We start from the raw sequence: 64,806 nt of genomic DNA, 5'->3' as shown, positions 1-64,806 counted from the left end.
GGCACCGCGATCTCGATGGCCGAGATCGCGAACCACTTTACGAAGCAAGACTTCTCCGAACCAGTCTCAACCCCGTCGGCGCGGCGTACAAAGCCCCCGTGGCGGCGCCCATGTGGCGGAGTCTGTGGTACGACCGCTCTGTCCGATCTTGGACCGCGCCGTATGTGATGGCGGGCGGCAACGAGCGGCTGGTGCGCCGAACGAACGCCCTTATGGGGTCCACTGCCTCTACGTCGAGTGCATGCAGGCCAGCTTCCTGCGCTCGCTCGCGGCTACGATCGGCTTCTATGCAATGGGATTTGTGCTGGCGGTGAAGCCGCTGCGGAACTATCTCTTTGCGAAGTGGTACCCGACCGGCGTCGCCTACGGCCCTGCCGCGGATGTGAAAAAGGATGCCTTCTTCAAGGCCACCTTCCACGCCACAACCGTCTCTCGGGAAAGAAGGTCACCACCACTCTGTACTCGACGATCGAGATGTACGACGCGCCTCTGCCCTCATCACCGGCATCTTTCTTGTCGAGTGCGCGCGCTCTGCCCTCACGCTGGAGAAGAAGGGACGCTGGTTCCCGGCTATGTGACACCGGCTGCTGGCTTTGGAGATGAGCTCGTGCGTCGGGCTCGCAATGCGGACTAAAGATCTCCACCGTGCTCGAGTCCACCCAAGGCGACAAGAAGAGTGCATAACACAAATTAGTCGGTGGCAGCGCACACACATATATACACAAAGGCAACAATGCAAAGTACGCACATATAAGCAAAAGCCCATTTGCAACCAAATGAGCCGCATTTATAATCATTATTATTGTTATTATTATTGTTTTTAGTAGTTTTCAGTTACTATCGTTTGCTTTCTCTCTCTCTCTCTCTCTTTTTCACTCCCCTCCCAGGCAAGTTTTATATCTTGAAAGGCACATTGATCATTTTTCTTCCCTCCCTATTGATCACCTTTTTTTTTTTTTAATCTTGTTGATCGTGTGCTATTGGGAGCTTCCTTTTGATATTTATGATGTTTGAAATGCAGACGTAAGGAATAACTGTTAAAACAAAAAGAGAGAAACAATGAATGCACTGTCAGTGCATGGACGTGACCAGCCTCTGCGCGACTTTGCCAGCTACGATCTCTTATTTAAATTGTTCACATCTTTTTTTACGCTCCTTTCTTAGTTTTGTCCAGGTCTTTGGCGAATTGTCTAACCAAAAAAGCCATTTTTTTTTCTCCCTTTCTCATTCCTCCCCTTTTCTTACTTTTTTTTTTTTTGGCACCATTTCCTCTTGCAGTCGTTTGTGATGAGTGCTCTAACAGCGCTTGTCAGTGAAGCCCTCAAGCGAGAGCAGGATGCCACAGCGAATCAGCCCAGCTGGGCTCCAGAGACAACGGATCTCCAAGGGACAATTTCCTCATCGCGTTCTCTCGAAGGAGCGAACACTTGGAGGTCCGCTGTTGGCTCTGTCTTGCACTACTCCCTCCGCGACTCACCCTTACCCTCCCTGGCCCTGGGGTGCCCCGTGTGCTTTGCTACGGTTGCTTCGGGCGTTGCTATCGCGACCTGTACGTGAGGCATCGGCTGCGCCGACCTAGCAGTGCGCAGCCTTCTTTGCTGCCTCTCTCAGCGCACGACACCGACGCGGAAGACGTCTCCCTCGCGGCGGCGAGGCAGTCCATCGCAACGGCGGTGCAGTCCATGGAGCCGCAGGTGGCCTCTGTCGCATTAAGAGTCGCACCCAAGTGCTCCCGCTGCCGCACTTTGTGCCCTGTCGCTCGGAACTCCCGATGGGCTGCCCGATCCTTGTGCATTGACGGCCAGCCGCACGTGCGTTGGCGGTGTCTGCACTGCAGGCATCCGCACTGCCGCGGTGGCGCCACGTGTGAGCGATGCGGACGCAATGACGGCGCGCATCGCTGGCAGTGTCCGGGCTGCCTCCGGTGCGGACGCGACGGCGCGGGGGATCTTTGGGGCGTCTCCGCACAACCGTCGACGACGGCGGCGGCACACACACCGGTGACCACAACGCCTCGACGAGCGATCCCGCTGAGGTGCTGTTTACCGAGCGGGAGGCCCAGACTCCATTCGCCGAACCCAACGGCCCGCCGTTGCGCGATGAAGACTATCAAGGTCCGGGTGGCCGCTGCGGTCACCGCGGGTGCACCTACAAGTGGTTCATTCACGATTACAGCGCCCAGTCCACGGCCTGGAGGGACAGACTTAAACCGTTTGAAGAGCGCCTCTGGGAGGCCTTCACAACGTGCGGCTATGAGGTTGACGCAAGCGCAGAGCCACCTCAGGACCTCTTCACGTCCTTAGCGGATTCTCTGCTTGGCGACCGCAAGCAGAGTGAGACTCTTAGGCAGTTTCTCGTTCGCTATATGAAAGACAACGAAGACACGTACCTGCCCTACTTCTACAGTCTGGTGGCCAACAAAGGGCAAGTATGGCACGAAGTGGTCCGCAGACAACCGAAGGAGCCACGAAAGATAACGAAAGCGATGAAGGCGCTGAAGAAGGAGGCGAAGAAGCTCTTCCGCCGTTACCGCGCACGCGTTCGTCACGGTGAGCGGGCGGGCGATGAGCTGTGCTTACAGGCCGCGTCTCGGTACTTTAACGTTGTGATTCACATCTTCACGGCGGACCTCAGCCGATGGCACGTCGTCTTCGCAGGAGAGGATCCTGAGAGAAGTCAGGCAGCAGCAGCCCATGTCCCGCAGGCTGCGTGGTCGCCTGCCAGTGACCGCCGCGGTAGTGCCACTGCCACCACCCGCTGCTTCCTCCGCCAATGGGCACCGATCGGTGCGGACGGAAAAGCGGAGGTTGGAACTGCGGAAAAGGATCCGGGTTTCTCTGTTCTGCTTGTCGACGAACGCGTCTTGCACCCCACAGAGCTGCACTTTCCACAGACAGAACGGGCACACCTTTTTCTGCGCCGGTCATCTCCATGCGAAGGCTACGTCGCGTACAAGAGCGTCCAGTTCCCCCTTGCCGTTAACCACGAGGATGTTCTTGCGTCTATCTTAGCGTCTCTCCAAGAGGTCGTCGAGGGCAATCGCAAGGCGGAAGAGATCAAGCGCCGACTGGAGAGCCGCCCTGCCGTGCCTGCTCGCTTACAGGCGCCGCCAAAGGTCGACGACGAGATGGACGACGTCCGTCTGGGCAGCGGACCGGTCGGCTCCGCAGTAGGGTCACTGCACCCTCCGCCCCTTCCCCCTCCTCCCCTCTTCCTCGTTCACATCCCCCCAAGCGCAGGCTCACACTGCAACCGCAGTTTGTAGCGGAGGACGCACAACTGAGCCGCGCTCCACCTTCTCGCGGCCCCTCTCCGAAGCGCTGGGCGAACCGAACGGCGTGTCTTTCCCCGACAAGCCTTTTATCCCCGCGCGTGCGCAAGACACGTTGGCCCTCCCGCAGAGGGAGCAACCTTCTCGTGTGGACAAACGGAGGTCCTTTCCAGATGGCGACCCGTCGTTGATGGCATCGGCAACGGCGGTATCTTTTTCTGGGCCTTTTTCTCCCCAAGTGTGCCCCTGTCTCGCGCGCCGCGCACCACCGCCGCCTCGCCCGGAGACGATCCTCCGCCGCACTCCCCGCCTTCTCATCCCCCGCGGCAAAGACGTCCGCCTCTTCTGGCGAGCTGCCCGTCACAGCCCCTGTGGTCTCTGCCTAACTCTTGCTTTCCGAAAGCAAGTCTCTCTTTTTCCTCCTATCCACACACAACATCGATATTCTTTTGTTTCCTCTCCGCATTTTAAATTTGCTTGTTCATCTTTTTCCCCCTTTTTTTGCTTTTTGTTTGTTTTATCCCCATTCTCTGTTTTCGTTTACTTTCACATTTACACTTGCAATCGCTGTCGGTGTGTGCTACTATAAATATGCTGTAGAACCACATAAAAAAAGGAAGAAACTGTTTTTTGTTTTCTGTGTTTACTTTCATTCTCTTCTTTTTTTTTCTTTCTCTCTCTTTTCAAATGTTGTTTTACACGTCTTCCTCCAAAGAAAGAAACAAAAAGGAGTATTCACATGTGCAGTGTTGGATGCATCTCTCGCCCTTTCTCTCACGTTGTTTTCTTGACATGCGTTGACCATTCCAACGGTGTAATTTGGCTAAGAATGCGTGCGGAACAAGTCATGTACTCCGTCTTGACGGTCTGATACTGGTGCTTTTTTTCCCCCCCCCCTTTACACCTTGCTCTGCCCGTTAGAGAATCTTCAAGCACTTCTTCCAAAGTTCACGTAAAGGGGCCCGACATCTCTTACCTTTTGTTTTCTTTTTTTTTACCTTTTTTCTCCTCATTCGGCCGTACGTGTGCTAAACGGCACGGATGTTGACCACGACCGAGACGTCGGCCTTTGAAGGCTCCCCACACTACGGTGCGCACCTTCGATCAGCGCTACGAGGACATGAAGTTTTTTGCCTCCGCACTGGAGCACTATGAGAAAGGAAGCAGGAAGGTGTGTACCGCGCTCCGTGAGATGACAACCGCTCTAGAACGGATGCTGTTCTACATCAGCGACCTCGCACAGGGTGGCGAGATCTCCGAGGAAGTGACCCGTGCGGCCAACGCCGCTTACAGCGACGTAGCAGCGTTCAAGCAAGGCAACAGCTTCCAGCAGCTGCAGACAGCGCTATCGGAGCAAAGTCGGGCCTATGCGCTCTCCCTCGGACAAAGCACCCACCAGCTGAAGGCACTTGGCAAAGAGAGGAAAGATGCGAAAAGCGACGTCGACAAGTACATGAAGAAACGTCAGAAGAACGACAAGTACCAATTTAAACTGCAAGAGGCTCAGCAGACGCTCCTTGCAAAAGAGCAGAGCTACAACACTTCTTACGAGTCGCTGCGGCAGCAGAGGGAGCTGCAAGTGCCCCTCATTTTGCAGCATTCGTTGACGTCTACCCACCAGTACGTGCGCGACCTCGCCAACACACTTCACACAGTCAGGGACTGCGTCTCTTTGCTTGTTGAGCCGCCTGACCGGGGCAGTCAACGAGGAGATGCCAGCGCTCCTTACACACCCCCACGGACAAACCACCCCTCCTCCCCGCCCCCGACACAGCCCGCCAGCACGCAGTTCAACAATGCGGGCGGACCTCCCGCCGAGGCGCAGGAACGTCCCGCGCCGGCGACAAATCCAACGGTGGCTTCGCCGCTTTATCAGTACCCACCCGTCGTCTCCACCGTGCGAGACACTGCCGACAGCACGCTCACCGGGACGCGTATGCAAGGGATCCCGCTCTCCTTGAATCCCTAGCGGGCACGCGCGGGGATCGGCGCTTTATCATCACTTCAAAACAGGAACTGTCCAGTCGTCGAGATGCTTTTTTTTTTTTTTTTTTTTTTTTGCTTTTTGTTTTTGAGGAGTTCACGGTGCGTGTGCGGCAGTTCTCTCTTTTTTTTCTCCCTTTTTTTTTTTTTTACCTGGCAACGCGGTTTTCTTGGAGTCACAACGCGGCTCGCCACCCGCCTGTCTCAGTGTCTGTTTCACTGGAATCCTCCACTGACGGAGACTCCCACCCAACCGCCTTTATTTATTTTTTTTGTATTTTGGCTTTACTTGTTTCCTTGCGTCAATGCTTTGACATGCACACCTTACATGATTTTTTGTTGTTGTTGTTGTTTCTGCACTCTTGCTATTGCTTTACTTTACTGAAAAGGAATTCCAGAAAAAAAAAAGACAATTTCTAGCCTGCCATTTGGAGAAGGCAGAAACACAAATAACGAAGCCGCCATCCATAGAAGGGCGATTCAGGACACCAGCAGGAAAAGACACCCGCGTGCGTTCAAGAGAAACACGCTGCTGTTTCCCCCTTTTGCCTGAATGCTACGTTGCTTGCGACATGAAAATGTGCGTCACTCTCCGTTTTTTTTCTTCATCACTCTTCTTCTTTCTCTCTTCACTAAAAGCGTTTTGGAAAGACCTTTTACCGCGTGAAGGGTGCGAAAAGGAAACTCAATGCAAAGAAGCTCCTTCCCTTTGGCTTCTTACTTCTCCACTGATGCGCAAAGATCTACAAACGTGCGTTTTGTATCCTAAAGCGATGGAAACTGGTAACCCGGTGAACGCTTTGTGTTGCTGCATAATGACGCTCAACAAGTGGGTAAAGGGCGAGGCAGTCTTTTGTACTCAGCTGGCGCCGCGACGCATCCCGTTCTCTGCAAGACTCCCGTGCCCAGGCGTGAGGTGGCCATGCGGTTGGCTAGGTCGCAGCTGCTGCCGGTTGACAGAGCGGTGAAGCATTGGATCGTTCTCTCCTTTTCTTATTCTTTTTTTAGCGATCCTTTCCCGGGCGTTGTAACTATCTCCCTCTCCGGAGTTTTTGGCTTTTTTTTCCTTTTTTTCCTTTTGTTTTCAGCAATGTGTCACATTCTTATCCCAATCATTGTCGCTCCTCTTTGCTCTACGTTTTTTTCTTACCACACTAACTGCACTATTGCTTGAAACAGTGTTCTATTTGCGCGCTACCTTATTGTTAGGCGTTTTTTTTTTTTTTGTCCAGACACCGCTCTTTTTCCCGGTGCCGCAAAGAAACAAGTACGCACACTCCTGAAACCCATGAGGGGAGGGACGTGCAAGGCTGAGCCGATGCTACCAACCTATCCAACTGGGTGAGTATAGCACATGGCAACGCGTCGTTCACTCTCATGATCACTCAGAGCATTACTCCATTTCCCACTTTTTCTGACTTGTGTTAGAAGCCGTTTTCATTACACCTTCTTCCCCTTTTTTAGTTGCAGACGGACAACGTTTTCATCCTTTTTGTTCCTCCTTTCTCTTTCTCTTCTGTAGAGTTCTACCTTTACCTTAGCACCACCTCCGCCACGTTTCTTCACATCACTTAATACCGCGTCTTCTTTTTAAATCTAAGATGGCGAGCATAGCGGAGCTTGATGCTTGACCGAGCGCCTCTACACGAGCGGCGATAGCGCTGCACGCCAGGAAGCGATGCAGACGCTGGAGGCGAGCACGGTTGAAGGCGCCGATGGGGCTATCTTCGACACTATTCTTGCGCAATCGCAAAGTCAGTACTCCCTTCTTTTTGTTGCACAAGGACTCGTCCGCTGGTTCAAGGCCAACGGCAGCTACCTGAACATGGACCGGCAGCGTGACCTCATTGTGAACCGTTGCGGTCAGTGCCTGCAGCGCATTGCCGTGACCACCAACGCCCCCGCCACGTGCTGATGAGCCTCGTCTCCATGTACGCAAAGCTCACCAAATACACCTTTGAAAGAGAGCCGTACCTAAAAGGAAGCTGTCACCGACGTGGTTTCTCTCTTAGAGGTGTCGTACGCACAGTGCCAGAGTCGCTTTTCTACACCAACCTTTACTGCAAACAACAACAACGGCGGGACGCAAGTCGGTGAGGATGGAAAGACGGGGGACTACGGTAGCACGGAGGAAAACATGAAGATCTACTTTCTCTCCCTCCTCCTACTGGACGGGCTTGTTGTCGAGTTCAGCAAGTACGACTCCGCCAAGGCGCACACGTACCTGAACTTTGCCGCCCATCGGCGTTGCAGCAACAACTTTCGTGACGAGTGTATGCTGGGCATCTTTCAGACCGCGCTGAAACAACTTGAGGTCCTCACGGAGAAGGGCTTCATCGCGGAGGTGGTGGAACTGACGAAGGACTGCCTGACCTACGACTTTATGGCCATCATGGTGGACGAGACCGAGGACGCCCTCTCCGCGCAGTTTCCAACCCCATGGAAGGAGATTCTGCTGATGCCTCATACGCAGGATGTCTTGTGGGGTCAGCACCGGGCCCTGCCCTATCCCCACTGCGAGGTTCTTCTCACTGGCCTGGCCAGCCTCTGCGGCGTCCGTCGCACCTTTTTCGAAACTCAAGAGGACCGCACCGCCTACATTGACGAGGCACTGAGCCGTCTCGTCGAGATCCTGGCAAATCCGCCGCCCGACTACCGGCTCACCGTCCCGCATTACGTGAACAGCTTTGCAGAGGCTTGCACGCGGCTCATCGCACCCTTTGGCTATCGCGATTTGCACGTCAGCAACGTCTTTCTGACGTGGGTGAAGCATCTGTATGCGCTCTCGCAGCAGGTCTTCGCTACACCGTTTGGGCAAAGCGGCTCCTTCACAACGGCTACCACTATGATGAACTTCTGGGCACGCCTGTGCACCTCGCGGCGCATGTACGCTGGCATCGATGAGCCTCCTAGTGACATTGAGCTGCTGGTACCGTCCCTGGTGATGGACATCTTCCGCTCCCGTGTACACGCCCCGAAAAGCGGGGGAGACGGCAAGTCCGAGGGAGCGAGCGGCACCGCCAGCTGCACGCCGCCGCAAGGCGGGAACGAAGACTCTGCCCTGATCGAGACCCTGATGGATGACATGGATGGCGCCATGGAAGCGGTGCTGAGCCAGGCGGAATCCCTCGGCAGCATCGCCGTGGCGAACGAACGCGAGACTATGGCCGCACTCGCTGCATACGCACAGCAGCAGCTTGGCCCAGCGGTGCTGAGCAGCCCGCTGTCCTCGGGGTGGCTGTTCTTCTTGGCGGGAAGTCTCGTTCGGCAGGTGTTGAATAACCTCAACGACGACGCCGTGGACAGCTGCTGTGACTTCTTTATGTTTTGCGTTGATTGCGTCAATCACCGCCGTCTCACGGGCGGCACCATTGTCAACATCAGCCACGACTCCGCGGTCAACACCACGTTAGGGAACTTTGTAGAGAAGGGCATTCTTCACCTGCTCGCGCACATGCAGCATGTTTTGGGTGAGAGCCGGCAGAACTCCTCTACCGGTCGTATTCTGGTGAATTTGTTCCAGTCACGTGCACGACTCTTTCAGTTTGTGCTTGATAACACGGGAGGGAACATGCTACGCAGCCCGCAAGGGACCGCCGATGAAGAAACGGCTGAAATCATGCGGGCGTCTATTGACATCATCGACGACGCGGTTCGCGAGGTGCCCTCCTCCGTTCTTGCGGAGGTTTCCTTTGACCTGCCACCGGTCGTACAGCTTCCCCTCGCACAGAGCATCAGCACGTACAAGCTGCGGACGCAGATGTATCACATACTATGGCCACTGAACGTTGTGAGCCGTGGCCCTGCAGCTGGACTGGCGGCTACGACAGCGATGGCCACGCTGACAGCGGCGGCAGTGACAAGAAATACACCACCGAGGTCCTGCAGCGCTTTTTGCGGCCGATTACCTTGTGCATGCGAACGACCATGACGAGCACGACGGCACCAGCCCCATCTACGTGGCGGGATGGCTGCGAGACCTGCGGGTGTGGCCCTGGCGCTGCAGGACGACGTGAGCAACGGCCCGCAGGCGTACAGTGATTTCATCGAGTGGTTTCTCGACGAATACAGTGTGTTTGAAAGCGTGATTGCAAGCCCAGTCGGCGAGTCTCCGATTGTCACGACGTCCCTCTTGCGCTTTTGACCGAACTGGTGAACGCGCGTGGCGGCCGCATGCCATTGCCAGGTCTCGCGCAGCACTCTGTCTTGGTCTGTCACTGTTCAAGGGTTTGTGTCAGTTTCTCCGCCAGATTGTGCAGCGGTGTATCACGGATGAGCGGGTTCAGCTGGTTTCGCAGAATGGTGCGGCGGTGGACAGCGCGCACGATTACATGATGAAACCACTCGCGCTTTCCATGACCTGCCTGCGGAAGTGCATTGCTGATAGCGCCGTCCCCTTGGGTGCCATGTGGTTCTACCAGGACGACACGTACGACATGACGCTGCTGAGGGCTTCTGCGCATGGTGGGTGTCTTTCCCGCTTCACTGTTCAAGTCGTATCCGGACACAATTTTGCGATTGTCGACTTGCTGCGCACCGTCTGCGAAGATGATTCGTACCAGCCCCTCTCGCGACTCTCAGGGACGGATTTGCAGGTCGTCCTGAACTTTGTGATTGGGGTTTGCGAAGACACGGACACCGTCACAGGCGCGCTCCTTCACGGCCTCTCCTTTCTTGGGTTTGTTGCTGGGTTTGTGCGCGACGTCAAGGCGCTTTCTCTCTCGCCGGCGTTGCAGCCCGACACGCCGTCCTCTGTCGGCGACGGCGGTGGTGGAGGCCTCCAAGGCGTCTCTCCTTCCTTGCTCCCCATGCAGCTCCCGCACTACTACGCCCACGCCGGCGCTGGCGGCCGCCTCTCCGGCACGCCGGGGCGCAGCGGCGGCGGTGGAGCCGGCCATCCACCTTCGCGCATGACTAGGGAGGCCCGCCTCGCCCTCGCACGCACGCTGGAGCCCATGACGGACCTGTGGCAGCGCCTCATCTCCGTCGGCATGCATGTCATTGTGCTGCAGGATCGGGCGATGAGTGCGAGCTGCGCCGTCGTGTACCCCATCATGGAGGCCTACCCGCCCTTTTGGCAGCGCTTTGTGGACGGCTTCGTGCCGACTTACCCGGAGGCCAAACAGCAGAGGGTCAGGGAGGCACTGTCTACCCTTTTCAACGACTCAGAGTCGTCGGAGAGGTTCTTCTCTGAAGTCTTTACCCTCCGTCAGACCTTGCGGAACTTGTAAGAGGAAATGCAGGTGAAACGGTCTTGACGCCTGCGTTGGTTTCTTTTTTTAAAAAAAAACAGTTTTGAGTGTGATCTACGCTTTGCTACATAGATTTCGACAGGCGGTTAACGCGAACTAAAAAAGAAAAAAAAAGGTAGCGCTTGGATCCACAGTGAGATTCCTTGTTCCGTTTGAAGCAAAAACGGGAGAGCTTTGACACTGACTGGATTATCAAACGTACCATGAAGCAAAAAATGATGTTTCATGCTGTGTTCTCTGTCTTCCTTTATTCTAATTCTTTTCTTTGTCTTTTCTTTTCCTTTGTACGCTTTTTCTCTCTCTTCCTTTCTTTCTTCCTTCTCTCTTTTTTCTCCATTCCGTACTATGGCGAAACGCATTCTTTTAGTCCCCACGTAGCAGTACCACTTTTTTTGTATACCTTTTGAACTGCGTACGCGTACCTCTCGCCTATCCTCCGAAGGTATTCTTCGCTAATTTGTGTTTTTTAATTTTTTTTCCTTACTTTTTTACTTTATTTGGTTTGACTTGTCTTTTTTTTTTTTTTTTGAACTCTTCCGTTTGAATCCCCCCCCCCTTCTTTCCCCTATCCCCAAGCAAAAGCAATGATATCCTCCGGGAACCCTCTCACACCGTCGAATCCGGGGGAGGGACAACAGTACCCCGCGGCGTCCCCAGCACGGCGGACCAGCAGCGCCAGCGGGCGCCGCCACACCATTGACAGGGAGGACTCCGGCCACCAGAGCCTTAGGGTCTCCTTTGATGATGAGCTCGCCCAGACCCTCCGTCGCTCCGGCTCGCACCTGCGCGTGTCCTTCGCAGTGCCCCCAGACTCGCGGCGACGCCCGACGAACATGTCTCCGCTCATCCCATTCGACGTGGTTTCCCCCAGACCCGCAAAGCGGGCGGCGAGCCCAGCTTCGAGGACAAGCTGGAGGCCGAAGACCTCTCGCGCGACGCGCTGCTCATCCACCCACAAGATTGACGACCTGCGGCGCTTTCGCCTTCTCTTTATGGGGCTGATGATCTTTGTCATCAGTTCCACGCCAGGCGTGCACTCTCTTTTTGGCACGCTGCTGATGCAGACTGTCTACCTCTACAACGTGAAGCAGATGACAACGGTGTATCTGTGCGGCTCGGCCTTTGGCATGTTTGTGTGGCCGTTTGGTGCGCTCTACGACGTGTTCGGCCCGCGCTATGTCATTGCCTTCGCGACGCTGTGCGTGGCGACGGGAGATCTGCTTTGCCCTCATGTTCTGGGGCAAGATCAGTCACACACGTTGTGAACTCCTGTCTCTTCTACGCCGTCATGAGCTGGGGATGCTACGGTCTTGATGTGGTCACGCTGCCTTCGGTGCTCACGCACATGCCACGTAACCGTGGTCAACCGATCGGCTTGATGAAGACCTTTTCTGGACTGGGGTCGTCGCTGCTGTCTTGCCTCTTCCGCGGCTTCTTCAACGACCACTACGACCACCTGATGTGGTTCATGTTAGCCCTCACAATTACGGTGGGTGCCATCGGAGCGTGGTACCTGGAAGACGCCCCGTACGTCGTGAACCGCTGGAATTCAAGGAAACTCACCCCGCGGACGGTGTTGCGGAACTACCTCATTCGCAACCGCTACATGACCCAGTTCATCCCCGCCGCCGCCACACCCTTGTCATCATCGTCATGGTGCTGCTCAACTTTTACCTGACCATCCAGGCCGTCGTGGTGGGCTATAAGAGCCGCTGACCAAAGGACAGTACCGCGGTATCGCCATTGGTGCCATTTTGGTGACCGCCCTCATGTGCATCTTTCTTGTGCCGATCCGTGCGATTGACGGGGTCTCACCACAGGACAAAGAAGTCATTGAAAACGCCAAGAAAAAGGAAGAGGAGCTTAAGCGGCGCCGCGAGGCTCGTCGCGCAAAGGCGACGCAAGACCAGGCGGACCACCTCCGGCACGCTGCCGGCGCGGGACACAACGTCAACAGCGGTGACCTGTCCACGAGGCCCCCGAATGAGGTGGACCGCATGGAGGCCGCCACGGACGGCAGCGTCACACCGCTTGGTGGATCGTTCTCTGACCAGCCAAAAGATAACGCGGAGGTTTGTTTGAGCGTGGAGAATCTCGAGGAAAGCTCCGCTGAGAGCAGTCGGCGTCGCCGCACCAAGCGCGAGGACAACGTCGCCGCCGTGATCGCAGTGCCCTCGCTGGAGGCGTCTCGGTCACCCGCTGACCACTCGCATCACGAGGCGAACGCCGATCTTTCCACCTCTGAGAGGCGGCGGGCCAGCTTCAGCTTTTCCTCGGGGTGGCGGCGAATGGAGGACGTCACGGCGACGCGGCGGACCATTGAAATGCACATCGAGGACGACGAAGACAGCGACGACGACAACGACGAACGCGGCTCTGCCGCCGCCTCTTCTGTCCGCGCTGACCTCGCCGATCCATTCCATCTCCGTGGACCATGAAAGCAGGGACGACGCGGCGCACCTCGACAACGCCACCGCCACCGCAGCGGCGGGTTACGCACCGGCGGAGACGGCCGTCCGACGTGCAAGCGCGCACCGCAAGTCAGTGTCCGCCTCTAACGTCTCCCCGCGTCTCACGGCCAGCTTTGCCTACGCCCCTCACCGCGACCCGCACTTCGCCGAGCAACCGAAGCTTGAAATCAGTGCGCACGACCCCTCGACATACAACAACCCCTACTTTGAGACCATCACCATTTGCGGTGAGGTCTTTGTGACGCCCGTGTACCAAACCACCTTCTTCGAGAGCCTCACCTACATCGACCTTTGGCTCATCTTTTACACGACGCTGGTGATCTGGGGCGTCGGACTGACCATGACGGCTAACTGGAACATCCAGGTGATGGTGCAGGCTCGCTGGATGGAGATGGACTACAAGATGTACATCCTCTTCGCTGCCATGTCGGGGATTGCGACGGCTGGTGGACGTGTCTTTGTTGGTATTTACGAACAGGTACTTGAGGTGGTGCGTGAGCGGTGTGGTATTGACATTGTGCCCACGCTGGCGTACCCGCTGGCGTCCGTCGGTCTCCTTATCTCGATGACCTTCTGGATCGCTCTGCCCGGCGACAAGGTGCTTGTCCTCGCCTACATTCTTGGCCCCGCCTTCTACGGAGTTAGTACCAGCTTTACGCCATACGTGCTGAGCACCATCTACGATCGTGACATGGGCATGCACTACGGCTTTATCTTCCTCGGATCGGCGATTGGTCAAGTACTCTTTTTTTATCTGTCGTGGTTCCTCACCTATGACGAGGCCGCGATTATGATCCCAATGCAAGGCAAACGGTGCCTTGGACAGCGGAAGTGCATGAACAAGGCAATTGGCATCTATATCGCCGTTATCTTCTCCACCATTCTAACCTCGTGGATTGTGCACATGCGCTACGCCAGTCTTGTTGCCGGTAACTTGAAACATCGTCGGGTCATCAAGTACGCCGTACAGAGGATCCTTGGGCAGCTCCCCAGCGAGGAGGCGGAGGGGGCAACCAAGTGGAGAAGCCGATGGCAAAAGCACCATCACCACGTTGTCGACCACAGACTCCCCCACCCGCAGCACGCCAGTCTGTGCCTCAACAGCGGAGGCCAACGGCCAGCGCGACTCCGCGTTGTCGACGGTGAAGCGCAACAAGGACCGCGCGCAGGACCTTGCCTCGTTCGATGCACAACAGTGAAGTGGCTCGGTGCCGCGAGCCCGTCAACGATGGCAACATCCAGGCCCTGCCTGAATTCTCCGTCCCTCCGTCTGCCGCCGGCAGCCCATACTCCCGCAGCGTCAGCCGCATCACAGAGCCCATTGACCCCGAAGAAGGAGACCTCTGATAGTTTCTCACTCCTCCTTTTTTTGCGTGTGTGCTTTCACTTCTCCCTCTCCCCTCTCTTCCATCCCTCTTTCTTTCTCGCTGACCCTCCCTAGCAGACTCTCTTTCAAAAAAAAAAAAAAAAAAAAGAGGGGGGAGAAAAGGCTTTTTTTTCTTTTTTTGTCTGTGTGTCTGCGTGTATGCGCGGCTACGATGCGTGCGGTTTCTTGCCGTTTCTTTTACTTTTTTTGTTACGTACACTTATTTGACGTTTCTGCTTTGCCTAACTACACCTCCTTCACCTCTCTCCTCCTCCCCCTTTCTTTTCTCTCCACTCTCTTTTCCCATTTGTTGTGTGTCGCATTTTGTGACACAGGACTAACGTGTTTTCTGTGTGTGTGTTTCATTTATTCCCCACCTCCTCTCTCTCCTCTCTCTTTACTCCTCTCCCTCTTCCCATTTCTTTGCTTTTTTTTTTTTTAAATATCCCGCTCTTCCCGGGCGAGCGCTTGCTTATCTGCCCAACAGAGAACGGCAAGGGAGGTCCGCCGCTGCGAGGACGAGCCTGCAGAATGAGATGGTAAAGGGGGAAAAAAAGGAGGAACACTGATCTAAATCAAAAGAAAAGCGTTGTTTTTTTTACAGAAAAAAACGCCTCCGTTGGCACGTAAGTATTTTATTCTGTGTTCTTTTTGTCTTTTTCTTTTCGCTTTTTTTTTTTTTGTCTTTACGGTATTCTGGAAAGATGGATTGGCTTTCCTGTCGTGTGGTAGTGGTGCGCGCGCGTCTTTCTCTCTTTTTTTGTTTTGTTTTTTGCTTTTTTAGTTCTTTACCAATGAGACAATCAGACTGAACGAGTTTCGTGTAATCGCTAGAAGTCAAAAAACAAAAAAAGAGAAGAACGGACTAGTTTTCCGCGTTAAACGTATTTAAAAAAGAAGCACAATGAAAAAAAGAAAAAAAAAGAACCAGCATTCGGCATTTACACACACACACACACACACATGTACACGCGCAGAAGATCACGCAGGACTCTGGCGAATGCAGCAGCAGCAGCAACAGACTCCTCTTTCAATGGACGAGCTGTCCCTTTGCTGCCCACGCCTCCTTCCCCAAATTGCAAAGAGTTCCTGTTCGTTTCTCTTGATGTCTTTTCTGTTACGCATTTCTGCCGGATCGTGCTCCTGGTGGCGTATCACTCTTTTATTCTATTCTTCCTGCTCATTAGTTTTACCTCTTTTTCTTTAAAAAATCTTTGATTACAATCTCTTTTTCTTTTTGTATCGTGTCAGACACCACTTGCCCTCTCCCTTTCCCCCTCTCTCTTTTTTATGATTACTTCTTTTTTTTTTTTTGATGCACGAATGGAAGTAAAAAAAAAAGGTCAATCACCACAATGTAAGCCATTTGACACTACTTTTTTGTCTGCGAGAGTGTGTTCCATAAGTGCGAAGAGGTTTACCATGCAGGAACTCATACCAGTCACAAACAGCAAAGCAAACAACGATCACGAAAAAGGAAGACACACTTCGCCTGTCTTTCTCCCCATGGAAAGGGGAAAAAAAGAGGGAGGTCATGCGATGATCTCCCACCACCCACCACCGCCGCTCTCGGATTGCGCGGATGGCCCTCGCCAGATTTACCTCTCCCCCCCCCCCCTTCCCTCCTCCTTCTTTTTTTTTTTTTGCAGAGGGTTTTTTGTTACAGGCAAGTAGTGTCTCGGTCAGGTTTCGGACGGTGCGCTGGAGAAGACTCTTCTTTGCTTTCCTTCTGCATACTTAAAGAGCTTCTTCTTGCTTTTTTTTTTTAAACTCCCGGCCTGTCTCTCCTTCTCCTTCTCTTTTTTTTTTCACTCTTCTCTACTCCTCAAAGGCACCGAAGCCATTTACAGTGACCGTCGTGCGGGCAATTCCGTCCATCCTTTTGTACGCCTTGTCTCTTCTACAAGACGGAATCTGGTTTCCTCTTTTTTTTTTTTTAAACATCTTTAACCATTTTTTTCCCCCCTTTTTTTCATTTTTTAAACTTGTCTTTTTTGTTTCTTTGTTTTTGTTCAGTTTTTTTTTTGTGTGTGTGTGCACGTTGTTCTTTTTTTTTTTTGGACCGTGTTCTTTGGTGCTTCTGCTCGTCTCTATTCCGTTCTCACATTTTGCATTTCTCTCTCTCCTTTCTTCACACTCTTTCCCCGACTGATTGACACCCAATTGTCACTTTTGTTAAACGTTGCCACACAGGTTTGTCTTTGTCGGCGTTGCCATCTTTCGCTTTTCTGCCTGCAAAATCTATCCATGTCATCGCGGCACGTGTTGTCTGCTGTGCCCACTGCACAGAGAGGGAATACGTTCTTGACAAACGAGGCCGGACGACAAGACGGTAGCGGCTACCTGAGGGAACAGGGCAGTGGCAACAAATCCCATGTCTCTCCACACCAGCAGGCACAGCCACAGCCACTGCTGCAGCAACAACCGCAATCGGTGAAGATCTCTCCTTTCCACGCCCCCGTCACTGCCGCCCCCCCAGTTCTGCTCTCGCCCGCCCAAGTTTTCCGACCAGCTCATCAGACGCTCAATGGTCACTCAATCCCTCAGAGAGGAGACGTGGTCGAACCAACGGCGTTGGCAGGGCGAGAAGAAACACGGAGAGGGAAGGTTCCTTCCGCAACAGGGACGTGCTGGGCCGAGAGACAGCGCTGCAAAGCGCGTCGCCAGCCACACAAGATGGGCGCAATGGGCCGCCGCGCCTCTCCGCAGCGGCTAAACCAATGCAGTGCTTCCCACCCACTCGCGGGGGAGGCACGACGCAGGTGGGGAATACTTCGACTCGCCTCCGCTATGGAAAAGAGGAGGGGCGTGAAGCTTCGCCTGAGGAGACAAAGGAGGATGGCGTGGCCACCACGGCCAGCAAGAACGGCACCGATTTCGAGGACGAAACGGACTCGTTTGTGAACTTTCTTGTCGAATACGATCTACCAAAAGAGATCCTTCTCACCGACGAGTCCTCCCGCAGGTCGTCCACGGCCACGCCTGACATCGCGCTCTCGCGTTTGAACTTGCCCAGGAAATCGAGCCTGAGCTCCTCCCCACCTCTCCCGCGAGCCGAAGGCGTTGCGAAGTTGTCGCAGGCGGCAGGGCATCCACTGGCACCGGTGAACGCGGAGGGCGAAGCGGTCAATCACACAGAAAGGACGGAGGCTGCGAGCACCGCTGCCACGACGATGACGATGACGGGACGGCGGTTCAGTACACCCACTTCCACCGCAGGCTGGGCAAAGGTGCTTGCGGGTCTGTCCACCGAGGACAATTATCTGCTCTGGGACATCGTAGCAACGCCCCCCGCCGCCCCGCAAAAACCAGAAACGAAGCGGTGAGAATCGAATCGCGGCCAGCCCCCGCAGAAAAGACCGTCAGCAGCCCCACGGCAACCGTGGCGGCCGTGCAACGCCGTGGTGAACCTCCTGTCACCATTTTTTCGCGCGGCCGCTGCCGAGCAGAGCGAGTCGAGCGCATTTGTGGAAGCAGTGACTTTGGCGAACGCCTCCCTTTGCTGGACCTCTACGGCCTTCGCTACGATGCCAGCACAGACGACAAGGACAAGGACAAGGACTGCGGCGGTACGGATCGTCTTTGGCAAAACACGTCGCTCGACGGAAACGCAATGCAGGACATCCCAAACATCACCGCTTCCTCGCCGTCCATGTTCTCTGACACGCGCGCGTGACAGGAGGAGGCCGATTCGGTTTGAGGCGGTGGACGTCACGGGCCGAGGGGGAGGGGCGAGAGGTCGGTCTGACAACAAAGGCTCGCTCGACCCCTTTTTGGCGCGCGTGCTCGTGGCGTCCTCTTCCGGGGCCAGTGGCACCGCCAGCGATCGTGTCGCGCTGGCCATCTGTGATTCCATGAACGCCTCGGGGTACCTCAGCGTCGTCTCGGTGGACGCGAAAGCGAGAGAACTCCGTCACGGCCCATGCCGGAGTGAAGCCATACAATCGCCACCATCACCACCACCACAACAACAACAACCACAACGAGGAGGACGACGACGACCTCAAGGAGAACCGCGATGCCGCGCTCTTTGGCTGCGGGAACGCCTCCCAAACGGTGTCGACGCTGCCAGAAAGAAGCGACAGCCTTTGAGTGGTGGAGGTGGCGATTGCCTCGATACCTGCGCGCTGCGACAACTTACGAGCACGCCCAACTTCTCTCCCTACTCGCCGAGCACGAACCAAAAGGCGATGAGGCGGCGGGTGCCTCTGCCACCACCGCTCTCCGTTGAAGTGCTTTCCGCCGCGCTTCTCAACCGTTAGCATGATTGCAAGCGCTCCTTTTTTTTTTCTTGATACGTCTTTTTCTTTATCAGCGCTACTTGTTTTATTATCCCGTTTTTTGTTTTTTGTTTTCCTCGCATTCCTGTGGGTATGGTTCTTTTTTCTTTTTTGATGTGTGTATGCATGTGTAATGCGGCGTTCTTTATTTTACCGTTTTTTTTTTTTTTTTTTTTGCAGGAAAACACTGCGTTTTCACTGGTTTGTCTTTTTTCCTTTTTTTTTTTTGCTTTTTTTTTCCTGCTCAACACGACGCCACTGTGTCAATCTAGGTTTGCACTGCCTGCCACGTCTTCCAGCAAGCCACTTGTTCAAGCTCCTTGAACCCCAAATCGAGGGGACCGCAGTGACTGGTAAAGCAAAGAAGAAAAAAAGGCGAATCTTCCATTACTACCGTTCTATTTGTTTGGCAACGTTTTTTTTTTTTTTGACGCAACCGCCTTTTTTCCTCCATCCTCCTCTTTTCTTCATTGCCTCTTTTTGTTCCTTCCTTTCCCCTTCCCTCCCCTATGTCTTTGCGTGCACCTGCCGTCCTCTTGTTATTTCTTTCGCTGTTCATGCCGTGTACACTCAATCCACTGACCTCACCGTTGCTGGTTTTCATGGTAGAACCTCTTTTCTTTTTTCTCTCTCTCTCTTCCTTCTGACTGCTACAGGAGGAAGTTGCCCCTTTTCTCTTTTTCGTCCATTTACTTCGAGTCCACTCTACGGGCGGAGGCTGCTCACCAGCATCAGCCTTTCTCTCACACAGACAATCACATACACACATACCTGACCTTCCTTGGGCATTCCATGCGATACACAATCCACGTTGTACCGCCCCTCTCGTTCCTTTTCTTGCTTTTTTTTTCTCTCGCCCCTTCTTTTTTCTGTGCTTTCTGTGTACCTTCCCACCGAGAGGTCACCATCTATTGTTGCCCTCCTTCCTTTCCCACCTCTTTGCGTTATTGCCATTTCATGAACTTACCTCTTTTTCTGAGCCCGAGCGAGTGCCGTTTTACTCCAAGAAACACCTCCCTCCACACACACACACGCATCAACTGGACCTCGTGTGTGTGTGTGTGTGTGTGTCTTTCTGTCTTTCTTTTTTTTTTTTTTTTTTCCTTTTTTCTCTTTCACCTCGGTCCTCCCCCCCCCCTCTCTATATACGTTCTTGTGTACGTACATATGTATAGCATGCCATTTGTCATCCTCCCTTTCCTTTCCCTTTTTTTGTGTGTGCTCTTTTTTTTTGTTTGTTTATTTGCCTTGATCGAGACGGGTCCTACTAGGACACCGTGGCCGCTCCACCATTTTGCACGAGCCGTTTGAGGAGACACTCTCGGCGACTGCATCAGCGCGTCATTTTTTTTTTTTTTTAATTTGTTTTGGGGTGGGAGAAAGGAGAAGGGGGAAGGTAGGGGAAAGGCCTCCTGCGAGTCCTCTCTTTCTCTTTTGGGTGTGTGTCTACGTGTTTTGCAAAGGTGCCCAAAGGTGAACAGCGCGCTCACTGCGGGAGTACATCCACTCAGAGCCCTTACGTGATCGGCTTCCGTTTTTTTTTTTTTTTTTTTGCTTGACCGTTTTAGGCAAGCAAAACACTTTTCCTTTTTCTTTTTGAATTCTGCGCCCTTTGCCTTCATTCACCCTAAGTGGACTTTTTGATGCCATCTCTTCCTTCACCCCTCTTCCGTATTCCCCATCGATCTCTTTTCTCCAAACTCATCCCTGATCTCTCTTTTTCTCTTTTTCTTTTTTTTTCCATCCTTCTTCTTTTTCTGTTGCTTCTCAATTCGATTTTGACAGGTGGCGGGTATTGTTTCCCTTTTCCAATCTTTTTTAGTGAACCGCAACCGTCAAACCAAAACACAAAACGGTAAAGGAGCAAAAAAAAAAAAGCAATGAGCCCCGTTCCTCTCTCTTCTCATCACAAGTTGTCCGTTCTATTCAACGAGCACTTTTTCCTTTGCCAGCACACGCGGACGCTTCTGTTGTGTCTTTCCTCCTCTCTCTTTTCTTCCCTTCCTCTCTTTCTTTCTTTCTTTTTCTTGCTTCCCTCTCACGCCGCGGCTGCAATGTTTTTTGCTTCACCTTTTATGCTCCCACCCCCCCCCCCTCTCTTTCCCTTTCCTCCCCTTCCCACTCACCCAGAACTCGTTTTTTTTTTCACTCTTTCTTTGGCAAGTATCTGCGTGCATCGACAAAGAGAGTTTTGATTTCTGTTTTTTTTTTTTTTGAGTCCACACACACACACACACACATCTTCTTCTCCAACTCTTTTTTTTTTTTACATGTGCCATTTTGCAATGCTTTTTTAAAAAATGGATAATTACTTTCATGCCCACCCCTCCTTTCCCCTCCCCTTTTTGTTTTCCATCTTACGTTGCGCAGGGAAGAAAACGCAGTTGTGTGGTTTATGTTACTTATTCATTTTTTTTTTTGCGGATCTTGCTGTTTTCTTTTCTGTAATCTGTGTGACTGTTCTCTCCCCCACCCCACCCTGCACCGTTTCACAGTTTTGTTCATTACGGGTCGCTTCTTTGTTATTGTTTTGGGTGCTCCCCGGTTCTGTGCGCAACAGAGGGAATAGTAAAACGATTCGGAGAAGACCTTCTTCGCCGTAGAGTAAGTGTCTCAACAAATGGTGTGAACCAGTCGCTCGGTGACTGTTTCTTTGCTGCTTCTTTTTTTGCTTTTTTTTCTTTTCTGACGGGGACCACCTCGCAGGCGACGCCGTGCTGGTAGCGCATTCCACGCTCTGACTCTGACTCCTCCTTTTCCTCTTCCTTCTCCTTCTCCTTCTTTTCTTTTTCCTTCTTTTTCTCTTATGGTGACGGGTAGGCAAGACCCTTTATTTTTCCTTCTGCTTCTTTTGTCAGTTAATCACCTACTACTTTTTTTTCCCCAACCGCCGCCACCACCACCACCCACTGTTATTCTCTTATTTGTTTCTTCTTTTTTTTTTTTTTTTAGTTGACACACAGATTCCTACATCCTCACTTTTTTGTTTTGTTGTTGTCGTCGGCTCCATTTCTAGCTCGGTCCGCTTTAACGGCGTTCCCATCTCCAACCCCAACACGCTTACGCTTTCTTTACTATTGTTGCTGCTGACCTTTTCTTTTTTTTTTTGACAGGCAACTTTTTCTTCCACTACTTCTTTGTTGTCTTCTCTCCTGCTCCCCTGCCCTCGCGCCATCGCCTGGGCAAACGACCAGCAAACCGGTGGAGCTTTCACGCTTCTCGCACTTTGTGAACCCGCAGAAACATTTAAAAAAGAGGATAGGAAAAAGGGTCTTTCTTGTTTTGCTTAACTCTATCGAATCTCACCTTCGTCATGTCCTATGTGTACGAACTTGCCAAGACACTCAGTGCTGCCATCAATGCCCCGGGAGAGTTCCTCCACGATCTCCAAGTTGTGATGGACGGCGCCCTCAAAAACGTGGCGCTCTCCGGCGTGGACATGGAGGACCCCCGTGTCGTGCGTCTGGCGGAGATTGATGACCTGTTGCACCATCTCTGCGCCCTTGATCTTTACCAAGTCAAGGTCGCCAACCGCCAAGGGGAGGGTATCTCGGCGGATGCAGGGGAGAACGCGTCGACCTGGTCCATGGGGAACTCCACATACGCGGGTCTTGGCCAGCAGAGCTCCTCCATGCGGCTATCCTCTCTCGAGATTGGCGACGACGCGGCGTCGATGAGCTCAACCCATGTGGTCCTTACCTTTGAAAACAACGCCCCGGCGGCGAGCCGCGAAACCGTCGAGAATGTGCGCAGCATCTTCACAAAGTGTCGCGCCTTCGAAGACGCGAAGCGTGCCTGCGCTGACTTGGAGCAGAAACTGGCCAAACACACAAAGAATAAACGCGCAGAGAAAATTGCCTTGTACACGCAGAGCGTGCAGGAGGCGAAAGCGGCGGCCGCGCAGGCAGAACAAGACGCTCACGCCACCATGAGCGAGCTGGAGCCGAAGCTTTACGCCGACTTCAAGGCCCGCTTCACTCAAACCTGTGACGATCTTTTGAAGGTGCTGAAACCAGAAGTTTTGGAGGAAGACGACGTGTCGGGCTTTGAGGAAGTAGGCCGTCGCCAATTGGACAGCAGCACCTTCTCCTCCCGCGGGCCGCCATCTTCAGAGGGTGCAGGCAGCACCAGCAAGCCCGGCGACGGCAGTCTTCCTCCACCCACCGCGGTACCACCCAGCAACAACCACACCGCGGCGTCATTTGCCATGCAGCCCCTGCCCCTCTACGGAGCAGCCGCAGGCGGCGTTGCTTCCGCGGATCGCGCCACGTCCTCGTGCGTGCAGGACACAAAGTCGATGGCCTCTACCGTTTCCACCACTCGGCAATCGGTTCATCGCCGCCTCGTGCAGACCCACCTAGAGCAGACAGGAAAGCACGATGACGTCCTGACCGAACTTCACAGCATCGCTGCGCCGCAGCACAAGCACAAAGATGCACAGAGCAGCACAACGGAGGAGGGCGAGGTCGCGTGGAACCTTAGCCGCACCTCTTTTGTTGATAGCGCGACGCACCGCAGCACAGAAGGCAGCCAAAAAGCGAGCGTTAACCCTCTTCACAGCGAGAGTCCCACCGACAGAGCGGAGGTGGGAGACTCACCACCGCATCCTTCTCCGCACCGGCACCATGGGCACCACCCCCACCACCCCCACGAGGACAGCGCACCGAGTTTGTCTGGCAGTCACCATGGGCACCACCACCGCGAGCCCCACGACGGCAGCACCGCGGCAAGCGCGCTGCCCAACCAGACGGACCAATGCGCGGTGGCGGGTAGTCAGGCCGCAGCTGGCGCCGTCCCCCCCCGCTCCTCCGCCCCCTCTTCCTCTTTTTCCCTCCCCATCCGGCGCCCGTGACGCCGTGACAGCGCCTGCTGGAGACGGCGCGACATCCGAATCGGCGCCACCGCTCCACCAACGCCAGCTCACCGCGGCTGTCCTCGCAGAGTTTGAGCTCCAGCAGCAGCAGCAGAAGGAGGAGAGGGAGGGCAACTTCCATGAAGGAACCACCAGCAACGGGAAGGCGGGGGCGAGCGTGGAGGAGCAGTCCACAGACAACGGAGCCGCCAACAAAGCGGAGAGGCAATCCATCAGCACCCCTGCCAGGACGGATGATACGTGGTTTCGCTACTACTACTTTGATCGTCTCAAGAACTCGGCGGAGAAGGTGCCCCTGCTTTACGGTCTGGCCCTCGACCACTTCCAGCGCGTCGCCCGAAAGAGCGGCTTCACGCTCCCGCCGGAGCAGACAGAGGACATCCGCTACACCAAGGACGTCGCGCAGAGTCAAAGCGTGCAGCGGCAACGCAAACAGCGCGACGAGCTCTTCAAGGACATCTTTCAGTACCGCAAGAAGCTTGAAATGCTGCGGTGGAAGCTGAAGCTGGTGAAGGAGGCCGAGGCGAAACTAGTCCATTATGGTGATGGCGTGGACAGGGAGGCGTCGGGAGGGTTTTCGAGCGGCGAGTTTGCGGTGGCCTCGACGTCGCTGTCGACTGCACATCCCTTGTCCTCTGTCGCCTCCTTGTCTTCTACAGCAGCGGGCAGCGCGTCCTGCAGTTCCTTCCCTTCACACACCCACCCCAAGGCCAAAGAGGGCTCCAGCAGCAAGGTGTTTGCGCGGAAATTCAAGGTCAACAAGAAAAAAGTGGAGAAGTGGCGCAACGAGCTGCGGGTCCGCCGCGCAGACGTCGAATCGTGGAAGGAGGAGGTGTTCGTGAAGGGGTCAGCGGAAATGTTCTCTTTCTATGAGAAGCTCATTGCCGTTCTCACCACCATTTTTGAGGACCTGCGCGACACGCTCCAAGGAGAGGCGCCCGCCGATAGCTATCGGTCCAATGAACTCCATCGCCGTAAAAGGAGCTTCGGGTCGGCCACCGAGCAACGAAATCGAGAGAATTATATTTATGCTTCTGAATTGTAGAGGCAAACCTCTCTTTTTCACTTTTACCTTTTTTTCTTTTTTTTTTTTGTCACGTGTGGCGGATTCATTTCTCTCATGACCTTGCCTTCTATCGCACTCCTTTTTTTTTTTATTGTTATGCTTTGGATCGCCAAGTCTCTCAAATCACATCTTAAGTGTTTCATACGTTTCTTGTTTTATTCAAAAGCACCCGAGCACGTATCACGTGCCTTGCTTTTCATTTGCTTTGTGCTATTATTTTTCTTTGTCTTTTATTCACCACGTTCCTTCTTTGTGTGTGTGGTCACCCTATTTTCCCTTTGCTTGCTTTTTTGTGTGTGTGTGTGTCTTCTTTTTCATAGCTTTAACAGCCATTTCCCTCTCGTTTTCTCCATTTCTATTATTGCTTGTTGAAGAGAACAGTAGGGATTCAAAAATGAAAGGGCTCTTTCCTGCACCAGCGCACGCGATGGAAGCGACTACTAACGGCAACAAATGGAGAAGAGAAACACTTCCGCCACTTCTTTGTACTGTTTACTATCCCCTCTCTCCCCTCCCTCCCCTTCCCTTTCTCTCCCTTCCTTACCTTTTTCTCAAACTTGTTCCTTGTTCCTAAAACTAAAGCAGCAGCAGCCACCACACGAACGGTTGCTTACGTAGAGCCAAAAAAGGGAAAAGTAGTCAGACGGGAATCAACCATTTTTATTCAATTTTTGTTTTTGTGTTTAAATCTTTTTTTTTTTTTTTTAACTTGCTTCAACTGTTTCCGTCGTGGACAGCCTCCTTTATCGTGGTTGCTACTTCGGCACCTTCTCATTTTCCTCTCCTCCCCTTTTTCTTGCTGTCCACACGCAAGCAACCGTCGAAGAGCAAATGTCCGGTGCAACGCAGAGCACCGACCATCATCCGGACTGGCTCTGCGAGCGACACGATCTCCCTCACTTCACCAATGTGAACGAGGGCGAGATCCTCGAGCACAGCACCAGCGTCCTCGCCACGCAGTCCTGCGAGACGTTGACCTCAAGCACACGCAGCTATGGAAACGGAATTGCCCCTCTGTGGTCTTTGCCGGAAACGGTGCAGACACTGGCTGTCTTGCTGGAGGATTGCATGACGTTAGCAGAGGCTCTCTTGAAGAACTACAAGCAAATCACCACTTCCTTTGAGAACTGCGCCGATGTGCTGAACGACGCGGAGCGGTCCCTTGCCCTCGGCGACGAGAGCTGCAGCAATGGTTACGGCTGCTGTGCAAGACTGCATTGGTCTGTTGGGCAGGTGAACACCCACCTTGACAAGATGACATTGGGCGAGACCATGACGCTGTTTTACGCAGCCATCAACACAAAGGTCCGTGACCGCGTCGCCCTCATACACCGCGGCGCTGCCACGCTGCAGAAGACGACGCAGCAGATGACCGATGCCCGCGAAGCATGCCACGCCTTTTGCAACGCGAAAGCAAAACAGAACGGGTGGAAGCAGAAACTGAAACGCGCGTTCAAGGGACAGAAGCACGACAAGAACTCGAAATTGAAGAGAGGCAAAGACGCCCAAGAGGAGAGCAGCGAGAGCCGTCCCCCCACAGAAAAGGAGACCGCGGAGACGATGGAGCAGCTCAAACAGCGTTATGAAACGGCACGAGCGAGTCACGTCACGGCTCTTCAGCAGCTTGGCGTGCTAGTCGCCACGCGACTTGGCCCTGCGTTTCAGAGCTTCCTTCTCGCCATCGTCGTCATGGTCGCGGACGTTGCCGTCATGTGGAAAAGCGGGAAGCTCGAGCAACCCGTTGAGTGGCTGTCCCGTTCCGCTGCCGTGCAGCAATCCCCGCGGCTGAACATGCTCCTGGCCACCCCGCCGGACCCTCACCGGCTCCACGGGCGGTCGGGGTCGCAAGTCCACGAGAACCCCTTCATTCTTCGCACGCCGTCCAACTCCCTTTCGACCTCCGCGAAACCGCACCACCAATCGACGCCACGGCAGCACGGCACCGCCCACCATTCTTCGCGGACCGTCAGCTACACCGGCGACGGAGTTGCCTGGCCAGGGACACCTGCCCTCTCCAGCGCGGAGTACTGCTCGCCGACACTGCAGCCTGTCAACGCAGCACGGCCCGCTATAGACGGCGTGAAGGACGTGAAGGAGAGGGCGGCCACCTTTGTTGAGAGCATCTGCTGCGTCGTGGACAGTTTCTGTGCGGTCGCCGTCTCCTTCAAGTCAATCTCCAGTGACACGCGTGACAGCCTGAGTGCCGCCGGCTGCAGCACCCGTAGCAAAGGGGCGTCCGGCGGAGAGGCTAACGCGCCTCTCGCTGCCTCCACGCCGGACACAGAAGCCGCGAGCGTAGAGAGTTGGGACTCTGTGGACGGTTCCGTTTACGTGAGCGACGACCTTTTGGTCTACATGCAAAAGGTGAAGGAGCAGATCCACAGAGCGGTGAACGGTCCCCGGTCGAGCTGGTACTCCGCGAAGATCGAGGACGACGTGCTTCGGCCGCTCCGCCGACTTGCCAGTGAGAAGCGCTACTTCACCACTCGCCTCCCCATCGGCTCGACGAGCGCCGTCCCCTTCTCGGACGTTCTGCGCCGCGCTGCTCAGAGCACCCCCACCGTCTACAAACGCATCACAACGGAGCGCACCACTGGCGCTGACTGCGAGCCGCGCAGCCACAGCCGCACCGGCTCCGCCAGCGTCGGCGATCCCCACCTCAGCGCCACGAACTCGAGCATTAGCTCTGGTGAGAACAGCTGCCTAGCGGACGCCTTCGCACTGGTGCGACGGCAAGCCGGCGAGCTGGATCACATTTGGGAGGAGTTTGTCGAGGTCGGTGAGACCTTTTACTCACGCCTCGCCGAATGCATCTCTGAGAGTGTTGACTACGACCGCAAACGAATTTGAATGTTCTTTTTTGTTGTTGTTGTTGTTGTTGTTTTCGAACTCGTTGCTGATTTTTCCACTGCTTCCCACCATCAGCATCTTACAGTGCACACAAACACACAAACACACACAAACACGCAGGGCTCCCCTCTCTGACATTCCCCTTTGCTTATATGATTTCTCCTTCCTTTTTGTGCTTTTCCCTTTTGTTGCTGTTGACGTTTTTCTATTTACGCCATCTGTGCCCGGTCAACCATGTGCACCACTCTTTTTTTCCCCTCTTTTTTTTCTCTTTGATGCTGTCCAGCCAGCACATCGCGCTTGGCCCAGCACACATTTTCTCTTTTTCATCCACACACACGTACACTCTCTCACTTTCTTCCTCGTTTTTTTTTTCCTTAAATGATTGCTTGTCTTTTTTTTTTAATGATTGCAGTCTGTTCCTTTTTTTTTCTCTTCTGTGCATTGTGTTTGTGTCACATTTTCAATTGTTTTCACATTTTTAATTTTATCTTTTTCTCCTTATCATTTTTTTTTGTTTTTTTCTGAACCGACCTTTTCAGGCTTTACTGCGGCAGAAACCTACAGATAAGGAACGACTCCCCCCCCCCCCCCCCCCCCCCGTCGCTACGTGGCGTCACACCTTCTTCTCCCGAGCATGCGTTGAGTAAGCGGGATTCGTCTGTGTGTATGGGATTGTTGTATGCTTTGCTTTTAGTCTTTTTCTCTCAAATCGGGTCTACTTCTCCCCTTTCGTCGACCAAGCTGCGCTCTTTAGTAAGGCGCTGACCTATAGACCGCACTTTGAGTTTGACTGTTTTTTTTTTTGTTGTTGCGTTTCATAATTTATTTATTTGTTTTTTGCTGTTCTTCTCGTTAATTCTACGCCTAGATGAATCGCTTCGCTGTGCTGCGCGGCGTCGGCACATCCATGCGGCTGACTCAGGGACGATTTGCACAGGAAGCGCTTTCGCTAAGCTCTGTCATTAGTGGGCGACACTATTCCTCTCGCCTCTCCCTTGCTGGCTCGCTTTCTTTGGAAGGTGTGAATGCGGGCACCGAAAGGCGACGCGTTGGTCGTCTGCCCTCCGACGGCGCGGCAAAGACAGCCGTTCTCGTGGCCCACTGCCGCGCCGCCCTCGCACAGCGCGGGCAGACACCGCCGCGACTATGGCCCCTCGCTGCATCCGCACCCAGCGCTGGCCTGCCATCTTCTCTCGCGGAGGCGCGGGACATGCTACGCGGCCTCACAATCCTCAACGCCGATAATGGCAGCGGCAGCGGCGGTGGCAAGGACGGCAACGCCTCGGACCCGAAGAAAGGAGATGGCGCCGTCCCACCCGTGGACGACGACAGCAACCCAGAGCAGTGGCTGCTGCCGCGCACTGTGCTTTTTGTGGTTGTAGTGTTTGTCATTACCTTGGTCCTTTATCGTCTGTCGTTGCCGAATGGCAGGCACGTCGGTTGGACTTCACTGCGTGATCGCGCTGGTGCCATCACACACGTCGCGCTCTACAATAATTACGCGCAGGTTTACTTGGACAAGGGCGAAGTGTACCTCGGACTCGTACACGACCACCACACCCAGAAGCACATGGATGAACTGGCGGAGAGCTACGCTGCTGCGGTGCGGAAGCAGAACGAGCAGGAGGCACAGAGTCCACCGCCGCAGACAAACGCTTCAACGGCCGGGAGCAGCGACGGCGCCAAAGAGGCACCTGCCCGTGTCTCGCAGCCTCCACAGCCGCAAGACGCGAATTCAGTTCCCCTGGCCGACAAAGCCCGCCTCGCGCGCAGGGAGGAAACGGATGCGGAGCGCAGAAAAAAGCCAGAAAATCTTCCCTTGGTGATGAAGGGGACGCCGGTCGCTGAAAATCTCCTCGTTGCCGTTGGTGTTTTTGCGTGGATCGTGCCTTTTGTCTTTTTCCCCGTGTTTGTGATGTTCCTGTCACAGTACATTGGCAAGTCGATGAGCTACGCCGTTGATGCAACCAAAACGAAGAGCAAGGTGAAGGACATGGTGTTTAAGGTGGATTCCACAAGTAGCACGAGGTTTCGGGACATCGCAGGTATGAAGGAGCCAAAGAAAGAGATTACAGAGGTGGTCGATTTCCTTCGCCACCCGGAACGCTACACAAAGCTGGGCGCCAAGATCCCCACCGGCGCTCTTCTTCTTGGGCCTCCTGGCACCGGCAAGACGCTCCTTGCGAAGGCGGTGGCGGGGGAGAGCGGTGTCGGGTTCATTCCCGTGTGCGGCTCCGACTTTGTCGAGCTGTACGTGGGCATGGGTGCCTTGCGTGTGCGGCAGCTCTTTAAGGAGGCCCGCAAGCAGCGCTGCATCGTGTACATTGACGAAATCGATGCCATTGGGCTGAAACGGCAGGGCGCGGGCCACGGCGAGAAACAGGAACAAGAGCAAACCCTGAACGAGCTCCTCACGCAGCTGGACGGATTCAACACTGGCAAACGGGGCGATGTTATGGTGCTGGCTTCGAGCAACGTCGCGCAGGAAGCTTTGGACCCGGCACTCATTCGCCCGGGCCGCTTCGACCGAATCATCCACGTTGACACGCCCGTGATCTCTGAGCGAATTGACATTTTCAAGGTGCACCTGAGCAAGCTGAAATTGCTCTCTAAGGTTGGACAAGACACCGAACAGGAAGCCGAAAAGAAAATGGAAGAAGACTCATCGCCAGAAGTGAAATTGCAGGAGGCCGAAAGCCACACGGTGTCCAATGCGCGTACCGAGGCCGACGGAGCCGCCGACCCCGCAGCGGTCGCTTCTCCTCCGCCTGCTGCCCAAGCCGATCCTTTGTCCGGTGAACGCGGAGGGCCCGTCGCCAACACCACAGAAACTCGTCTCACCGTCACGCAGCGGGAAGAGGAGCAGAAAGCGGATGAGGCCATTCGCACCGAGGAGAAGGACGGCCACCTTTCTTTGACTTCCGCTCTCTCCTCATGGCGGGCAAATCGGACGAGGAGCGCGCCTTGGTAGACGCCTACGCGCACCGCATGAGCGGCCTCTGCCCTGGTTTTGTTGGCGCCGACATCGCCAACGTCTGCAATGAAGGCGCCATCCTTGCGGCGCGGGAGGGCGCTTCCCACGTCGACATTCGCCACCTTGAGCGTTCCATCGACCGCGTCCTCGCCGGCATCGAGCACCGCAGCCGCGTTCTTTCTCCCTTTGAAAAGAATGTGGTGGCGCACCACGAGGCCGGACACGCCGTCGCCGGGTGGTTCCTCAACCGCGCCGATCCTTTGATGAAGGTGTCCATCGTACCACGCGGCGGCTCCGCGTTGGGCTACGCGCAGTATTTGCCGAACGAAAACTACACCCGCACCGCGGCAGAGATCCGCGACGCCATCAGCGTCACCCTGGGCGGTCGCGTCGCCGAGGAGCTCTTTTTTGGTCACCTCTCCACCGGTGCCTCGGATGACCTGCGCAAGGTGGCGAGCATGGCTTACCTGTACGTCTCTGCGTTCTCGCCAGGCTCCGTCTACCCAGCACCAGGGTCCTCAGCGACTCGTTTCATGAAGCCTTTGGTGCCAATAAGGCGAACGAGTTCGACAAGCGCGCAAAGCAGTTTGTCGACGAGGTCCACAAGGAGACAGTGGTGTTGTTGGAGAAGCACAAGGAAGACATGGAAAAGCTCGCGCAGCATTTGCTCAAATACGAAGTGTTGACGTTTCAGGACGTCGTCCACTATTTAGGTGCACGTTCAGAGCGGTCCCGCGATAAGCGAAAGGGCGTCTAAGGACAGCATCAGGCCCCTTTTCTTTACCACACACAATCATCTTATTGGCACTGCTTGTTTTGCTGTTTTTTTTTCTTTTGAAAAAAAGGGGGGTTCTGCGCTGCTCTTTGGACACGCGATGACAATTGTTAAAATGAACCCTGTTTTTTTTTTCTTAATGTTGTTATTGTTGTCTTGTGTGTCACCTGTGGACGGTTTCCCCTCCTTGCTTTTTTTTTTTGTTTGTTCGTTTAGCTTTTTGTCGTTCTCTTAAGCGCTGGCGCTGTCAAGGGGATGCCATCTCCCAGGCAGGGCACCTTTCTAGCAGTTGTTGCAAGGCAGGAAGACCTTCATAAAAAAAAAAAAGAAGATTGAAGTGTCTGCGCGCACCAAGGGAATGCGGGCATGGGTGGAATGCGCAAAGTACCTTATGATCGTTCGCGCAGGCACGCACACACACACGCAAACAACTGCCACAACAACTGCATACACACACACACACACACACACAGTCACAGCACTCTCATGCGGTCTATTTTTTGTTTTTTGTTTTTTTTTTCTTTGTATCGGAAGCAATACGCCACTCGTTTTTCTATTCCTCTCTCCCCCTCCCCTTTCCTTATTCCCAAAGCCATAGGTGTACAACGCCCATTTGATACCTGTTGTCGCGTTCATGCATGTCCAGCCTCATTGCCTGTAACAACGACGGCTACGGTAAGCACGCGCTACTGAAGCGGCCACCACCGCGGATGCAGGACAACGTGCCACCGCCCGATACTTCTGCCGTGGTGAAGATGCGTGTCTGTGACCTTCGGATTCTTTCCAGTCACATCGCCGCCTCGTCATCTGTCGGCATCAATGGGAGTGCTCCCGGCGGTGGCAACACAAACAGTTTCTGCATTGACGGTCTTTACGTTGTGGTGCGCCACGGGTCTCAGGTAGGGCGTACAGCGCAAATGTTTTTTGCCGAAAAGGAAATGGATGAGGACACAGAAGACATCTATTGCTATGATGTCAACGAAGAAGACGACGACGACTTTCTGCTCCTTGACGGCAAGGCACGAGGCGAGTCCACGCGCTCGTGCCTTATCTGGAACGAAGTCTTTGACTTCTATCCGGGACGGGAAGAGGCGAGCGCTGACGGTGCGTTTAGGGCTTCTGACCGACAGGCGTGCACCGTTCCGACCGTGGACATCGAGCTCTGGCGGAGCACGCGCGCGGCGGAGCGGTGCATCGGCCGGTACCACTACAACGTGCCCAGGGAGACGCTTTCCTTCTTGAGCCCCGGGATCCACGACTGCAAGCAAAATGGAGCGCCGGAGGGACTTTTGCGCAAGAGCCTGTGAGTCCGAGCGGGTCTGCCGCCGCGGATGCTGACGGTGTCATTGTGGACAAGGTGGTCACGCTGCGAATGGCGGCGGGCACGCCAGCCGGCAGCTCACCGTCGCTCGCGGGGAACAGCAGCGGCAACGGCAGCGCCGTTTTTCCATCCTACCCGTCACGTGGGGAGAGTCACCCGAACGCGGGGGGCGGAGTCGCGTGGCGCCGGTAAGTCTCGGCCTGCGACTGCGTGTTTGTGCCGTTGGCGTCGCGCTGCCGTCGGCTGCCTTCGCCACTGGCGGCGGGAGCCTCGCGGTGTCCGAAGGCGCGCCTGACTCGGCAAACTCAATGCGCGCGTACGACATGTACCACCCACAGCTCTCCGAGACGGGTGCGCTCCGCTACTTTGGCGGGATGCCAAGTACGTACGCGGGCATGGGAGGCCACGGCGGGCGTGGGGAGGGCCTCCTGCGTACGGGCTGCTCTCGGACGCCGGCCGCCTGTGCGGCGATGGCATTCCCAGTCAAATTCCTTTTGCGTATCGAGTGCCGCCGGGGTACGACGACCGCTACGCCGCCGTGACACAGGGATCCTTTCGCGGGGGTGCTGTCGGCATGGTCAACCACGCGGGCGGTGGTGGTGTCCTCGACCCGTTTTTTTCGCAATTGCTAACGGACATGACACTGCGCAGTCCCTACATGGCACGTCCTCCTCATGCCACTCCCTTTTCACTGCCAAGCAATGGGACGTCGCCGCAGCAAAGCACGTACGGCGACGCCGCCACCGCCGCGCAGAGGATGGGGGTGCGCTGCCGCCGCTGACGATGCCAGCCACCACCGTCGCACTGGATGTGCAGGTCAGCGAGTACACCCCACACCCGCTGCAGGGTCTGGCGTACCCACGCACGCGTAACCGGGGGCTGCTCGACAGCGATACGGGCAATGGGAAGGCTTGACCGATACACAGGATAAATCCCAGTGTCTGACTGAGTTGGAAAACGTAGAGGTAAAAGGAAAAACTGGTGTAGTTCAACTGTCTGTTGTTTTTTCTTTTGTTTGTTTGTTTGTTGTTTTTCCTCTCTTGTTGTACTCCATTCAAGCGCGGCAGAGTACCCCACAAAGTCGCCGGTCTGCAGCCGTCATCTTTTTGTCTCCCTGTGACCTCTTTTTTGCAACTTTCGCATTCAAACTGCTTTTACATGCCACCCAACCTCCTTGCTATCTTCCACTACCGCTATCATTCCTAGTCCCTCTCCCTTTCTTTTCTTTTCTGTCTTTTGTAAATCACAACAACACTGCGCTTTCTCTTTATCAATTATTGCCAAACGCTCATCCACCTTGGCCTCTTTTTAGAAGTGTTTTCTCCCTTTTGCGATTGGTGAACCCGTAGAATTTCTAGCGTTCAATCCTACACGTACCTTCTCTGTTTTTGCTTCTTCCTCTTCCTCCTTTCTTCCCCCATTTGCCCCGACCGACTCTTCCCGCCAACCAGCTCTCCTGCGTCCACCCATTTGTTTGACTGCAAGCTTTTTTCAACTAGTACAGATCAATGGGCAAACTAGAGGTCACTGTTTGTGCTGCGCGCAACCTGCACAACATGCAGCACTTCGGTGTTCCCGACCCCTTCTGTCGGCTCATTAGCGGTGACAAGCAGTACAAAACCAAGGTCGTCAAGGACAGCCTCTCGCCGGAGTGGAACGAAACCTTTCGCTTCCAGGTTGCTGACGAGATGGGATCTCAGATCCGCTTTGAGATTTGGAATAAATGCACGTACGATGACGACCTCATGGGCATCTACACACTTTCCGTCGGCGGCCTCACCAGAGGCATTGTACGTGACGAATGGTACGTGCTGGACAAGTCAAAGACGCAGGCGGACATCCACATCCGCATCCTCGCCCTCGACTTTGGCTTTTCTGTGAAGGCAGATGAGCAGTGGATGGTCACAACCGACATCAACCGCGACCCCGTGAAGCGCGCGATCGAGGATGGTACCTGGCGTCCAGGTAAGAAAACCCCTCCGCCCCCGTCCGGACCTCCTCAGCAGCAACAACAGCAGTACGTGCAGAGCCCGCAGGTTCAGCAGCCGCAGCAACAACCGATACAGTACGCACAAGCGCCTCCTCCGTCGCAGCAAGCCCAATACGCCAGTCAACCTCCCCTGTCACAACAGCAGCCACAGGTCGTCTATGTGCAAGCTCCTCTGGTCCAACAACCGCAACAGCAGCTGCAGTCACAGTACGTTCAAGCCGCCTACCCCCAGCCACAAATGCAGCAGCCACAGTACGTTCAGACCACCTACCCACAGCAACCGTACGCACCTCCGCAGGTGCCATATCAAGTGCAGTACCCGCAAGCGCCTCTGCCTCCACAGCAATGCGCTCAACCGTTTTTTCCCCAACAACAGCCGCAAGGTTACTACGCCCCGGCACCTGGCTATCGTTACTGAGGCACAGATTGCAGAGCGACATCTGTTTCATTTGCGTGTTTACCTGCCATCACAAACGAGTCGCTACGGGACGTCGACTACTCCATCTCTCCTGACATCTTTTTTTTTTGGCTTAATTTTTTACGTCACATATCATTTCCCCTCCCCCCCCCCCCCCGCCATATCGACGCTGTCTGCGAGCGCGATGGGAACCCTCCAGTTGTAGTGCCTTCTCGGCTCACCGTCTACATCATTTGGTGTTCCTCTTTAATGTATGGCACATGTTTCGTGTGCCATCACCACCGCTTTCTTGTTCTTGCGTCCTCCTTCCATGTAAAAACATAAAGCGTTGCTTCTTTGTGTGCGTGTGCTCGCCGGGGCGGAAGAGCTTCTCTCTTGCTCTTATTACACAGTTTCCTGAACGACGAGCTCACTGCTTCTCTCACGTGTTCGCCTGGCTGTGTCACTTTTCCAGTGGTGCCCTTTTTTTTTTTGCTGCCTTTTTTTTTTTTTACCAAAGGTCAATGAGAAGACTAAGAGAATTACGTCACTTTGGACAACCTCCGCCGGTTGTACGAGTGTGTACTTTTTGGGACCAGGTCCGTCCTCAAACAGAAAGTAGGCGGCACCCGCTGACTAATCTCTCTACAACTGTTTTGTTGCACAGCGGCACCGACTTTACCACGATCTTGCATTCACTGTGCACTCATTCTGTTTCTATTTTTGTATTCTTTCTTTCCCCAGCTCTCGAAACGTATTGCCTGTCCCACGTATTTTAAAGTGCCTTTTTTTCTTTTTCAACCGACAAGACTCCATTACATACCGCTACCTTGTAACGTTCACCCTTGCAACGCCATCGTCCATGCCGTCTCTTGTCGTCGGACATTCTCTCTCTTGGTGGCGGCGTGTGTGTGCGCTGTCCTGGCGGCTGTCGGGACCCGCGGCTGAGGACGCCCTTGGCCAGCACGGCGGCCCGCGGTGCATCCACGACGAGATCGAGGCAAAGCAGCTGAAAGGAATGACCGTGGAAGCGGCAGTCGCGAGCGGCAAGCTCCGCATCGCTGCTACCGTCGAGCCTCGCTTGCGCGACGCTCTCTCCTCCAGCAACGGCTACTCTTCTCTCCGCATCGCCGTCTTCACGGATGATGTGTACAATTCCTCCAAGTACTGCACCTCGACTTTGGACCAACGTTCGGACTTTTGGGTGACACCGTTACATGTACGTCCGACGACATTCTCACTGCCGCCAAGCAGGATCTCCTTGTCAACACCATGATCCCCGCTGCTGTCAAGATGCACCAGGAACGTCTCACGGTGCAACCTCTCAGCAAAATCACGGTGGAACCCTTTGATGACGACATCTGTGGTTCATTCTCTGTCCCCCAGCAGGTCCTCACTAACGGCGTATCGGACGCTGACTTTGTCCTGTTCGTTGCCGCCGGACCCGTGAGTGGGAACACCGTTGCGTGGGCCACGACCTGCGAAGTTGACACAAACTACCGTCCGTTGGTGGGCGTCATCAACGTGAAGCCAGAGTACATCGACGGGTCGGACCAGTCCATTCGCACCGTCGCCCACGAGATCATGCATGCCCTCGGCTTCACAGGAACACTGTTTACGTACAAAAAGATGACAGCCACCGTGACCCGCCTGCGTGGTGCCCCCAATGCTCCTGTGGTCGACTCTTCCAACGTTGTTCAGCGCGCTGGGAATCAGTTCAACTGCAACAGCGTCTACGGGATGGAGCTTGACAACACCGGCGGCTCTGGCACAGCTGGTTCGCACTGGAGTGTCCGGAACGCGAGGCAGGACATGATGTGCGGCTACGTTGGACCGTCCATGAAGTACAGTGCCATCACCATGGCTGCGATGGAGGACCTCGGCTTCTACAAGCCCGTGTACGAGAAAGCTGAGTACATGGAATGGGGTTTTGGAGCCGGTTGCGGGCTGCTAACGAACAAGTGTGTGATCGATGGAGTCAGCCAATTCTCCAGCATGTTCTGTGCAAATCTGGACGGCACGAGTGGACCTCTGGTATGCAATCCAGACCGCACGGCTCTGGGGTACTGCCCAGTCAGTCCCTCCGCCGATCCACCGTCATACTTCCAGTACTTTTCTAACCCCAATCTTGGCGGTTCTCAGTCCGCCGACTACTGCCCTATTGTTAACGCATACACTAACACAGATTGCGCCAGTGGAGACTCAGCATCGATGCCAATTCACTCGTTGGCAGCTCAGCGCGCTGTGTCGATGTCGCTTCAGGGAAGCAAACTCCAGGACGCCATCTGCGTTGATGTGCAATGCAATACAACCTCGCAGGACTACACAATCAAGTTTCTTTCCGCATCCGACTACGTTGCCTGCCCGGCAGGGTCGACCGTGGACGCGTCAAGAGCTCCTCACAGTTTTCCAGCGGAAGCTACATCACGTGCCCCTCCTACGGCTCCCTCTGCCCCGACACCTTCGACTCCCTCGCTGTCACCGTGGAACTCCTTGACAGCACCGATGGAGCAGTGCGCGGCACGGGTCTCTGGACTGTTACGGCTGTCCTTTTCGCATTCGCTGTGTTTCTGACAGTTTAACCAGTGAGGCAAATCGTGGCCCATCGTAGCGGCCGCGTGTCTCTCACCGAAGGTCAGCCGAATGGCGCGGCATCAGTAACGCCCACCCGTAACTCCCGACTCTCAAGCACGGACCTGCGCAGTGGATCTTGGCAACGCCTCATCACCCGGTTCTGGAGATACCTATCCCACTCCCTCTCCTCCTTCGTCTACGCATCCCTTCACCGGCTACTTCGCCGCCTTTCCAATGCGAATCATCTTCCATCTTGCTTATCTTTTGTTCAGACTACCTTGTTTTCCCCTGTACCTCGTAATGAGCAACTCAACCGTTCCGCGAAAGACGTAAGCTACACACACCTCTTTCATTTCCTTTGTCATTTGTCTGCGCGCAACAGTTCCCTATACACCGATTCATCTAACACACCTTCCGCTATTTTCTTGTTTTACTGTTCTCATGCAGCGGCCGGCTTTTTGTTCTGTCCAGCGGTGCTGATTGGTCCTGACTCAGCGGAGCAGCACCGCAGGAGCAACAAGCCACGCAGCCGGAGCTCGGCTGTTCCTCCGAGAGAGGCCCGTCCCGTAGCCGAGAGAGGACCGGCAGACTTGGCCATGTGTTCCCCCCAACGAGCTTCCTGTCTGCATTTTTTTCTCTGATCATTGTTCCCACTGTCATGAAAACACGATCCCACTCTTTTGCGTGGCAATCCACCGCGCACTCTTTTTAAGGGACTGTTTCTTCTTTTCTTTTTTTGCATCTAGGCCGATGTGCGTATTTCGCTGCGATGCACCCGGAAACAACAAGACCACGTTGAAGCAAGTGAGCGTGTGGAGGACTCGGAAATGGGGTGAGCGGTCTCCCCACTTTGGGTCCCGCCCCGCGGCCACCCCGTCTAGCCGGCAGTGCAGTTTGCGGCCCTGTTCGGTCAGTGTGTGCGTCTCGCGGGAGGCGAGGCCGACCCTGCGCACACGTTGCCGTAGCGACCGCTTTGCTGGCGGACCGTCGCTCCGTCAGGTTTGTTCATACGCACTTCCCTCTTTGCTCCTTTGCTCCTTTGCTCCTTCACTTCTTTTGTCTCTCCCTCTCCCTCTCTCCCCTCCTCCCTCCTACTTCCTCATTCTTCATCCGCACAGCAAGCAGCCAGGAAGCCGCAGCGCCCGTGTGTCACGAGCTGCTCCCAGTGCGTGGTGCGATCGTTGTTCTGCAACGCCCCCTCCTCTTCTCACTTCCCGCCAGGGAAAACGTGGATGGCCGCTGCGAGGAACGACTCCGTTGCATGGTGTTCCCACGGTGTGGTGGTGAACCAGGGGCGCTGAGCCGTGGCAGGCGCTGGTGTCCCGTTGACTCACGGGCCGTGGTGCTGGCCGGCATCGGTGCACGGCTCTCCACGTACCGCACCAGAGTTGCCGCCACCGGCACCCCACGATGCAGAGCGCGCTGCACGGGCCACCGTACATGCGCCGAGCGGAACACCCCGGACATGTGCACCCGTCTTCCGCGCATAAAGCAGGTTGCGGTGCGACGACCGTGCCCCCGGGAAAGACGCCTTGGCCGTCCCTCCCACGAGGAGCCGCGGACGCTTTCCTGCCTGCCCACGTCCGCGGGCAGTGTGCCGGGCATCTAGGAAGGTTGGTGCGAGGCTGACGTCGCTCCCCACGGAGAGAGTGGAGCTGCTCCTCGGGCATGGCCTTGCCAGGGCGCCCTACAATCTCTTCGCTCGCGGTCAGCACCGAATCCTTCGTGGGTGCGGTGGGCAAACGGCGGAGTGCACACGAGGGCGGGCCGCCCGATGCGAAGACTGCTGAGCCAACCGAGTTTTTTTTCTTTTGCTGCGAAACATGGCCGGAGTGCCACAACTCACTCAACGCAAGGATCAGGTGCGATTCTAAGAAGAGACACTGAAAAGCTGGCCTGTAGGCCTGCGGCAGCCGCCACGATGCGCCTGTACGCCCACCCCATGAAGCCAATCATGCGCTACTGCCTTTCGGCGGCACTCTCCACGCTCCTCCTAGAAGACACTCCCCGCTCTGTAGAACACAGCAACGCAGCGCGCGCCACTTTACACAGCGCGCCACTTCAGCGCTTTTCGAAGCACAAAGAGGTATCGCGCACGACAACCGTTCCGTCTACTCCAGTTCTCCTTTCGGAATCGCCCGCTCCGCGCCGTCCATGCCGTCTCTTGTCGTCGGACATTTTCTCTTGGTGGCGGCGTGTGTGTGCGCTGTCCTGGCGGCTGTCGGGACCGCGGCTGAGGACGCCCTTGGCCAGCACGGCGGCCCGCGGTGCATCCACGACGAGATCGAGGCAAAGCAGCTGAAAGGAATGACCGTGGAAGCGGCAGTCGCGAGCGGCAAGCTCCGCATTGCTGCTACCGTCGAGGTTCCTCGCTTGCGCGACGCTCTCTCCTCCAGCAACGGCTACTCTTCTCTCCGCATCGCCGTCTTCACGGATGATGTGTACAATTCCTCCAAGTACTGCACCTCGACTTTGGACCAACGTTCGGACTTTTTGGGTGACACCGTTACATGTACGTCCGACGACATTCTCACTGCCGCCAAGCAGGATCTCCTTGTCAACACCATGATCCCCGCTGCTGCTGTCAAGATGCACCAGGAACGTCTCACGGTGCAACCTCTCAGCAAAATCACGGTGGAACCCTTTGATGACGACATCTGTGGTTCATTCTCTGTCCCCCAGCAGGTCCTCACTAACGGCGTATCGGACGCTGACTTTGTCCTGTTCGTTGCCGCCGGACCCGTGAGTGGGAACACCGTTGCGTGGGCCACGACCTGCGAAGTTGACACAAACTACCGTCCGTTGGTGGGCGTCATCAACGTGAAGCCAGAGTACATCGACGGGTCGGACCAGTCCATTCGCACCGTCGCCCACGAGATCATGCATGCCCTCGGCTTCACAGGAACACTGTTTACGTACAAAAAGATGACAGCCACCGTGACCCGCCTGCGTGGTGCCCCCAATGCTCCTGTGGTCGACTCTTCCAACGTTGTTCAGCGCGCTGGGAATCAGTTCAACTGCAACAGCGTCTACGGGATGGAGCTTGACAACACCGGCGGCTCTGGCACAGCTGGTTCGCACTGGACTGTCCGGAACGCGATGCAGGACATGATGTGCGGCTACGTTGGACCGTCCATGAAGTACAGTGCCATCACCATGGCTGCGATGGAGGACCTCGGCTTCTACAAGCCCGTGTACGAGAAAGCTGAGTACATGGAATGGGGCTTTGGAGTCGGTTGCGGGCTGCTAACGAACAAGTGTGTGATCGATGGAGTCAGCCAATTCTCCAGCATGTTCTGTGCAAATCTGGAAGGTAAAAACGGACCGATAGTGTATGCACCCCAGGCCGCACGGCTCTGGGGTACTGCCCAGTCAGTCTCTCCGCCGATCCACCGTCATACTTCCAGTACTTTTTCTAACCACAGCTTCGGCGGGCTCAAAGCCGCCGACTACTGCCCTCTTGTCACCGCGCACTCTGAGAGGAGCTGTGCAAGTGGAAACTCTTCATTGATGCCCAATTCACTCGTTGGCAGCTCAGCGCGCTGTGTCGATGTCGCTTCGGGAAGCAAACTCCAGGACGCCATCTGCGTTGATGTGCAGTGCAATACAACCTCGCAGGACTACACAATCAAGTTTCTTTCCGCGTCCGACTACGTTGCCTGCCCGGCAGGGTCGACCGTGGACGCGTCAAAGAGCTCCTCACAGTTTTCCAGCGGAAGCTACATCACGTGCCCTCCTACGGCTCACTCTGCCCCGACACCTTTGACTCCCTCGCTGTCACCGTGGAGCTCCTTCACAGCACCGATGGAGCAATGCGCGGCACGGGTCTCTGGGCCGCCGTAGCTGTCCTTTTCGCATTCGCTGTGTTTCTGACTGTTTAATTGAACACAGCCAACGTCGCTATCGTAACGGTTGCGCCAACCGTTGACAATGCCAAAGCACCCAAGCCCGATACTACCTGCTTCCATGCCCACCTACGTGTTTATCGATTTATCATTCAAGCGCACGATTGTTTCGACGCAGGTGCCTCGTCGTCATGCTTTTTCTTTACGTCTTCCCTTTCCTCGTCTCTGCACTGTGTCTTCGCCCAGTTCTGTACTCCAGCAACCGGATGAAAAGCAGTGCTCCGCTGATCATCGCTCACACTCATTTGTGGTCCCGCACGACGATCGTTTTTATTTCCTTTTCCCCTCTCTTTCTATCTTCTTCCCCTTTTCACCCATAAGCAAAACACGTTTTGACCAAACCGGTATCTGTGTTGCCTAACATCTTTTTTTTTTTACTCCCAATCACTTGCCTGTGTTCGCCCAGTGGTGCCAGCCGGTCCTGCTTCAGCCTGGCAACACCGCAGAGGCAACACGCCACGCAGCCGGAGCTCGGCTGTTCCTCCGCCCGTCCCGTAGCCGAGAGAGGACCGGCAGACTTGGCCATGTGTTCCCCCCAACGAGCTTCCTGTCTGCATTTTTTTCTCTGATCATTGTTCCCACTGTCATGAAAACACGATCCCACTCTTTGCGTGGCAATTTCACCGCGCACTCTTTTTAAGGGACTGTTTCTTCTTTTCTTTTTTTTTTTGCATCTAGGCCGATGTGCGTATTTCGCTGCGATGCACCCGGAAACAACAAGACCACGTTGAAGCAAGTGAGCGTGTGGAGGACTCGGAAATGGGGTGAGCGGTCTCCCCACTTTGGGTCCCGCCTCGCGGCCACCCCGTTTAGCCGGCAGTGCAGTTTTGCGGCCCTGTTCGGTCAGTGTGTGCGTCTCGCGGGAGGCGAGGCCGACCCTGCGCACACGTTGCCGTAGCGACCGCTTTGCTGGCGGACCGTCGCTCCGTCAGGTTTGTTCATACGCACTTCCCTCTTTTGCTCCTTTTGCTCCTTTGCTCCTTCACTTCTTTTGTCTCTCCCTCTCCCTCTTTTTTTTCTCCTCCCTCCTACTTCCTAATTCTTCATCCGCACAGCAAGCAGCCAGGAAGCGCAGCGGCATCGCCGCGGTCCCGACGGCGAACCGGGGCCCTGCAAGGAGGCCTACGCGGGGCAAGTCCTGGGCGACTGCGGTGTTACGTGCCTGCTCAGCGCGCACTCAGGGGCGGTTCGTGCAGTGCGGCTGCAGGTGTGGGGAGGAGGGAGGGAGAAAGGGGGTCGGCGGGGAACTGCGTGTGCGCTGCGTGCTGGGCGAAAACGAGGGCAGGTGACTGGGACCACAGTGGATACCGCCCTCTCACCCGGTGCTTTGCTGCCGCCGCTGGTGGGGGTGCTCGGTCGCGCTTCCACTCCTCCCCTTCTCTTTTTTGTGGTCGTGCGCGGCTCTATGAGGCTCCTCACTGGTGGCCGAATGAGTTGCTACCTCTCATTTCTCCGCTCACTCATTTAGCACACTACTGTCTTCGGGCACCGTTTGTGTGGAGAGGCGAGGAGGGAAGGGGGGCACTTGTGCGCTGTCTTGTTTTCAGGGAACTAGAGTCGCTGCGCCACGTCTTGCGCACCCCACCCTCACACAACGCGGTCGGAGGAAAGCGTTCTTTGCATGATTCGCGTCCAACGGGCTATCTGTATAACGCGCTTCGCTTTCCCCGCGCTTTCCTCTGCACTTGTTCGCGTTCCTGTGCGTTCTCCACTGTGTTGTCGCGCGTGTGGTCCTGCTGCGCACAGAACTCTCCGTGGGGCGTGGACGGTGATGCACTTGCACGGCCTCAAAGCTGCTGTAGACGTCTCACGCACCGCTGCAGTCATTGCTCCCCGACTCGTTCTGTGAACGGCGCGTCAGTGCCCGTCTTGATGAACTTTTTTTTTTTTTTGAGGGGGGAGAAATGCCCTCGCAATCGCTGCTGCAGCCCGTGCGCTTTTTCCTGGTAGGGCCTTTTTTGCGGCCCGCTCTTTCACCGTTCACGGTCCGCCCAGCTCAACAGAAAGAAGTATTGTGCGCTGGGTCGCGGTAGCTGCGACGAGCGAAATGATGCCGCCCCGCGCGACCGCGGTGTGCTGGTGCCCTTTGTGCAGTAGTAGCACCACTGCTGTGAACCTGATTGACAGCTCCTTCCTCCTCCACACCTCTTTCTCGTCAAAGGCTTATCGATAGCTGTGCACCGCACAAGCCTCACTTTCCCTCTCGCTTTCTGTCGTCTTTGCTTTGCGTCCCCCTTTCACTTCCTTATCATTGGGCTCTCCCCTCCCTCTTCTCCTTTCTCCCTTCTCCCTCTACCTCTCTTTTCGCTATCCCCATTTGCCATCTTAGCACCACCCGACCGATAGCTCACCCTGCCGACTGTTCGAGCACCACATGCGCGTGCATTCCTTGACTCGCCTGTCGCTCGTCGCCGCGCTCCTGCTGCTGGCCTGCCACGGCGCAAATGTGGTGGCCGCTGTGCGCATGCCTTTTGAGAGTGAGCCCCCCACTGCCTCTTCGACGAGATCCTCGAGAAGCAGCTCCAAGGCCAGAGCCTGCAGAATGCACTTGGCAGTGGCCGCTTTCGGCAGCGTCGGCAGAGCAGCTGGCTCGTGCCGGTGACCGCTCTCTTGGCCTGGTTAACGGCAGCAAAGCGAAGCAGTGGGCTTCTCTCCGCATCGCCGTCTTCACGGATGATGTGTACAATTCCACACAATACTGCACTTCGACCTCGGACAGGCGTCCCGACTTTACGGGTGAGACTGTTACATGTACATCGGAGACAACATTCTCACTTCCGCCAAGCAGGATCTCCTTGTCAACACCATGATCCCCGCTGCTGTCAAGATGCACCAGGAACGTCTCATGGTGCAGCCTCTCAGCAAAATCACGGTGGAACCCTTCAAGGACAAGATTTGCGGCTCGTTCTCTGTCCCCCAGCAGGTCCTCACTAACGGCGTATCGGACGCTGACTTTGTCCTGTTCGTTGCCGCCGGCCCCGTGAGTGGGAATACCGTTGCGTGGGCCACGACCTGCGGCTACGGCACAGACGACCGTCCATTGGTGGGCGTCATCAACGTGAAGCCAGAGTACATCGACGGGTCGGACCAGTCCATTCGCATCGTCGCCCACGAGATCACGCATGCCCTTGGCTTTCAGGCGAACACGTTCCTGGACAACGGCATGCTCATGTTCGTCCGAAGTCTTCGGCGCAAGCCGCTATCTTTCATTCTTCGCTCCGACAACGTGGTCCGGGCCGCACAGAGACACTACGACTGCGCTGACAAGAACGGCATGGAGCTTGCCGGCTCGGATGCTTTGGGAATGGCTCTCTCACACTGGAGCGCTCGCAGCGCGTACGACGAGCTGATGTCTGGCTATTTTGGCCCCGCAATGCGCTACTCCGCCATGACCATTGCCGCCATGGAGGACCTGGGCTTCTACAAGGGCAACTACAGCAACGCGGAGCACATGAACTGGGGTTACCGAGCAGGCTGCAAGCTGCACGAGGAGGTCTGCGTTGTGAACGGCGTCAGTCAGTTTCCTGACATGTTTGCACGGAACAGTCTCACGTCAGCGGCCCTCTCCGCTGCACGACGGACCGGCTCAGCGTCGGGCGCTGTGACCGAAGCAGCACCTGGCTTCCACTGCCTTTCTACTTCCAGTATTTCCGCTCCTTCGTCAACGGCGGCTCCTCCGAGATGGAGTACTGCCCCAGGGTGCAGCGCAAAGTGGGGGGGCCGGCTGCCTGGACGGTGACGCCGACAATATGTTTGGGTCTGTTGTCGGTGCCAACGCTCGATGCGTGGACCTGACTGGCAGCAGTCAGCTCCCCGACGCGATCTGCGTGAATGTCATCTGTGATGCGGTCACGCAGACATATAAGGTGAGCTTTCTCAACGGCACGAACCCCGTGCTCTGCACGGAAGGTGCTGCGGTCGACGCAGCGGAGACCTCATCACTTTTTGCCAACGGAAGCACCATTGTGTGCCCAAACTTTTTCAGCGTTTGTGGAGATGTCCGTGCGTCGTCGGGCGTCTCGTCGAAGCTGGACGCCAGCCATTCCTCCGACGGCAATGACCAAGTCTCCGCGCATAACAGCAATGCGCCTGATGAAATTGCGGTGCTCGAGAACAGTCGGTCCAGCAGCAGCAAGGAAGAGAATGCCAATTCCGGCAATGGCGCTGCATCGCGCTCGTCTTGTAACAGTGCTGTTTCGGCGAGTAGTGGCTTTCGACGTAGGAGACTTGTCCCGATGTGAGGTGAACGTCAGCCTGCAGTGAGGAGGCTGAAGCGTTTGCCTCAAACCGGAGCCTCTGTTCTCGAAAGTATCGCGGAGGACGCACAAAACATGTCCACATCACCTAGCGCGTGCGCCTGCAGGCGAGTGCACATAAACCAACCCCTGGGACCCTTCATGGGATCTCGAATAGAACTTCGAACGTAAATACTTCTTGATAGCCTCCTGCGTAAACCAAGCTTTGAGAAGCACCTACTTCATGTCAGCAAGGTCTTCTTCCTCTTGCTTTTAAACGGTTTTTGACAGGAGTGCTCACCCGACGCGACTGCGGTGACGCTACCACTCGCAATCGATTCTTTTCATCTCGCATAACGGTAGCAATCTGGAGACCTCCGCTCACATACTCATTTGTGGTCCCGCACGACGATCATTTTTATTTCCTTTCTCCCCTCTCTTTCTATCTTCTTCCCCTTTTCACCCATAAGCAAAACACGTTTTGACCAAACCGGTATCTGTGTTGCCTAACATCTTTTTTTTTTTTTACTCCCAATCACTTGCCTGTGTTCGCCCAGTGGTGCCAGCCGGTCCTGCTTCAGCCTGGCAACACCGCAGAGGCAACACGCCACGCAGCCGGAGCTCGGCTGTTCCTCCGCCCGTCCCGTAGCGAGAGAGGACCGGCAGACTTGGCCATGTGTTCCCCCAACGAGCTTCCTGTCTGCATTTTTTTCTCTGATCATTGTTCCCACTGTCATGAAAACACGATCCCACTCTTTGCACGGCAATTTCACCGCGCACTCTTTTTAAGGGACTGTTTCTTCTTTTCTTTTTTTTTTGCATCTAGGCCGATGTGCGTATTTCGCTGCGATGCACCCGGAAACAACAAGACCACGTTGAAGCAAGTGAGCGTGTGGAGGACTCGAAATGGGGTGAGCGGTCTCCCCACTTTGGGTCCCGCCCCGCGGCCACCCCGTTTAGCCGGCAGTGCAGTTTTGCGGCCCTGTTCGGTCAGTGTGTGCATCTCGCGGGAGGCGAGGCGACACTTCACACACGTTGCCGTAGCGACCGCTTTGCTGGCGGACCGTCGCTCCGTCAGGTTTGTTCACGCACTTCCCTCTTTTGCTCCTTTGCTCCTTTGCTCCTTCACTTCTCTCTCTCCTCTCCTCTCTTTCCCCTCCTCCCTCCTACTTCCTCATTCTTCATCCGCACAGCAAGCAGCCATGAAGCGCAGCGGCATCGCCGTGTGTCCCGACGGCGAACCGGGGCCCCCTGCAAGGAGGGCCTACGCGGGGCAAGTCGTGGGCGACTGCGGTGTTACGTGCCTGCTCAGCGCGCACTCAGGGGCTTCGTGCAGCCAGGTAAAGGTGTGGGGGAGGAGGGAGGGCGAAAGGAACGACCCCGTTGCACGCGTGTGCGCGCTGCGTGCTGGGCGAAAACGAGGGCAGGCGACCGGGACCACAGCGGATACCGCCCTCTCCCCCGGTGACTCACGGGCCGCTGGTGGGGGTGCTCGGTCGCGGTGCCACTCTCCACTTCTTTTTTTTTTGTACCGCGGCTCTATGAGGCTCACCGCCACCGGCACCTTACAGCAGAATGAGTTGCTACCTCTCATTTTTCCGCTCACTCATTTAGCACACTACTGTCTTCGGGCACCGTTTGTGTGGAGAGGCGGTGGAGGGACGACCGCTGTCTTGTTTTCCGGGAACTAGAGTCGCTGCGCCGTCCCTGCGCACCCCACCCTCAACAACGCGGTCGGAGGAAAGCGTTCTTTGCATGATTCGCGTCCAACGGGCTATCTGTATAACGCGCTTCGCTTTCCCCGCGCTTTCCTCTGCACTTGTTCGCGTTCCTGTGCGTTCTCCACTGTGTTGTCGCGCGAGAGAGCTGGAGAACTCTCTTTGGGGCGTGGACGGTGATGCACTTGCACGGCCTCAAAGCTGCTGTGGACGCTCACGCACCGAATCCCCGACTGGGTGAACGGCGCGTCAGTGCCCGTCTTGATGAACTTTTTTTTTTTTTTTTTGGAGGGGGGAGAAATGCCCTCTGCAATCGCTGCTGCAGCCCGAGCGCTTTTTCCTGGTAGGGCCTTTTTTTGCGGCCCGCTCTTTCACCGTTCACGGTCCGCCCAGCTCAACAGACGCAAGGATTGTGCGCTGGGTCGCGGTAGCTCCAGAGCGAGATGCCGCGCGCGACCGCGGTGCTGTTGGTGCAGGCAGCACCACTGCTGTGAACCTGATTGACAGCTCCCTTCCTCCTCCACACCTCTTTCTCGTCAAACGCTTATCGATAGCTGCCCCACAAGCCTCACTTTCCCTCTCGCTTTCTGTCGTCTTTGCTTTGCGTCCCCCTGTAACTTCCTTATCATTGCCTCCCCTCCCTCTTCTCCGCTCCCTTCTCCCTCTACCTCTCTTTTCGCTATCCCCATTTGCCATCTTAGCACCACCACCGACCGATAGCTCACCCTGCCGACTGTTCGAGCACCACATGCGCGTCTCTTGACTCGCCTGTCGCTCGTCGCCGCGCTCCTGCTGTCCTGCCACGGCTGTCGGGATCGCCGCTGAGGACGCCTTTTGGAGAGCAGCCGGCCCGCCTCTTCGACGAGATCCTCGAGGCAAAGCCAGAGCCTGCAGAATGCACTTGGCGGGCCGCTTTGCGAGCGGCAGCGTCGGCAGAGCGGCCACCGTCCGGTGACCGCTTCTTGGCCTGACGTCTAACGGCAGCAAAGCAGTGGGCTTCTCTCCGCATCGCCGTCTTCCAACGGATGATGCACAATTCCACACAATACTGCACCTCGACTCGGACAACGTCCGGACTTTTGGGTGAAACTGTTAGCTGTACGGAGGACGACATCCTCACTTCCGCCAAGCAGGATCTCCTTGTCAACACCATGATCCCCGCTGCTGTCAAGATGCACCAGGAACGTCTCATGGTGCAGCCTCTCAGCAAAATCACGGTGGAACCCTTTGATGACAAGATCTGTGGTTCGTTCTCTATCCCCCAGCAGGTCCTCACCAACGGCGTATCGGACGCTGACTTTGTCCTGTTCGTTGCCGCCGGACCCGTGAGTGGGAACACCGTTGCGTGGGCCACGACCTGCGGCTACGGCACAGACGACCGTCCGTTGGTGGGCGTCATCAACGTGAAGCCAGAGTACATCGACGGGTCGGACCAGTCCATTCGCACCGTGGCCCACGAGATCATGCATGCCCTCGGCTTCACGAACACGTTTACGTACAAAAAGATGACAGCAACCGTGACCCGCCTGCGTGGTGCCCCCAATGCTCCTGTGGTCGACTCTTCCAACGTTGTTCAGCGCGCTGGGAATCAGTTCAACTGCAGCAGCGTCTACGGGATGGAGCTTGACAACACCGGATGCTTTGGGAATGCTGGTTCACACTGGACTGTCCGGAACGCGATGCAGGACATGATGTGCGGCTGGCCCCGACCGTCAATGCAGTACAGTGCCATCACCATGGCTGCGATGGAGGACCTGGGCTTCTACAAGCCCGTGTACGAGAAAGCTGAGTACATGGAACTGGGGCTTTTGGAGTCGGTTGCGGGCTGCTAACGAACAAGTGTGTGATCAATGGAGTCAGCCAGTTCCCACCATGTTTGTGCAAATCTGGAAGGCACGTCAGTGGAGCTCTGGTATGCACGACCAGACCGCATGGCTCTGGGGTACTGCCCAGTCAGTTCTACCGCCGATCCACCGTCATACTTTCAGTATTTTTCTAACCCCAAACTTGGCGGTCCTCGTCAGGACGCCGACTACCTCCTATTGTGGACGCATACATTAACAGTGGGGGCCGGTGCCAGTGGTGAACCGACAATGATGTTTGGGTCTCACTCGTTGGCAACGCTCAGCGCGCTGGACCGACTGGCAGCAGTCAGCAGCCTCGGGAACGCCATCTGCGTTGATGTGCAGTGCAACACAACACGCAGACATACACAATCAAGTTTCTTTCCGCGTCCGACTACGTGCTCTGCCCGGCAGGGTCGACGTGGACGCGTCGGAGAGCTCCTCACACTTTTCCAGCGGAAGCTACATCACGTGCCCCTCCTACGCGTTTGTGCCCCGACACCTTCGACTCCCTGCGTCACCGACGTCATCGTCAGCACCAATTCACCCGCAGCACCAATGGAACTGCGCTTGGCACCGGACTCTGCGCTGTCGCAGCAATGTTTCCTGATGCTTGCGGTGTTCTGACAGTTTAACTCGTGAGGCAGATTGTGGCCATCGTAGCGGCTCGCGTGTCTCACCGAAGGGCGCCTGCAGAGGTCAGCCGATGGCGCGGCATCAATAACGCCCACGCGTAACTCCCGACTCTCAAGCACGACCTGCACAATGAATTTTGGCAACGCCTCCACATCACCTGTTCTCGAGATACCTATCCCACTCCCTCTCGCTCCTTCGTCTACGCATCTCTTCACCGGCCACTCCGCTGCCTTTCCAATGCGAATCATCTCCCATTTTGTTAATCTCTTTTTCAATCTATTTTTCTTCCTTTGCTTGTACCTTGTAATGGGCAACTCAAGCGTTCCGCGAAAGACATAAGCTACATGCACCTTTCTCATTCCCTCTGTCATTCGTCTGCGCGCAACAGTTGCCTATGCACCGATTCATCTAACATACTCATTTCGCTATTTTTTGTTTTACTGTTTTTATGCAGCGGTCGGTTTCTTGTTTTGCCCAGCGGTGCTGACTTTTTCACTTCAGCCGAGCAGCACCGCAGGAGCAACACGTTTTGCACCGGACCGGCTGTTCTTCGGCTTGCCACATAGCCGAGAGGGCCCAGCGACTTGGACCCGCATGTGCCCAGTGGTGCCACACACCCTGTGCCGCGGTCGGCGTGGCAACATCCACTCGGACGTGCACACCGCTTAGCAGCCGTTAGCGCTGTTCCTCACCCACCGGTCCACCTCGAGTGGCACCGGCGGGCTCGGCCATGTGTTCCCCCAACGAGCTTCCTGTCTGCATTTTTTCTCTGATCATTGTTCCCATTGTCATGAAAACACGATCCCACTCTTTTGCGTGGCAATTTCACCGCGCACTTTTTTAAAGGGACTGTTTTTTTTTCTTTTTTTAATCGTTTTGCATTCACGCCGATGTGACCCGCTCGCAGTGAAGCTTCAGAAGCAGCAAGACCACGTTGATGCAAGTGAGCGTGTGGAGGACTCGGAAATGGGGTGAGCGGTCTCCCCCACTTTGGGTCCCGCCCCGCGGCCACCCCGTCTTGCCGGCAGTGCAGTTTTGCGGCCCTGTTCGGTCAGTGTGTGCGTCTCGCGGGAGGCGAGGTCGACACTTCACACACGTTGCCGTAGCGACCGCTGTGCTGGCGGACCGTCGCTCCGTCAGGTTTGTTCACATGCACTTCCCTCCTTTGCTCCTTTGCTCCTTTGCTTCTCACTCTTTCTCTCTCTCTCTCTCTCTCTCTCTCTCTTTTTTTTTCCTCCCTCCTACTTCCTCATTCTTTATCCGCACAGCAAGCAGCCATGAAGCGCAGGGCCCGTGTGTCCGGGCTGTCCCAGTGCGTGGTGCGATCCGTTAGCCCCTGCAAACTCCTCCCCGCCACGTTCGAAACGAGTGTGCCCTGCTCAGCGCGCACTCAGGGGCGGTTCGTGCAGTGCGGATGCAGGTGTGGGGAGGAGGGAGGGAGAAAGGGGGTCGGCGGCGAACTGCCTGTGCGCGCTGCGTGCTGGGCGAGAAAGAAGGCAAGCGGCAGGGACCACAGCGGATACCGCCCTCTCACCCGCTGCTTTGCTGCCGCCGCTGGTGAGGTGCTCGGTCGCGTTTCCACCCCTCCCCTTCTCCTTTTTGTGGTCGTGCGCGGCTCAATAAGGCTCCTCACTGGTGGCGAATGAGTTGCTACCTCTCATTTTCTACTCACTCATTCCGCACACTACTGTCTTCGGGCACCGTTTGTGTGTGTGTGTGTGTGTGTGTGTACGTGAACTCAATGTCTCTCGGTGAGTCTCTACCGTTCGTTTGCCGTTATCGAAACGGGCGATCTTTGTTTTCACCAGTGACAGCCTTTAGACAGAGCACTCATGGCGCAGGATGAGCGCGTGTGTGTACCGCTCGAGTGTCGCGGGTACATGACAGCATCAGCCTCTCACCCGACACTCGTCATTCTTTTTTTTTTTTTTTAACGGTTTTGGACCTTGTCACAGACACAACGCCGTTTTTTATTTTGAACTCCTCTCTGTTCACTGTCCATTACCGTTCCTGTTTTTTTTCTTGTGCCCCGCCATTTTTCCCTTCTCCCTTCTCTGTCCATTTTTCTTGTAGGCGTTTGTTTACCCAATTCCCAGTGGCTGACTGTGTGTGTGTTTTGTCGCTTTTTTGAGTGGTTTTTCTCTTTCACGCCATCTTTTTGTGTGTGGGTAGATCTTTTTGGTTTACTGCCGGCAGGCGGCTACAGCAGCTTCTGTGGTCGCAAAGACAAAAAAAAAAATAACGAAAGAAGATGGCCTTTCTTGACGTTTTCTTTTTGTTTGCTCTTTATGTTGTTAGCATTCGTCGCCATTGTGCGTTGAAAGCTGAGTGCGCGTTTCCACACATGCATGTTGCAAGTACTGGTGTTTGCTCAAACAGCGGACTCACTTCCTTTTCTGCTCATTGTCGCCTCTTTTATACAGGAAAGCGAGGTCAGTTCGCGAACACTTTGCTTTTTTTTTCATTGTGCGTCTTTTTTTTTTCTTAGCTTTTGGTTTGGTTTGCTAAAGGCAAAAGAGAATCACTTGACTTTCTTAGAGGCACTTTCTCTGTTGTTGTTTTTATTATCATTATTTTTTTTTTAGTGAGTGTGCGTGGGCGTCTTGTTACACGAGCCCCACTTGACAGCTTGCTGTGTGTGCTGTTGACGCTTGACGGCTTTGCTAACATACGCTCCAAAGTCTTTTTTTTTTCTTTTTCCTTCACTTTGTTTTTTTCATAGACCGCCATGAACAGTGACTCGGAGTCACTGGCCTTTGTGGAGGAAGATGGAGAGTGCATGACGCCAACCCCGGCCCGGCTCTCGGCGGCCGGCGACAGTGGTACTAAGCCTCCTCTGCACAACCGAGGCGGTCCCCGTCCGCCTTTGTCGCCCCCACTAAAAAGAACAGCGACAGCGAAAAGCCTTTCCAGCGCCGTGTGCAGCGTTCGGGAAGCCTGGCCAGCGTGGGCTCCATCGCCTTTCAAGTCGAGGAGGAGCCAGCACCGACGGCACCTGCCGTTCGAAGCGGACACTCGGCCCCACGCAAGGCATGCCAGTCTATGGCACACAACGCCTTCCTCGACAACGGCAGCATATCCTTCCGGCTGGACGAACTGTCGGATGGGCCTCCGGGGTTGACCAGGGCGAATGCGCGCAGAGGCAGCAACACCACCTTGGTGAGTCTGCCCAATGACAGCCTGGCGTTCCAGATTGAAGAAGACAATGCTGCGGCAGGGAAGACGGCTTCCGCCCGCACGAGTAGCAGCAAACGCACGCGCCGTGTTTCCCCCACCATACAGGGTGCTCAAGGGCCCACGCACACGCCGCGCAGCACCCACAAACCTGCCGTGGCAGAGGCGGCGGTACCAACCGCGGCGAACAACGACAGCATAACCTTTCATGTAGAGGAGGAAGCGAGTTTGGGGAAAGGGCACCACCAGCCTCTGCCGTCGGCAGGAGAGCACCTTTCCAAATCCACCTCCCACATCTTCTGCTTGCCTGAGCTTCCCCACAGCGGTGGCGCTTCTGAGGCTGACGGCACAACACTGCTCTTCCGCCGCCGGATGACAGCAGCATTCTGTTCCATAGCAGCACGGACGTCTCACACAGTCCTGCAGGCACGCGAACGGCGACTCTTGTTGCCAACGACGGCACACGTCAGCCGCCGCTTCATCCAGATGTTTCCGTTCATTCGATCCAGTTCGCGACAGACACGGAGGACGGGGAGCACCATCTGAGGTGCCGTTGCACCCCCTGCAAGCTCAAGCGTTCATGCGCATTCCCATCGGGTGCCGGCTCTTCGGTGAGCGCGAACCACGACACTGGGCGACCGAAGAAGACCGTTGTGTCAAACCACATGAAAAACTCATCCACTGGGAATTCCCCTGCCCGTCTGCAGCCCTCCCCTAGGGTAACCTCACAGACGCAGTCATCACTGAACCAGCCGAAGCACGGCATTTCCGGCCTTGGCGTCGATGCTGACGAGGGCGGGACAGCGGAGGCGGTGAGAGCGGTGCGGGAAGCGGCGTCGGCAGCCAACGAAACGAAAGCCGTCGAATCGTTGGCACCAGCGGGCGTGGGTCTGCCAAAAAAACGCAGAAAAGTTCGATCCGAAGTTGCAGACTCTGCCGGCAGAGCTCGCCGAGGCAGCTCCAGCGACGCGAGTAGCGTAAGCGCTGGCAAAGCGCGTCATCTGCGTCGCAAACGTCGCGTTCCACGAAGCTCCTCCTCCGCATCAAACGCGACAGCTGGTCGCCATGAGGGCAGACCCGACCCCTTACCATCCACCCGAAGCCCCGCGGGAAACGAGTATTGCAGCAACAGAAAACGACCAAAGCGACCGCGACATGCACTCCGCCTCGATCGATCGAACAAACCGCCAGGCCTCTGAAAGTGCCCCACATACGGCCCACACGCAAAAGCCAAATCCGCGGAACGCGCAGCCGTCCAGCGACGGTTCCTCCTCTGACCGCAGCAGTGCGGGTCGGATTATACCCCAACACCTTGACCACACTCAAGCGGAAACGGACTACTTTCGAAGCGGTCATGGAAACACACGGCGAGCCTCCCTTGGCGCAGCATCAGGGGGCGCAGGGCGCCGCAGCAGCCGAAGCGCCACGCTACTGTTGCCTCCCTCTTCGAATTCTCGTAAGGACGGCGGCGGCGGTGTCCACGGTCGCACAGACACAGATGCGTTCATCGACCCCATCCCGCCGGACGACCCGGCCCGCGAGAGCGGGGGCCGGACGGAAGAAGCTGCCCAGCAGACGGAACTGTGGCGCGCGTTTAACGAAGCGCAGCGCGCAGAGATTGAGCGGCTGCAGAGGCGCATTGCGACCGCCAGACGCCAAGACCGGACGCTGCTGGAGGAAAACGTTGCGGCTGCACCATCGGCACCGCTTCCATCGCACGCTTGGGCGTCGCAACACCCAACGCGATACGAGCGCATCGCTCCGGCGCGGAGTCGGGCAGCCGCTCGGTGCAGCAGTGGCGGCAGTGGATACGCAGCGCGCAGCGGCATGAGTCCGGTGCCGCGGCACATAGAGACAGCGGCAGTGCCACCGTGGAAAAAAAGGTGTTCACGCCACCGAGTGACATCACCCATTCCCCACCCTCTTCGCGAGGCACCGAACCCATATCCAGCCTCCCCGGCGCCCCTCCCGCCTGACAACGGTGTTTCCGCAGGTACAGTGGCCCACCTGCTGGGCATCGCGTGGCCTCCGTCGCGCCCCGATGAGCTCTATTTTGTGACGGGCTCACGTCTCACACGGCAACAGACAGAGAGCTTCTACGATGCTGTCAGGGCGCAACAGCAGCACGACGAACACGCCAAGAGCACCGACCATGCCGTGTCTGGTGCGCTAGCTGTGCTGTCACCAACGCGCGTGCTGCGAAGCCAACCACGCCATTCCCCCTCGCCCTCACGTTCAGCGAGGATGGGCGCCACTTCCGCGCGAAGGACCCGCAAGCCCGTGGTCCGACGCAGCCTAGTCCTCCGCGAGGTGTTTGACCTGCTGGACTGCAGCAAGCGCGGCCTCCTGTATGCGCGAGAGATCCCGCGTTGCGACAGCTGATCGAGTCCGAGTTGGCCAAGTTGGAGGCGCCAACTCGAGGCGACGCGGTGCAGAGGCGCAGCCCAGCGGAGACCACCCTCCTCAACGCCGCGGCCAAGCACCACGGCGTTTACGCCCGTGCCTACGCGGGCCTCTCCCGCACGCCGCCACGTCACGCCATGGACGAGCCCAAGCTTCCCGGCTACGACAGGCCCTTCCCCACCTTGGCGGCAGCGGCAGTTGAGGACGGCGGCATGAGCAAGGCCACACGCACCGCTGTGCTTCTCTCCTTCGCCGTGAACGTGGTGCTGCCGCTCGCTGCGTCCAGTCGGATCGACGCCTTGGACTTCTCCACCCTCTCCCTGGTCACCTTTGGGGCTATTGACAAGAACGATCCTGGACTGGCCCGCTCATCCGAAGGGCAGGCGTGGAGGCGGGTGGTTGCACAGTACTTTGAGGTGCTGTCGCAGTGACTCGCGCATCCACCCCACGCACACGCGCGCACAGACAGACCGAACGACAGGCAAGGAGGTGCCCTTCTGCGACTTCTTTGCTTCGTGCTGCATCTCTCTCTTTTTTCTCTTCTTTCTTCTTTTTTTTCTTCTCTCTCTCTCTCTCTTGTCTCTGTCCCGATGATGCTTCTTTGTTTACTTCTTGGCTAGACAACGACCGCATAACCGATGCGGCGTTAAGGCGTCCTAAAAAAAAAAGGTGAAAAAAACGAAATGAGAACACCAGTGAGCGTTCCATGTACTGCAGCTTCAGTGGTGTAGCAAACAACAACTCCGTTTGATTTCCGCTTTGCACTTTTTGTCTTTTTGTGCCGCAGTGTTCTCTTTTTGTTTGGAAAGCAGAAGAGAGAGAGAAAATAAAAAAACAACAGCAACTCTGACTCTCCACTTTTATCGTTGTTTGCTTCTCTGAATAAATAAGACAGTGAGAAGTGCCACTTCTCGTGCCGTGTAGCCTTTTTTTTCTCTTTTTTTTCCTGAATTGGTTCAGTTCTATATTTATTGTCTTTCAAGCACACACAAAAAAAAAAAAGTATCTTCATCACAATAGAGACGTGCCTTAGTTTTTTGGTTTTTTTTTTTTTTTGCAATCGCCTCCTCCTTCTCCCCTCTTTTTCGACTCACTCTTTCTTTGCTTTTTACGTGTGATCACTTTTATGGACTTTGTTCCGGAAGACACTCTTTCTGCTGTATATTTAGCTGCTGTACTTTTCTCCGTTTTGTCTGAGCGTTTGGCTCTCTCTTCGTTCTTTTTTTTGGCTTTTTTCCCTTTTTTTCTTTTGTTCATTTTTTTTTTATCTCGCTGTTATGTTCACTCAACGGCCAGACCGTGTCTCCGCACCGACCACGTCCAAGGATTGCTCCTTGCAAGAAACATCATTTTCCACCTCTCTGAGACCCTCCCCTTGCAGCGCCGGCGGGAGCGAAGTAGCGCAGTTCGCCGAAGTGCAAACCCCCACGCAGCCGCCGCATCCCGTCATTGGCCGACCGTCTCCAGCGGGGCTGCGCGGACGTCCACCACAGGAGCTCATCGCGGCAGCCAACGCGCACGCAGCAACGGGTGCGGCTGCGGCCAGGAGGCCTCACAGAAGTCACGCAAAGGGCGCCTCCACGACGTGCAAGGGGATGAATCAGGAGGAGCAGGCGGTGACTGGATCGACGCTACGTGGCCACGAGTGCTCCCACCATCCAGCAAGGGCATCTCCCTCCGCTTTTCTTGATGCACCTCAGCTCTCAAATACGGCAGCTCTGCAGCGAGCGGGCAGAGAAGATCTTGGTTGCCAGCACACACCCGTGTTCTGTGAGAATCGATCCCTTGCCTTCTCTTGGTCCTCGCCTCCATCGGGCAATTGCACAAAAGATCGACAGCAACCGGCTGGCAACCAACGCCAGATGGCACTGCAGCGAACGCGGCTTGACTACTTTCCCTCCTCTCCCAGCGGTGGGGAAGGCAGTGGGAGCGGAACGAATTCAGGCTGCATTCCTCCTTGGATACTGCAAGCAATTCTCCTGCAAACCCTCCCTTCGACCCCGCCTACGCGCTCTTCGTCCCGTTGCACGCAGCGAAACGCAAACGTGGGCCTCGCCCAGCTCATCCTCTCGCACCACCCGGGATCTCAGTTCACGGCAGCAGCAACAGCAGCAGCACGCCGGTATCGCGTCGCGCTGCCCGCACCCGGAGCAAGATCTCGGCTATTCAATGAGCGTAACCGTGACACCAACCAGGACCACCTCGATTAAGAAGCACCCTGGCCTCTCCACCGACATCTGCGCGGAAAGAGGAACAGCACACCTGCAAGGCAAACGGCCATCAGCAAGTCTTTCACAAACGCACCTGTTCAGCGACGCTTCAAATTCTGGGCTGGTGGTGCTGTCCTCGCGCTACGATCAAGCTCCACGCCAAGCGAGCGGAGAGATGGAAACGCAGGTGTTCCATAGCTCTCCGAAGTGGCTCCCGAACCACACCGACCCGTTTTCACTTACACCGTCTCCCCGTCACTGCCTCTCCCATCGAAGCACGTTTCACCGACCACGTCTGTGGAGCATGGGCATCGCCCCCATTTCCACTCCGCCTCCGACAGCTTGGTGAACGGCTCTCAGAAAGCGGGGGCGGGTTGCGAACGGGCACTCAACAAGGAGAGCAGCTGGATTGACAACGAAGAATGTGACGATTGGATGCACGACACCGGCAGCGAGCGAGCGGAGACAGCAGCCGTGGAGGGCGCCTCGGCGGCCGTCGGTGGGGCTATCTCGCCTGTGTCGCACGTTGCAGGAACGGAGCAATCGCTCGAGACCTCGCTGGTCGGTTACTCCACGGGCACCTTGGACGACGTCCGTCGGCAGGGGGAATGTCCGATGGATGACGTCGTCACCTGCCTCGACCCTTACGTGCTTCGCCGCCACCAGCGAACGGAGCTACCCCGATGAGCAGCGACCACTTCACACCACCTTCGCCCTGCACTCCAAAAGACAGAATCATCCCCTCATACCTTAGCGGTGCCCTCAGGCCCACGACTGGTGCCGCAAGCCGGGTCTTCACGCCGCGTATGGGGTTTTCGCAGCCTGCCACACCACAGAAGTCCACGCGGCGGCCCAGTCTGCACAACGGGCAGACAAGCCTGAACTTTGCCTCCAAGGCCATGAACGTAAGCCTTGAGGCGCAATCGCAGCTCAACCTGTCTGTTGCCTCCGCGGTCCCGACACCGGCCGCCGCCCTCTTGGATGGTGCTGCCGCCTTCACGGCGCGGCCGAGGTGGCAAACGGCACCGGGATTGAACCAGAGCTGATCCCCGCGTTTGACGACTACCTGGCCCCAAGTCGGAATCCTTACTCGCCCTACCGGTTCGGTGGTTGCAAGAGTGACACCGCAGGAGGGGGTGGCACGGCGCACACCGCCTCAACCGCCCTCCTCCCTCACGCTGCCGTTGTCGTGTACGAGCAGAGCATTCCACAACGCGAAAAGAGAACCCCTACATCGCTGGAAACCACGTTTGACGACGACGCCGCGGATGTCGTTCCCTCTGGTTGCTCCTCACACCGCAGAGCACTGGTCCCTTACCTTCCGGAGGCGCAACACGGAAGCAGTGGCGCCGTGTCTTCGGAGCAATCCGTCGAACCAAGCAGCACAGCTGGCCTTTCCATGCCTTGGCCACTCTTCGCACGGCGTCCTAGCGAGGCTGCCACGTCACCGGCCGTCGACGCTTGTGCCCCCACCGGCGCCGTGGTGGATGATGACGTTGACAATCAAAACATCCCAGCACGTTAACCACGAAGAGCCCTTCCCCGCTTGTCGACGGCAACGGCGACGTTGGAAGTGAGAAGCAACGTGAAAGGCTCATGTCGCTCAGCAAGAGTGAGCCTTCTGAGCTGTACGGCATTTCAGCCTCGCCCATTGCGCCACGGACTCAGACAAACAGCCAAAGCATCGAGAGAATGCTCGCCTCCACACACAACTCGGATACGCGTTTGCTCCGCTCTGGCGAAGAGGAAAGAGGAGCAAAAGCACTGTCATTGCCAGTTGTCTGGAAACACAAGAACGCAGACAGCTGCACTCCTCGAAAGAGATTGTTTTCCAGCCTAACACTCCTGACAACCGCGATGAGGCGCTTGAGAAGTACTCCTCCCCCACTTCGCCGAACTCGTCTCTCTGTGCGTTGCCACAACAACAACTGTTCAGTGATCAAAAAGAGGCCAAGGATGACAATGCTGCGACAGAGGAAGCACCCCTGCTTGTCCGCTCCACACACACAGCGCGGCGCAGCTTGTGACCTTGGTTACCGCAAGCTCGGCAACGTCCCCAGACCGTTTCTTTTCAACGCAGCGCGGCATGGAGCCGAGGACTGCCATGGACAGCAACTCAGCCTCGGGTCCCGGCATGTTGACTTGCAGGGAACTCCACCTCGTGAACACCCGCTTTTGCTGAAATCGGCGCACACGTCTGCGACGCGGGTGGCGCCAGCGTTCCCACGGAAGCGCTTTCTTCCTGCGGCACTCGTCGAAACACGAGACCGTTCAGTGACTCACACACCACACCAGGCGGCTTCTCCTCTGTTACCCAGGCGCCCCCTTGCCAGATGCATCGCCATCACGCGGACGCCGCACTCGGCGATGAGCACAACTCCTCTCCCACGCGAGAGAGCTGCTTCACCGCGAAGTCCTCCGTCCACTCCGCCGCATCCTCCTCCTCCGACGCGCATGAAAAAAGGATCTTTGCAGGCAAGAGTGAGATTGGAGGTAGCTTTAGCCAAGGCGAAGCACACCAAGTGCGCAAGCCAACGCGCTCGGCTCCTGTTAGTCTCCCGCCCAAGGTGACGATCACGGCATCGAGAGAGGCATGCCAAGGCACGACGGCCGCCGAGGATGATTTTCTCTTCCGCTCCAGTGTCGAATGCGAGCACGCGTTGCAGGCCACAAACCTTTCGCGACTAACGGAATGGGGTAGTGCCACGAGCACCAGCGATGTGGGCGCGAAGACGGTTATCCTCGCCGCATCCTCTTTTGCAACCCTTGCACCCACTGACGCCGGCGCACGCGCGCAGCACGGGCTACCGCTCGCCCCATCCACACAACTCGCCTCATTTAAATCGCACCATTGGCGGGGTCTCGGGAGGAAAGCTGTGGAACTGGGACGATGAAGCTGCCGCTACAATTGGTGAACCCCACGCTCACTTCAGCGATGATCAGGACGATGACAGCAAAAGTGCCTCCCATTATGGCAGCCTGCGCCAATATGGCGGCTGTGAAAGGTCTGCGGAACAAGAAGAGGAAGAGCCGGGCGATCGTTTCCGTCAACAATGCCTTCCAGTTTGCGCATCAAGTTTACCACCCCAGCTCGGGAAGGAGGAGGCGCAGTTTGTTCCACTGTCGGCCGACGTGAATGGGCTGGTGTGGCTTGCAACGCATCGCCTCAGCGGGCTTCCCTACGCGGTGAAAGAGATTCAATTAGTGACGCACAGACAACTGAAGCAACTGGACACGGAGCTAGAGTGCCTTACGCTGGGAAACGACCCTGCTACGCCCCTTCAGCGCCAAGCGGAAGCCTTTCTCGCCCGTTACCACAACTGCAAAACGTACCTGACGGCGGTCATGTGCGCCCCCTCTGTTGCTTCCCGCAGCAGTGACACGGCGAACGACCGGAGCTTGTCTTTGAACGAAGGCAGCGGCCTCCCTGGACAGCGCCACGGATCTGCAGGGCCGCCGGCGGTAGATCACGCTGGCGGCCAGCGCCGGTACCTTTCCCTTTCCCCGCAAAGCATCTCTTTTGGCGGTAGCGCACCGGCGGCGGCGACGGTGACCCCGTCGTGGCAATCTTGCAGACCGAGTACTTTCCCGACGGCTCTCTTTGGGAGTACCTGCACGGCACGCACCCGGCACGCGCTGGACAATGGCAGACGATGTGCTGGGAAAGCGTCTTGGCTCACTGTCTCATGGGGCTGGAGGCCCTACATGCGCACGAACTCATTCATGGCTGTCCCCTGGCCTTCAACATCTTTGTCTGCGAAGGAGCGCAGCGCTTCAAACTGGGCAACTTTGGCAACTCCGTAAAGAGCCCCACACAGTACCCTAAGGCAGTCAGGAAAGCGTTCCTTCCCCACTCCCTTGCCTCGGTCACACCGTACGAATGCGATGTTCACGCGCTGTGCAGCGGCGTGCTTCACGTTTTCGCGGTGTTCCTCCGCGGAGGCACGTGCTCTAACCACGAGGAGCCACACAACAGCTCACGCGAGGAGCTGGCCAGCGTTGCCTTTGACCACGCGGACGCTCTCACGACTGCTTTGCACTGCCCACCGCAGGTGGTCGCGCTGCTTCAGCGCAGCCGAGAGCGGCCGCTGACCGCTGCCCAGGCACTCGCGCTCCTTGCCGACAGCTCCCTCGCTGAGCTAGCAGCGTGTCGAGATTGCGATGCAGAGATTGCCAACCTTGAAGCAGAGCTGCTCCGTGTCCGTGCCACGTGTGTCCCACCATCGAAGTGGCCGGAGGTGAATCAGCGTGTCTTTGCCCCTCCGCAGCATCTTCTTCCTCCGTTAGTAAATTCAAGCCACCTCCCGGGACGCCGGCACAGCGCTGACAGCACGGCTGCCTTCAGGGCTGCTGCTGTCAGCAGGTCCGGCTCTGCGCTGACCCCGCGACCAAGCGTCACGCTTTTGCATTTGCAGAGCGACCGCAACCCCCATACAAGCAAGTTCACTGACTGAGCAGTTCCCCTCCACCCACGGCACGGCGAGTACGTCGGCGGTCTGGGCAGAAGCGTGTGACCGAGCCGCCGCCACCGTCTCGCTTGCCTTTGAAGGCACTCCCTCTCCGCAGTCCGCGCTATCCGTGCACGCAGCGTACGTGGCATCGTTTTACGAAGCCTCGTTTCCAAACGTCGCGTTCCCCACCCTTACGCGGCCGCTTTCTTCGTGGGAGCACCTTTAGCTTCAATGAACTCTCTTCCCTCTCTTTGTTTTTTTCTTTTTTTTTTTTTTCTTGCTTCTCCGTGTATCCCTTTCAGTTCGCCTGCAAAGAACACTGTTTCCACCACCACCCACCCATAGAACACTCATTTTCCCACTTACTGTCCTCCTCTTCTTCCCCCCCCCTTTTTTTTCATTTTCACTCTTTTTCCAACCGCTGCTTTTTGCAGATTAGCGCGATTCATACGACAAGCAACAATGACGAAGAGCCCACTTCAGAAAGAAATGAGGTGAAAGATGCCTCTTCCCAAACAGCCGTGTGACGAAACGCGCGTGGGGGAGTAGCCTGCAGATGCATGAAATGAAAAACTTGACGGTGTTGTTTTCTTCCACTCCCTTACCTTCTTTCTGAGGACTAGTCAGCAACAACAGTAACTAGCAGTTGTGTCGCCCTTCTTTGCGTGGCAGGCCTTCACTACTTTTTCTGTTGTTGTTGTTGTTCGTCTTCCACTGCACGTGCACGTCGAAGCGTGCACCACACCGCGTAGAGAGGATGACGATGTATCGTTGTCAGTCCGCGTACAAGCTCGTGGAGCTGGACGCCAATTTAGTATTTTTAAACGAAGCGGATGCGACACCGTCCTCGATCTGGCAGCCGCGCTGGTGGCTTCGCCCAAGTTGCCCTGCAGCGGATGCGCGAGATCAGGAGCCCTTGCGCCCCGAGCATGCCCGCGCCCACAGTGATTGGCGTGGACCTCCGTCCGATCACGCCACTTCCTGGATTGGTACCGGTTCGGTGTAACATTCTTCACCACGGCGAAGTCCTCAAGCGAGTCCGAACGGTGCTCGCAACGACAGCGGCGGGGGAAAGGGCGAGCGCCCGGAGTGTCAAGGTGGTCCTGCACGATGGGGTTTCTGTCGTTGAGGGGCAGCGTGCTCTGTCGGTGACCTACAGTCAGAACCAAATGGTTCTCAGCGCCCTCCAGCTGGCGTGCACAGTGCTACGGGACGGTGGCAACCCAACCACCGAGGCCGCCCGCAGACCAGCGTTTTTCGTGACCAAGGTAATGCGCTCGCGGCATCTACCCCAGGTGCTTCGCGCCGCCGGAAGTCGCTTCGACCGCGTCAGCCTCTACCGACCGACCGCGTGCAAGCCCGACAGCCCAGAAACGTACCTGGTCGCCGCGGGACTGCGGGACCCCCGGAGGGCAGGAAAGGGCGGCGGGAAGGCCAGCCCGCAGGACAGCGCCGTGTTCAGTCTTCCGCCCTTGCCCGGCGACACCGCGCGGGGGGTTGGCGAGGTTGTGTGGTTTTGCCTCGGTTGCGGGCAAAGCCGTGTGGGCTGCCTTCCCTGCCCACCATGTTCGGCGCATCCGCGGGGCGCCTAGAGCGAGGGGGGGGGCAACGGCGCGTCCCGCAGCCCCCCCCCGACCCCAAACGGGCAAAAGGGAAGGTTCACGAGAAGAGGAAAAACGCAACGGGAACCGCCGAGAACCAAGCAAAGCGCCGACGCGCTCTCACCCCGCGCGCGCTGGCCGCCGACATCCTTTCGCGGCCGCTCCCGCGGTTATCGTGGCGGCGCCTCCGACCCCTTTCCGCGCCGGCAAACCGAAAGCAGGGTAGTCCCTCCCCCCTCCCTCCCTCGGGGAAGAAAATCACCGAAAGCCTCTTGCAGTTCCCCGGACCCCCCCGCCAGCACGCTTTTCACGGTGCACCCATTCTTTCAAATGAACTATGGGGAAGGGGTTGCCAGCGGCATGCATCGTTCCTGAGATCACCTGCACCGGCCACCTTTACACGGAAACACCTCGCTGCCGCTGGCACCCTCCTCGTGACAGCGCGCGGGGTCCCCTGAGGAAGTGAACGAAAACAGCGACTCTTCTCCAGCACTGCGTTGAGCTCTCTTCGCGCGTCGCAACTCGGACTTGTTTTCAGGTGAGACATCATGTGCTTCATGGCTTCCCTCCGAACTCGGAGACTTTGGCTTTCAAACACCGACAGTGCCGCCTCCTACCTCTTTTTTTATAACACTGTCTCTCCTCCATCACGGAAGGTTGCACGCACACACACACAAAAAAAAAAAAAAACGACAAGACCATTAAAAAACACTCTCCAAAACCTTACTAGACGCACTTCAGCTTCTGTTATGCATGCGTCATACGAAGAGGAAAGGCGGTCAGTCTTGTAACTGTCACGGCGGATTATCCATGAGCTGCACCCTCTGTTATCCCTGTGCATTGAACGACGGCAAGAGATCTCTGAAAGACAAACGACGCTTCTCACAAAGGAAAACAAGATAGTTGTCCATACATTTTTTTCAAAAAAAAAAAAAAACGTGAGCAAATCACCGCCAAGCCAGAGCAAATCAAAAATGAGGCGCTTTGGACTAGCTGGGCTTGCGGCGTTGAAGCTCCGACAGCCCTTTCGACTCTCCTGCGTAAAACGACTAACAGGTACGGTTGCGACAGCCGCTCAAGATGTGCCATTCGCAACGCTACTAGACCAGCAAAATGACGCCACAGCCTCATTGGTTCAGAAAAAGCCTGCCACTGCTTCTCTGGCCGACTACCTGATTTCCAA

At 56.1% G+C, this 64,806-nt stretch overlaps 7 protein-coding genes across 7 annotated transcripts; all 7 read left to right on the top strand.

Annotated features, from left to right (window-relative positions):
* The first annotated feature begins 7,391 nt into the window (after window positions 1-7,391).
* On the top strand, window positions 7,392-9,185 carry LOC126766401 (uncharacterized). Its single transcript, XM_050484197.1, has one exon. The coding sequence runs from the start codon at window positions 7,392-7,394 to the stop codon at window positions 9,183-9,185; it is 1,794 nt and encodes a 597-aa protein (XP_050340154.1).
* A 403-nt stretch (window positions 9,186-9,588) lies between these two features.
* Window positions 9,589-10,485, top strand: LOC126766400 (uncharacterized). The gene has a single exon (XM_050484195.1). It carries the CDS (start codon window positions 9,589-9,591, stop codon window positions 10,483-10,485), a length of 897 nt encoding a protein of 298 aa, XP_050340152.1.
* Window positions 10,486-28,283: 17,798 nt separating this feature from the next.
* LOC126766399 (ATP-dependent zinc metalloprotease FtsH-like) lies at window positions 28,284-31,146 on the top strand. Its single transcript, XM_050484194.1, is given in 5 exon segments — window positions 28,284-29,105; window positions 29,193-30,029; window positions 30,102-30,312; window positions 30,315-30,929; window positions 30,932-31,146. Coding segments are annotated over 5 exon segments (2,700 nt in total).
* Window positions 31,147-33,993: 2,847 nt separating this feature from the next.
* Window positions 33,994-34,893, top strand: LOC126766398 (extended synaptotagmin-1-like). The gene has a single exon (XM_050484193.1). It carries the CDS (start codon window positions 33,994-33,996, stop codon window positions 34,891-34,893), a length of 900 nt encoding a protein of 299 aa, XP_050340150.1.
* A 1,272-nt stretch (window positions 34,894-36,165) lies between these two features.
* Window positions 36,166-37,446, top strand: LOC126766396 (leishmanolysin homolog). The gene has a single exon (XM_050484192.1). The coding sequence runs from the start codon at window positions 36,166-36,168 to the stop codon at window positions 37,444-37,446; it is 1,281 nt and encodes a 426-aa protein (XP_050340149.1).
* Window positions 37,447-39,753: 2,307 nt separating this feature from the next.
* Window positions 39,754-41,289, top strand: LOC126766395 (leishmanolysin-like). Its single transcript, XM_050484191.1, has one exon. The coding sequence runs from the start codon at window positions 39,754-39,756 to the stop codon at window positions 41,287-41,289; it is 1,536 nt and encodes a 511-aa protein (XP_050340148.1).
* A 7,043-nt stretch (window positions 41,290-48,332) lies between these two features.
* LOC126766394 (leishmanolysin-like) lies at window positions 48,333-49,136 on the top strand. The gene has a single exon (XM_050484190.1). The coding sequence runs from the start codon at window positions 48,333-48,335 to the stop codon at window positions 49,134-49,136; it is 804 nt and encodes a 267-aa protein (XP_050340147.1).
* The last annotated feature ends 15,670 nt before the right edge of the window (window positions 49,137-64,806 follow it).

The sequence above is a fragment of the Bactrocera neohumeralis genome, unplaced genomic scaffold (genome assembly GCF_024586455.1).
Source record: "Bactrocera neohumeralis isolate Rockhampton unplaced genomic scaffold, APGP_CSIRO_Bneo_wtdbg2-racon-allhic-juicebox.fasta_v2 ctg1008, whole genome shotgun sequence".
Classification (NCBI taxonomy): domain Eukaryota; kingdom Metazoa; phylum Arthropoda; class Insecta; order Diptera; family Tephritidae; genus Bactrocera; species Bactrocera neohumeralis.
The sequence above is the reverse complement of the archived record's forward strand: the minus strand, read 5'-3'. Positions and strand labels throughout refer to the sequence as shown.

Bases quoted from the DNA above. Each gene is read 5' to 3' on its own strand.
- LOC126766394 (XM_050484190.1), top strand. From the start codon at position 48,333: ATGCACAATTCCACACAATACTGCACCTCGACTCGGACAACGTCCGGA.
- LOC126766398 (XM_050484193.1), top strand. From the start codon at position 33,994: ATGGGCAAACTAGAGGTCACTGTTTGTGCTGCGCGCAACCTGCACAAC.
- LOC126766396 (XM_050484192.1), top strand. From the start codon at position 36,166: ATGCACCAGGAACGTCTCACGGTGCAACCTCTCAGCAAAATCACGGTG.
- LOC126766395 (XM_050484191.1), top strand. From the start codon at position 39,754: ATGACCGTGGAAGCGGCAGTCGCGAGCGGCAAGCTCCGCATTGCTGCT.
- LOC126766400 (XM_050484195.1), top strand. From the start codon at position 9,589: ATGAAACCACTCGCGCTTTCCATGACCTGCCTGCGGAAGTGCATTGCT.
- LOC126766401 (XM_050484197.1), top strand. From the start codon at position 7,392: ATGAAGATCTACTTTCTCTCCCTCCTCCTACTGGACGGGCTTGTTGTC.